Genomic DNA, 63,271 nt, shown 5'->3' with positions numbered 1-63,271 from the left:
CTATGCCAGTGCCTGGCAAACACAGAAGTGGATGCTCACAGCCAGCTATTGGATGGAACACAGGGTCCCCAATGGAGAAGCTAGAGAAAGTACCCAAGGAGCTGAAGGGGTCTGCAACCCTGTAGGTGGAACTTGAACTTTTAGCTAGAGCAATTTTACAAGTAAAAGAAATAAAAGAGATGCAAATAAAAGAGAAATCACCAGTCTGTAGATGATACAGTCACTTGCTTAGAGGACTCACGATGGCTGTCTCTTAGGTCTGTCAAAGTCAGAAAGCACGAGGGTGCACAATCACCCTAGGCATGTAAAAATCAGGATGTGGTGCTCTCATGTTTGTAATCCTATCACTGGGGAAATGGAGACAGGATAACGTCGATGGATAGCTGGCCAACCAGCGTAGCCAATTCTGTAAGCCCCAGGTTCCAATGAGAGATCCTATCTCAGAAAACAAAGTTGAAGGATCCTAAGAAAAGATAGCTGATAGGCTGGACATAGTGGCTCACACTTTTAATCCTATCTCTCCAGGGGTAGAGGCAGGAGGAGCTTTGTGAGTTCAAGGCCAACCTGGTCTACATAGCCAGTTCCAAGTCATCCAGAAAGATGCTGTGTCAGAAGAAGAGAAGGAAGAGGAAGAGGAGGAGAAGGAAGAAGAGAAGAAAGAAAGAAAGAAATCTGAGGTTGATCTCTGGCTTACACATGCATACCTACAACACACAATCTTTCATATGAATGTGAAAACAAAGTCAATCAATCAATTAATCAATCAATCTAATGTCTCTAGACATCAATAATGAACTTCTGGAGAAAGAAATCAAGAAGACAATTCCATTACGAGTAGCCCAAAACAACCCAAGAAACAAGCAAGAAAAGAGCTGGGAATAAGGCTAAGCACAACCTAGGCAAACAACCTATGTAATACAACTAAGAACTACCGAGGGAGGAACTGAAGAGGACACTGGAAGTTGGAGCGATCCATCACCCATGCAAATGGACCCAGCAGAATTAACAGTGTTACGATAGCCATATTCCTAAAAGCAGTCTCCAGAGTCAATATAATCCCTATTCAAAGGGAGTCTTCACACCAGTCTGAAGAATAGGATAGAAAGAATTCTTTGGCATCTCAGGGAAGCACAGAAGACCATAAGCAGCCAAGGCAGTTCTAAGCAAACAGAGCAAGGCTTGGGTATAACAGTCCTGTAGACTCTACAGTAGAGCCACAGCAACAAAACTGTCAAGGCACCGTCACGAAAACCAGCACAAAGACGGCTGACATAGAACTGAGGATCCAGAAATAAACCCACGGAACTACAGCCGTCTGATCTGTGACAAAGGGACTAAAAATCCAGGTCCGGCAGGGAACACAGCCTGTTCGACAAAGGGCACTATAAAACTGGACATCCACGTTCAGATGGTGGAACTCAGACCCTTATCTCTTACCCTGCCCAGAACCCAACTGAAAACAGATCCAAGTGTGAGGCTGGAACAGAAACAATAGACCCTGAAAGTTAATGAGAGACCCAAACAGGAAAAGGATGCCTTACAGATCCAGTGTTCTGCTCGCAGTTAAGACTGTTAAGAATAAGTTCCTGATTGTCCTGTGTTAAGTCCTTGCAAGTTAAAGATTCTATTTGTAATTACGACTTAGTTCCTGTTTCTTAGGTCTGATGTAAACTGCAAAACATGTTCTTCAACTTACACTAAACTTGCAATCCCATTCACATGATACATATCCTTATACCTTCCATTGTATCTTTCCAACACTGTATGACTGCCAGCTCTCGAACCTCTGTGAACACCTTATTGCTCCTATAAAGGCTCCTATAAAGGTCTCTCAAATCCTGACTTAGGGTGAGACACCAGCTGGCCAGTCCCGAGCACACCCCACCATACCTCGTGCTTTAATTGGACAATTGTGGATTTGGTTTCTTCTCCTTGTGATTCTCAGGTTTAACCCAAGACCTTAATGTAAGATGGAAAACATTGAACCTACTGGAGGAAAACTCAGGGGAAACTTATCGGTATAATTACAGGCGCCAACTTGACCAGATGGGACTCCGAGGACTTAGGAGTGAATAAGAAGCAGAGATGGGAGAGCTCACCAGGGTCAGAAGCTTGGCTCAGCAGAGGGAACAGCAGGGCAGAGAGGGCAGAGAGGGCAGAGAGGGCAGAGAGGACGGAGCAAAGTCACTGTTGGATATTGATCCGACAGAAGATTAACATCCAGAATTTACCAAGAACTCAGAAAATTGTCACAAGAACAGAATGATCCTTCATGCACAAGATAACTTCCTAAAAGATGCACGAAAGCCCAGTATATCATGTGTGTATATGTATTTATTATTTATGCATGCAAGTGTACATATAGATATGGGCAAATGCTTAATATCTGCAGTCATTAGGGAAGTGCTAAACTACATTGATGTTCGAGCTGACCCCAGTTAGAAGCTGCCACCAAGGACACAACAGTAAATCACAGTGCGGATTCAGGAGGAAAACGGGTGGGAAAAGCAGGTTGCACAGTCATGGCGGAAATAATTCGGCGTTCATCCGAAAGCTAAATCATAGCTGGTTTGTGGCCTGCTGTAGATCAGTGGTTAGAGCCCCATCACCACCTGGGAAGCTGGAGGACCAACCTAGGTCTCAAAACCAAACCAAAACCTGTTAGGGTTCATGAGTCACTGAAGGAAGACCCAAGCCTCACATAGTATGCAAAAGCAAAGAGCGTTTATTCAGCTGAATTTCCTGCGGGCAGGGGTCTCCCCATTGCAGAATGGAGACACAGGCGTGTGCTCTTCAGGATCAATTTAAAGCCGTTAGGGTAGGCGTGGGTGGCTTTTACCTTTCTTTCCTTAGACTGGTTGACTCTATCTCCAGTGAGGTATGGGCGCCTTTGTGATTGGTTAGGGCTCTGGGGACTTTCCAGGGTGGCAAGGCATCCTTGGATTGGCTTCCTGAAACGGGGGGGTGGGGGGGGGTGTTGGCTGACCACAGGTTCTTGGATCCAGGTTCTCATTTCTGGGAAACAGAAACTTAAGCCTTGTCTCCCAAACTGCCAGTGTGCCGTCTGTCAAGGAGTCAGCCTGGCTCTGGCTAATTTAGTCCTCTCAAAACCATAAAAGTGGGGAAGGGGAGATAGCCCAGTGGGTAAAGGGCTGACCCGATAGTGTGAAAACCTATGTTCGAATTCCCAGAACCCATGTAAAGCCAGATAAGACAGGCATGTCTGTTATCCCAGCATTCCTACAGGGGAAAGTGGGGTAGAGACCGTGACTTCTCAGACACTCATGGCCAGCCTAGCCCATGGAGCAACAAGCACCAAAAAGACCCTGTCTCAACGGTGGAACACCAGGACTGACACCTGAGGTGGTCCTCCGATCTTAACACGTGCCGTGTGGTACCCACCCATCGCTTCTCACATCTGCCTACACATAACACATACAAAACCAAAAGAAAAACCCCAGCCAAAAGTCAAAAATAAAAGCAAAGGAAATCCTAGAATGCTAGAATGAAACTGCCCTATGGTCCATTTAGAGCTCTCTTGGGCAGATCCCAGAAGGAAGGTAAGCCAGCGTTGGGCAGCGATAATCTGTACCGTGTTTAGTTGTGGGGCTATTGATCACTGAAGGTGGGGAGGGGGAAGGCACAAATCAGCAATAGCTTGAAAGAAAAGCAAAAACACCAGATTGGGACTGATCCTGTGGACACTAACGAATAGGTATAAAGAACTCAATGCCAATGAATAGAACAGTTTAAATCCAAGGGACGAACCTTCAAAACCACAGCATATCAAAACAGAGACACGGAGAAACAGAATGCGAAATTTAAAGTCATTGATTTTTAATTGAAAATCTTCCCACCAAGAAAACCACAGGTTCCAGTGGCTTCACCAACAAATGCTTTTGAACATTTAAGGAGGAAAAAAAAAGAAAGCCTGAACCAGCTCTCCAGCAATTCTCTAGTTGCTTTCAAGGTCACCTTAACCTCCACAGAGTCCAACAAGGGCATTGCAAATGGAAAAGGGTAAGCCAAACTTTCTTGTGAGTGTAGACTAAAAATTCTATTAGCATCATCAACAAATCAGATCCTTTGACATAAGACAGGCATGGTGGCCCATGGCTTTGCTCCTAATACTTGAGAGGCAGAGGCAGGAGAATTACTGCAAGCTAAAGGTCAGCCTGGTCTACATAGTGATTTTTAACCCAGCCAAAACTACAGGGTGAGACTTGTCTCAAAACCAAACCAAACCAAATCAAACCAAACCAAACCAAACCATGTGATATATATAAGAAGGAGACTATATTGAGATCAGGCTGTGATTATTCTAGACATACAAGTTTTGCATTGCCTCACCCTAACCAGGTCAAGTATTGAACACATGCTGAGGTAGAAAACACGGAGCAGACACCTACTGTTTTCATCACATCTACCCAGAACAATCAGACCAGGGGAAGAAACAAAGGATAGAACAAGAGAGGAGGGAAAAGAAGTTATCCACAGGCAATGTGATGCTGTGCACAAAGAGCCCAACAGGGCCTCCTTATTGAACTGTGAACAGTTGATAAGGCCATTTAGGAATGCCTCACTGGATATAAAATCCATGCATAACAATAAATGCATTTTACAGACTAGAAACAAACAATGAGGAAATGAACATAAAGGTAAGACCATTTACCAGAGCATCTAAACTATAGCAATTCACATCCAGAAACCGCAAATATGCCACACACCAGACTCTTCTGTCACCTACTAAGTGTTTCCAAGGGAAGTAGAGATGTGATAGGGCAGGGGTGGGGTGGGATGGGGGAGGCAAGGATAGGCTGGGAGCACTACCAGATCTCCAAACATCATCTAACACATCAGCACACAGCATTCAGATCATTACAATGTAAACATTGATGTTCAGTTTCTGGAACATATTTTCCTTGCTGAGTTAGCACAAAGCAGTCCTCTGAATTCAACAGTGCTCCATACCCTCTCAGTTTTGTCCACTCTATGAGGAAGCCTCGTTGAGGACCTTTCAGTGTGGTGATGACACAGCTCTTTGACTACTTCCTGCCCCCAACACCTCCGTTCTTCAGATTTCTCATTGCCAGTGTCCCAGGAATTCCTGGAGTCCCTCTTTTCAGGGATTCTGTCTCTCTCTTGGTCCATGTCCTTTGCTGGGTGTAGCATTCCATCATAGAAGTGGCTCAAGTGAGTTCAGTTTTCTTAGAGACCTTGAAGGGCTCTAAATATTTTTTTTCTTCTGTTCTCGTCTTTGATTGGGTTTTAGCTGGAGGACCTCCAGGTTGGATATCATTTTTCCAGCAGTGTTGAAGGCAGGAGTCACTGTACTCGATTCTGCTGAGCTGTGAAGTGAAGCATGAAGCCATTCTGATTCCTGATGCTTCCCAGACAGCTGGTCTTATTGCTTTTGGGGGGGGCTGTTTTGTCTTCAGTGTTCTGGTGTTCATCCTAGAGATTTTTGAAAAGGTCTGTGTTCACATCTGATCTTTGTGTGCTACAGGGATATTTGTCACTGTTCTTTTGAGACATTGTCTCATCATGTAGCCGAGGCTGGCTTTGCACTTACCTTCTTGTCTGTGCCTACTAGGACTATAGGTACGTACCACTGTGCCCAGCGATAATAGAGAACTTAAACTCCTGTAAGTCAGACAGGTCTGGGAATCTTGAGGGGCAGGTCTTTCATTGGTGAAAGTACTGTATTGGTTATCTGTGTCTGTGTCACAAACCCTCCCCAAACAATACACTTTTGTCATCATATGAGTTATTTTTCATTTTATACCCACAAGTGTTTTGCCTGCGTTTATGTGCACCTTGTGTGTGCAGTACCCATGGGAGCCAGAAGAGGGCATCAGATCCTCTGGACCTAAGAGTTACGGCTGGATGTGAGCTGCCATGTGGGTGCTGAGCTCAGGTCCTCTGGAAGAACAGCCAGTGCTATTAACCACCAGTCCACCTTTCCAACCACCACCCTGTGATTTTCATGGGCCAGGAATTGAACAACAATTAAAGTCAGTGACTCTGGCTCAACATCCTTCATGAGCTGCCGCTGAGAGGCTCTAGAGCAGCGGTCTCTGAGGGGGATCCTCACGAGGCTTTCCAACAAGGTGCCCACTTGCCTAGGGAAAAATATAAGAGAAAATGAGGAGGAAGCTGTCATGTTTTTTTTTTTTTTTTTTTTTTTTTTTTTTTTTTTTTTTTTGCCACCATCTCGAGTGTCTCTTGCCAGCTTTCTGCTGCATTTTTGTTGGAAGAGAATACTTATGCACATAGTGTATACTTAATTGTGTAAGGACTGGGGCATACTGTGTGTGTGTGTGTGTGTGTTGGCGGGGTATATACACATGCCCGTGAAAGCCAGAAGTCAATATTGGCTATCATTCCTCAGACTTTAGCTACCTTGCTTTGTGTGTGTGTCAGACTCTCATTGGCCCGGAGCTCTCTGATTAGGTTAGGCTGGGTGGCCAGTATGCCCTAGGCATCTGCCTGTCTCCACCTCTCCAGTGTTTCCATTGTAAGCATGTACAACTGCTCTCAGCCTCAACCTCCTCCCTGGATGTGGGTGCTCTGGAATTGAACTCCGGTCTTCATTCCTTGGTATTTTATAAACTGACTGAGCTACCACTCTAGCCTCTGGTCTCTATCATTTGAATGATAGGAAAACCAAAGAATTCATGAAAAAATATTTTTTAATTAAATATTTTCTTTATTTACATTTCAAATATTATTCCCTTTCCTGGTTTCCCCTCTGAAAACTCCCCCTCCCTAGTCCCTTATCCCTCCCCCTGCTCACCAACCCACCCACTCCCACTTCCTAACCCTGGCATTCCCCTTTACTGGAACATAGAACTTTCACAGGACCAAAGACCTCTCCTTCCATTGATGACCAACTAGGCCGGCCATTCTCTGCTACATATGCAGCTGGAGCCATGAGTCCTACCATGTATACTCTTTGGTTGGTGGTTTAGTCCCTGGGAGCTCTGGGAGTACTGGTTAGTTCATATTGTTGTTCCTCCTATGGGGCTGCAGACTCTTTCAACTTGGGTCCTTTCTGTAGCTCCTTCATTGGGGACCCTGTGCTCAGGCCAATGGTTGGCAGTGAGCATCCACCTCTGTATTTGTCAGGCACTGGCAGAGTCTCTTAGTTTGGCGGTTACTCAGAAAATTGGACATAGTACTACCTGAGGATCCAGCAATACCACTCCTGGGCATATACCCAGAAGATGCTCCACTGCTTGTGGACGTTGTACATCGTGGTGCGCACTAGGCTCCGCACCACGATGTACAACGTCCACAAGCAGACCCACCTACTCCTGCTTCCTGGCCCTGGCATTCCTCTATACTGGCACATAGAACTTTCACAGGACCAAAGACCTCTCCTTCCATTGATGACCAACTAGGCCGGCCATTCTCTGCTACATATGCAGCTGGAGCCATGAGTCCTACCATGTATACTCTTTGGTTGGTGGTTTAGTCCCTGGGAGCTCTGGGAGTACTGGTTAGTTCATATTGTTGTTCCTCCTATGGGGCTGCAGACTCTTTCAACTTGGGTCCTTTCTGTAGCTCCTTCATTGGGGACCCTGTGCTCAGGCCAATGGTTGGCAGTGAGCATCCACCTCTGTATTTGTCAGGCACTGGCAGAGTCTCTTAGTTTGGCGGTTACTCAGAAAATTGGACATAGTACTACCTGAGGATCCAGCAATACCACTCCTGGGCACTGCTTGTGGACGTTGTACATCGTGGTGCGGAGCCTAGTGCGCACCACGATGTACAACGTCCACAAGCAGATGATGGGATGGATTCCCGAATGGGGTAGTCTCTGGATAGTCCATCCTTTCATCTTAGCTCTAAATTTTGTCTCTGTACCTATATCCTTTCATGAGTATTTTGTTCCTTATTCTAAGGAGGAATGAAGTATCCACACGATGGTCATCCTTCTTGGTTTTCTTGTGTTTTGCATAATGTATCTTCGGTATTCTAAGTTTCTGGGCTAATATCTGCTTATCAGTGAGTGCATATCTAGTGACTTCTTTTGTGATTGGCTTACCTCACTAAGGATGATATCCTCCAGATACATCCATTTGCCCAAGAATTTCATAAATTCATTGTTTTTAATAGCTGAGTAGTACTGCATTGGGTAAATGTACCTGGGTAGTAATTTTATTCATCTTTTTTCTCTTTCTTTTCCTCTGTCCATTCTGAGGTTGAACTTGGGGTATCATGCATGTGAGACAAATAGTCCACTACTGAGCTACAGCCCCAGCCCTGGTTTCACGTGTGGTTTCACGAGTTGGATTGTGGGAGACTTTCTTTTTCTTTCCTTCCTCCCCTTGGTCCCACCTTCCTTGTCTGAGCATGTTGTACTTGCTTCCACCCAGGCTTGGGGACCCTCAGACTACAGTCGAGTTTGAAGAGGTAACTTGGGGTGCCTGGAGTGTGGTGTCACTGCATTGTGACAGATGAACTCCTATAGCTGGTAGTAAGTGGTGTATAGTGTGTCCCACGTTTGTGGAGGTCACATTGTCAGACTTTTTCAATGCTCTTCTCTTTGTTGTTTGAGAGATCACTGGAACTGGGCTCACTGATGGCTAGACTGGCCAGCCAATGAGCCCTGTGGAACCAGCACTGGAGCTATAGATGGCTGCCACACCCAATTTTATACATGAGTCCTTGGGATCCAAACTCAGGTCCTCTGGCTTGCACTGAAAGCTGTTTACCAAATGAGCTATTTTCCTGATCTCTGAGTACTATTTGGGACTAGAGATCTTAGAAGGCTTTAAAAATTAATTTGTTTAAAGAATTTATTGCATGTATTGCATGTATTTATGTGTGTATACATGTGTCTGTGTGTGAGAACATGTGCATGACACAGAGGACATTCAGAGGACAACTTATAGGAATTGGTCTTCTCTTAATTTTGCAGGTCCTGGGGATAGGATCTGATAATCTGTCTTGTTAGCTCTCACATGACAACTAAGATGTCATCACAGAACTGTCTGATATGTACTGACTACTTATTATGTGTGCTGGATAGTTTTATATCAACTTGACACAAGCTAAGGACATCTGAGAGGAGGTAACCTCAATTTAAAAAAAAATAATGCCTCCATAAGATCAGGCTGCAGGCAAGCCTATAGAACATTTTCTTGATCAGTGATTGATGGTGGAGGGCCCAGCTCATTGTGGATGGAACCATCCCTGGGATGGTGGTCCTGGGCTTTATAAGAAAGCAGGTTGAGCCGGGCGGTGGTGGCGCACACCTTTAATCCCAGCACTCGGGAGGCAGAGGCAGGCGGATTTCTGAGTTCGAGGCCAGTCTGGTCTACAGAGTGAGATCCAGGACAGCCAGGGCTATACAGAGAAACCATGTCTCAAAAAACAAAACAAAACAAAACAAAAAACAAAAAACAAAAAACAAAAAAAAAAAAAGAAAGAAAGCAGGTTGAGTAAGCCAAGAGGAACAAGCTAATAAGCAGCACTCTTCCACGGCATCTGGATTAGCTTCTGCCTCCAGGCTCCTGCCCTACTTGAGTTCCTGTACTTCCTGTGATCATGAGTTGTGATGTGGAAGCATAAGCTGAATAAGCCCTTTGTTCTCCAACTTGCTTTTGGCTGTGGTGTTGCACCAGAGCAATAGAAATCCTAAGACAAGTTGGTACCAGCATGGTGGGGTACTGCTGTGACAGACCTGACCATGTTTTTGGGAAGATTCTGAGAAGACTTTGAGGCTTTCAGTTAGAAAAGCCATCGAGTGCTGAGAGCTCAGGGGGATGCCCTGAAGGAGCCTGGAAGCTAAGAACGTTGAGAGCAGTGTAGATGATGGAGGCCTGGCTTGTGGAGTTTCAGAGGGAAGCAAAGACGTGAAGAATTTGTGGGTCTGGTCAGCTTGGGCTGAGGAAATGAACTGTGATTAACAAGCTACCAGAACCACTAAAGTGAAACCTTTGCTTCGCTGGGATGGTGGATGTTGGTCAGCTGGGGCTGAAGAATCAGTTGTGATTAAGAAGCGAGCAGCGGGCACCAAGGTGTAATCTTCCAGGAAGTGCTTCCTCAGGGTCAGCGCATAGAAGCTAGGTATCCTAGGCTGCACCTCGTACTGGAAGCTGAATTTGGTAATGTAAGAGCCACCCAGGTGGCACTGGTTTTCAACACATGAAGGGGAAGGGGTTATGGACAACAGCTGAGGTTTGACACTGTGTGGCTAGGTTGGAGTTCCTGAAGAGAGCCGAGGAGAGGCTACTGGTGAAGTGCAGTCCAGTTGCAACAAGAGACCCAGGCCTTTTGGAGTTGCCAGCTCCAGGGGACGACCACCAAAGACAGCAGCAGGTGTGGCATGGAGCCGGCCTGAGCCTAGAAGACAATCTGTGTGTGCTGCAGGAGAAGTGACCCAAGCCCTGTGTGTGCTGCAGGAGCTGGAGCTGGAGCTGGAGAAGTGACCCAAGCCCTTTGGAGGAGCCCAGAAGATGGTGAGTGAATCCCAGATATTGAACATTGAATTATTTATGCTGTTGGAGTGTGGTTTTGCTTTGTTAAGACTGTGAGTGTGTCCTGGGTCTTCCCTCTTGAATTCAGAAAGCATTTAACTTAATTTTGGTTTTTACAGGAGCCCGTAGTTGAGAGATTTCAAATGTTTGAAAGAGATTTTGCATTTTTAAGGAGACTGGATTTTTTTTTTTTTTTAAACTGACCAAGGAGTGCTTTATTCTCACTGCTAGACAGAGGTGACACCCAGGACCTTGGTAGCAGCAGGTAGTCCCTCCCAGCCCAGCCTCTCCTTTTGGTATGACAGCTGCAGGCCATCTTTGGAGTCAGGGTGACAGCCCTCACTCGGGGTGCAGGGGGGGGCAGCAATGGGCAGTAGCAGCAGCAGGTGGAGGTAGGTTTGGGAGTGTTAGTCTAGCCAGCTGGTGCTCATCCCTCAGGCTGGTGTCTGATGAGGACAGGGTCCGGACAGTGAGCTGGGGACATTGAAAGAGCTCAGTTGGCAGTAAAGACTCAACTGGAAATGTCATCGAGGGGCCAGTTGATGCCAGGTAGCCAGTCGTCCCCTGTGATGCTCCTGCAGCCCTGAATGCACCAGTGGTGGCTGAGGATGGAGTCCAACTCCAGGGTCTCTTGAATAGAATTACAGGACAGTGCTCCAAGCAGGTCCTGCCTGTTGGCAAAGATGAGGAGGCTTGCTGCAGCCGGGCAAGGTTCTGAGATTCAGTCCATTATCATTATGGTGGGGAAGCACCGGCAGCATCCAGGCAGGCATGGCGCTGGGGGAGCTGAGAGTTCTACATCTTGTTCCGAAGGCGACAAAGAGAAGACTCGAGACCGGATGTTTTAAAGGGACTGAACTTTAAATGTGTTCTGAATTTGTGGCAATTTTCAAGTTATTCATGTCTTAAATGTAAGATCTTTGGGGATGGATGAGAAAGGAGAGGTTGCGGCTTAACAGTGACATGTTTGTGTGTCAAGATGACAAGGGGTCAACTCTGCTGCATATTTTTATGTCAACTTGACACAAGCGATAGTCATCTGAGAGGAGGGAACTTTAATACGGAAAATGCCTCCGTAAGATAGGGCTGCAGGCAAGCCTGGGAGGGTACTTTCTTAAGCAGTGTTTTATAGGGGAGCCCCCCCCCCAGCCCTTTATAGGTGGGGCCATCCCTGGATGGTGGTTCTGGGTCCTATAAGAAAGCAGGCTGAGCAAGCCATGTGGGGAAAGGCAGTAAGCAGCATCCCTCCATGGCCTCTGGACCAGCTCCTGCCTCCAGTGCCCCGCCCTTCCTTTGATGATGAATTGTGATGTGGAAGCATAAGCCAAACAAACCCTTTCCTCCCCAACTTGCTTCTGGTCATGGCATTTCATCACAGCAGTAGAAACTCCTAAGACACTGCTAGAGAGCGCATGCGCACTATGCTAGGGACGTGCTGGTTGGTGGTTTTTTGTTTTTTGTTTTTTTTTGAGTTCTTGACTCATGCCATCCTCCTGAGAAGGTGCAAATGGTTTTTCTCACCTCACTGATGAGGAAACAGGCAAGGAGGATGTGGCTCTTGCCAGGCCAGGTGTGAGTTGGCTGAGCTGGTATCAGGGGCATATACCTTTCACCTTTGTGCATTCCTGCCTGTTGGCAAACAGAATCGGATCCACAGCCCAGGCCAGCCCGTGCTGGGTACAGAGGAGCCTAAAACTCTTCATGGAGTTAAATCAATGTTTATAGAGGGAAACCTGAGGCTTCAATCATCTGTTAATGGTTCCTGATGGCACAAGGAGGCTTTCAGTGAGACGAGACCGGTAGCTAAGAGGCCATCTTCCTGGAAAGACCAATCATTGGCGTCTTTTCAAAATGGACTTTTACGTTCACATTCTTGCTGAGCTTTAAAAAACATCAAGTGGTGCTTTTACAGTCCGAGGAGATTCCCTCCCACAGCAGGTTAACACTGATGTGCTCCTGATGTTCCTTGGGGAGGTGTGGAACGCGATCTGATTCTCAAGACGCGCTGTGCGCAAAGGGTATATGGGACCCACGCATGCCCGCACCAGGATGGGGCAGCCGAGGCTGTGGAGGAGTGGGAACAGCCTCCAAGTGCCTGCAGAGGGAACGGCTCCATTCCATTTAAACTTTTTGTGTACCCATGACTATCACTATTGTGTGTGCTTGTGATGTGTGTGAGCTCAGACGTGCATACCATGGCACGGAGGTGGAGGTTAAGAGATAACTATCAGGAGTTGGTTCTTTCCTTCTACCGTAGGGATTAGACTCAGGGCATCGGGCTTCCATCAGGCTGGTGCGGCAAGCACTTTTACTCACTGAGCCAGATCGCTGGCCCTTCAGTTCATTTTGTATAATGTAATAAAAAATGGCCAACACAACTTTTCAGGTTTCTTTGCTGTTCACATACATACAGATCTATTGGCAAAATGTTCACTAGACAATTTGCTGTCCCGAGGCCACTTTCTCTTCCTCTTCATGTCTCTTCCTCCTCTTCAGAGACAGGATCTACCTATCTGTCCATGTAGCCCAGGTTAGTTTCCGACTCTTCCTGCCTCTCCCTCTGAGGTGCTGGGCTTCCAGTAGACGCTGTCACACTCTGCTTGGATTTTTAAATAGACCCCTCCTCACTTTTCTTCACCACTGTCCTATGGAGGCCCCTCTCTCCTCCTGTCTGCTGTCATTGATCACACAGCATAGCTGTTTTTGGACACTCACGGCTGCCTCTCTGTAATTCTGCTCACCCTGCAGGGGGTGTAACTGCTCAGGTCCTCTGCATAGCCAGGGGCAACATGATGGCTGATTCCTTGTGACACGGAGGCAGTCATCTGGCAATGTCAGCAAAGCTCAAGGCCAATGAATTCCCTCAGAAGAAGGGCTCCCTGGGCTCCATCGATCGGTTGCCCAAGCCCCGATTTGTTTCTTGGAGGTAAGTATGATGAGCCAGGTGGTAAGCCCTCTCTTCCTGTAGAGAGACATTCCCAAGGGATGGCAGAGGTCTAGACTGTGCATCTTCTCCTTGACTTACTTGGAAGCAAGAAGGAAATTACTATTTAGGATGCTGTAACTCAGTAACCTTCTTCAGTCTACAGCCCTTTAAACAATGCAGTAACCTAGTATTTCATTTTGGGTTTTGTTTTGTTTGTTTGTTCGTTTGCTTTTTAATAACTGTATATTAATAATATCGATTCCCCAATCAAAAGAAACAGACTAACAAAAAAGATTAACAACTGGCAACAAAACCAAAAAACTCTGTTCCTAGTCAGTTAGACTCCTCAGCTGGTAAAAAATGTTTGCCATGTATATTTGACCACTGCTTGGGCCCATGGTCCTGCTGCAGCTGGGAAATGTATTAATGTTGGTGGCCTGTGTCACCATTGAAGGTCACGCCTTTGTGTCTGCTCTGTGCTGCCCCCTGAAGCCATGTTGACATCACTGGCCTGTGCTGCTGTTGAGGGCTATGGTGTTGTCCATGGTTCTTGCTGTGGCAGAAGGGCCCAGCTGATGTCCAAGATCTGTACTGCCACCAGAGATCGTGTGGATGTCTGTGGTCTGTGCTATCGCCAGAAGCCACGTGGAAGTCCATGACTGGTTGGTACTCAGGCTGAAAAACAGTGTGAGATGTCTTAGTTCTCCACTTATTCACACTCTCAGCCCGTGCCCGGGCAAACTGTTGTCGTCTTCGTCCTCACATAAATATTTCTCAGTGATGTCCAGGGCACTATTGCTGATATAAGTGTTATGGTGGTGCTGTAGGGACTCAACTTTTTCAAAGCCACCAACTTCCTCTGTCTGAAAACACAGCCTTTTTTTTTCTCCTGTAGGTGGTCTATCTGGAGGAGATAAGAAATGATGTCAAGGATGACAATGACAGCCTCCATGTCTGGGCTCCGAGATTCCCTAGTGGGCAAACAGAGTCAGCTGGCACTGAGAGACCCCTGTTGCCATATTAGCCATGGTGCACACAACCTCTTTCTGGACTTTTAATTCCGCATTCCTCAGTAGGTCTATCAAGACAGGCAGCAAGTTACACAAAATCAGCTGCCGGATGTGGTGCCTGGGCCCAACGGCCGCGTTGCTCATGGTCCTGGCGGCCGGTTTCTGGATGGAGAACTTCGGGTGCCTCAGGACCTGGCCCAACACCTTCCACATGCCAGCATCGATGGCCATTGGGGTCTGCTCATCTGTTCCGGCCACAATGTTGCCCATAGTGTGGAGACAAGGGGTCAAGACACTGAGTTCTGAGCTGGTCCTAAGTTCTACAAGCCTGGGCAGGATGCTGGTGGTCACCACATGATGGATTCACTCTTTGCCGCCCTCAGTCAGGGAGGACAGGGTCCAGCAGGTATCTGAGAGGATCTCATTGTCATGGTGCAGCAGGAGCTGACAGAGGTTAGGTAGATCTGCCTCACGGCGTCCTCACCAGGGTGTAGATTTTTATTTTGGCATAAGTTGGACAAAGTCCATGTGATGTTCTGAAGAAATGTGATTGGTATGTTTGTTGAAATAAGGTTGATCAGGCGTGGGATGGCATTATTGGAAATGACATTCCACACAATCGCCAGCTGAATTCTGCGCAGTCACCAGCTATATTCTCAAGGGCCCACACTGCCCGCTCAGACACGGTCATGTGTGGGGAACAGAGGGGTTCAATCGGGCTGAATGGCACCCCCTTTCACAACAGCTCAGGTCTGCTCTGAAGTTCCTGAGGCAATGTTGGCGAGCGCCCATGCGGCCTCGAACTGCAGGCTGGGGAGAGGTAGGACTTCAGGAAGTCCACCAGCTTGGGAATGAGCCCTGCCTCAATAATCAAATTTAGAGGAGGGTTATTTTCCTGAGCTAGCATTTCCCTGGCAGCCTGGTTGGCCAGGAAACACAGGACCGTATCTGAACTATTCACCCCTTGGATGATGTCATCCAGAGCAAAGTGGCCTCTTTGACTAGTGCTTGAGAAACCACATCACTGGAGAACAGATCGATATTTCTTCTCTTTAGCACCTGCTCATCTTTCCTGATCTTCCGGAGTTGTAGGCTGGAAGCAATCCTCTGTTGTCGCTGCAAAGACATTTCTTTGCCTCGGTACTTATATTTCTTCAGCCTCTCTTCGGGAGCCTCTGAGGTAGCCATGTTGACTGGAAAAAAGATACCACCTTTAAAGCCTCACTCAGCGGGTTCCCAGCCCTGTTCACAACACTCCCTTAAGAGCAGATCCTGAACTGTTTGGCCTGGGCAGGTACCCTGAGCAGACCTTGGTTGTGAACTCTGCAGCCAGACCCACAACACCCAGAGGAAGCTCCACTCCCAGTCGCTCTAACACTCCCAGGATCATAGGATCAGAGGCGAGGAGGACACATCTGCCCCAACACAGGGGAGTAACTGAGGTCAGCAGGACCAGCATTTCATTTTGAAATGACCAATCTCTGCTCACTCTGAATGCTGGTGCAGTCCACCGGTGAGTTTGGCTCCAACTTTTCAATTTCTCTCTGGACTGAGAAACTTAAGTGGGGAGGCTGTGTGGCTCCTGCCCAGAGCCTAGGGGTATGAAGAGCCCTCCAGAGCATCCAGGGACCTACTGTTTGGTGTCTGGATTGTTCTCAGCCATGGGCTGACTTTGGGGAGCCAGAGCTCCCCCCTTCCCATGAAGCTGAGTAATTTCCTTCACTCTTTTGGTCTTGGCGCCTGTTTGGTGAATACGTGCAACTCTCCTTCCCACCCAGGGTCTATGATCTTTGGTCACTGTGAGGCTCTTTCCTACTGAGCTCAGAGGGGACTGCAGACTCCTCATAAACCTTGGGCTTCAGTTGGTGAGGTTCAAATGTCTATACAGTTGGCTTGAGAGAGGACATGGTGTGTGTGTTGCCTATGTGCACTACCCATGTGAGTGTGTCTACATGTGTGTACCAGGAAGTCAACCTCAGGTGTCATTTACCTCTTTGTTAAGACAAAGTCTCTCTCTGGGACTCGAGGCTTGCCAGCTGGGCTAGGCTTGCTGGCTGATAAGCGCCAAGGATCTGCCCATCCTTAGTGCTGGGGTGACGAAACCTGTGCCCTTTCACCTGGCCTTATCCATGGATGCTGGGGATCACACTCTGCTCCTTATGCTTGCAGAGCAAGCACTTTACTGAGTCATCTCCTCAGCCCCAGAGAGGCAGGAATGTCTCCGTGGACCTGTCCAGGTAACCCTTAGTCACCAAACCAACCAAGCCAATTCTGTTTATTTTCCACTCAATACCAAGAGCAACCTTGTTTAAAATCCATAAGTGGGACTGGGGAGATGGCCCTGTGGATAAAGTGCAAGCTTGAAGATCAGAATTCAGTGCCCAGGACTCTTGTAAAAGCTAGTAGGTGCCTGTAACCTCAGAAGTTGGGGGACTGGGATCAGGGGGGGCCCAGGGTAAAGTGGCTTTCTACAATAGTTGATCAATGAGTTCTGGGTTCAATTGAGAGACCCTGCTTCAGTACAGTGGAGAGTGATTGAGGAAGACACCTGATGTCCACTTGGGGGCCTCCACATGCACACACACACACACACACACACACACACACACACACACACACACACACACATGTTTCCATACATGTGGACATGCATACAGAAATGCATACCACATACACGTACAGAGAGAAGATAGGGATGGGGGCAGGGACAGGGAGAGGGATAATGAGTTCTTCTGTGACAGCCCAGCACACTCCTGATTTGCCAGGAGAAAATATTGTGCCTTTTAGTCCCAATTAGCAAAACTTGCCATTTTGCAGCTTTTCCATATGATAATAGGTTCTCCTGGGGCCTCAGAGAGTCTCCTGCAGCTAGGTTTGTTGGTTGAGCTCTGGGCAGGTGAGGATACAATTAATGGGAGCTTTAGCGTGTTTGTGTTACTTTGGGTCAAACAGAAGCATCAAGTTCATGTTCCAGACCTCCTTTAAACAGACCAAGCCACAGTTAGATATGGGAAGAGCAACTCCATGGGTCTTTCACAGATGAGGAGGCCCTGAGTCCACCTTCACATAGCAGTCTTGCATTCAGTCACAGTCCAAAGACTAAGCGTACATCCCCTTAGAGAGAGCCTCAAGAATAAGTTGAGGTAGTTGGTCTAGGTAAAGGGGTCAGCTTTGTCTCTGAAGGTCACTAGCAGCCAGCACTCAGTCTCCCCCCAGGGCAGCCGTTCCCCCTTCCCTGGGTTAGGATCCTCCTCTGAGACTTTTGGCCTCTTTCTCACCATCCAGGCTGTGACAGGCAGAGCTGAATAAAACCACAAGGGCCAGTCCTGGGAAAAACGAAACATTCTACAAATGTCCTGGGAATGGCTGCTGGCAGCTCCGTTCACATCCCTTCTCAGTTTTCCCAAGGAAACACTTACTGAGCATTTATCAAGCACCCAGCGTGTGCCAAGAAGCAGAGCCAAAGTGTGTGTTCCAAGAATTCTCAGTTCTGAGAAGAGCAAAGTGGACAGGAGCTCCTGTCTCCAACCAAGAAGCTCTCTGCAGCTGATACCCACTTGCAAAGGAAAAAATGATTTCTCCAGTGGACTGTCACTGGGTTTATTAGCCACACATGTAAGCTCTGGACCCAGCAGCCAGTGGCCAGCACAAACCAACTCAATGGTATTTTTGTAGACTTTTGGTCTCATCTTGCTTTGGGTCTTTTTTTCTTTCTCCCAGTTTTTCTGCTCTTCTCATGTATGTATCCTGCTCTGCTCATGTATGTATCATGGTTTCCAAGTTTGTGTTTTTAAAATATATATGCATGCTTTGTCTCCATGCACACCAGAAGAGGGCATCGTATTCCAATACAGATGGTTGTGAGCCACCATGTGGTTGCTGGGAATTGAACTCAGGACCTCTGGAAAAGCAGCCAGTGCTCTTAACTTATAAGCCATCTCTTCGGCTCCACAATTTTGAATTTTTATTGGTGTTTTTCTTTCTTTTTAAATTCTATTTTTTTGCCACTTTGTTTGCTTTTGTTGTTGTTTGTTTGTTTTGAGACAGGGTTTCTCTGTGTATCCCTGGCTGTCCTAGAACTAATTCTGTAGAACGGACTGGCCTCAGATCCACCTGCTTCTGCTCTAGGGTTGAAGGTGTGCATCACCATTGAGGGGCTTGTTTGCTTTCTAAAACGAGAAAGAAAGGGCATGGCAGTGGATGGATGGAGAGGTTGGAAGGATCTGGGAGGGGAAGCCATAATTGGAATATATTGTATGAAAAATATATTTTTTTAAAAATAAAACTGTATGGAAAAAAAAATTGCAGTCCAGTGGTGAAGCTCCAATCCCTTCTCATCACCGGATCATGCAGAGTTCTGAGTCACAAATATGAAGAGAACCTGGAGGATGGATGAGGGACAGGCAAGGTTTTTCCAGGAGAGAGGGAGGGAAGACTGTCGATACAACAGGGACCAGCATGTTTGAAAACAGGGTAGCGTGGATTGTGATGTCTCCTATTGATTATCCTAAGGACTGTCGCTGTAGCCCCTACCATCAGGGGACTCTCCAGGGGACCTGTGCTCTGGATATCCCCGTCATGTCCCATCTCAGTCTGAGGGTCCCGATCACCAGTCTTTTATGTTTCTCAGGCATGGCCCCCAGGACACTGCATTCCCAAAGCTGGATGCTGGCTCTGACTGGTGCTTCTACGTGATCAGTGCATGCCATTGCCGGTCCAGGAGGACCACAGGGAGGCAGCCTTTGATCTAAAGCTGCTATTTACAGCTTACTCAACTGCAGGGAAGACGTCTCTCCATGGCCCCTCATCTGTGTCCCTCTTTGAAGAGCCATCTTTACACTGTCCTTGGTAGTGAAGCACTTGACATGATGTCTCTAAAGCAGAAGGTGATGACTGGGCACTCTCTTGATTGTCTATTAAAATAAGCCTTTGTTTCCCATCCAAGCATTAACCAGATCTGGCCCTGCCTAGCTTCAGAAATCAAGCTGGATCAGGTGTTTTTCAGGAGGTAGGATTGTAGACCTAAAATCAATTTTTGTTTGAAGACTTACCTTGCCCACCTGTGTCTTCTGCAGAGACCATGAACTTCCTTGGGAAGGATCATGAAAAGCATTTTGTCTGAACACAGCTCAAGTGGGGGTGGATGTTCAGATTTGAGTTTGGCGTGGACAGTAATGACCTAGGCAGGACTCACCTTGGCACACAGAGGCCCCAGAAGTGGCGCTGAGGGAGTGTGTGGGCCTGAGCACTCATGGTGGGTGAAGAAGCACATGAGACAAGGCCCCAAAGCCAGATCTCACCATGGAGGATGGTAGAGCTCACACGACACCCCGAGGCATCCTCCTCGGGAATTTGATTGGTTTAGGAATAATTTTTCTGACTTGAGGTCTGAGGATGAGGCGGAAGAGACTCCACGGAGACATTCAAGGACATGTCCAAGAGAGGACTGTCCAGGGGACTCTTAGTCGTCTTCAGTTTTGTCTGCAAATCATAGAGGACCAGCCTCTATTGGGGCTGCTGTTTCCCTGTGGTCTGTCCACCTGCTGAGCTCCATGCATCCCCTCGCCCGCAGGAAAAGTGCAGTGTAGCATGCCTGGGGCTTAGGGAGCAGGCTCTTAACACAGCAGGGCCCTTCAGATGTTGCCTAACTGACAAGCCCAGGCTGGTGCCTGCCATCATCTGTTCACAAAGACACAGCTTCACAAAGTCTCTGGACTGGAAGGGACATTGGAGGTCAGTCTCTTCCAGCTTTTGGGTGGGAACTTGCAGCCCGTTCCAATAATTTAAGAGTTCGTCCTTCTACTGCACCGGAGACCTGGAGACAATTTGTTCCGATTTCTCCATAGTGTGTCCTTAGAAACTTCCCTCACCTGTGGATTACAGTCCTCTGTGAACCCCCACCCCAAGGATGAAGTGTAACACATCTCGTTTTTTTGTGTCTGCCAATGAGGGATGCGAAAAGCCCAGATTTGGGAACACAAATCTTTTTGCCCTTCACACTACAGCTATGAGAATGGTCTCCATGGTTACAGCAGCTTCTCAGAGGTGTCTAGATTTTCATTTTTTTTTTTTCCCTCTAGTCCCCTAAATGTCTAATTTACGAGTAATCAGTTTAGGCAACCTGGAAAGTTTCTCGTGTGTGCGTGAATATCAAGGAACGTATATTATATATTCAGCACCCTAAAAGTAGGTTGACAGGAAAATTTTTGGCACGTTTTTCTTCTCCCACTCTAAAAGGAAATTTGGGCTGACTTTAAAATGTTCAAGTTAAACAAGATTCAATGAAGGAAGCGCGGTCTTCAGATTCTTCAAAGGCACGTGAGCCTCGGAGGGCCGGGGCTGACCTAATTATGTTTTCTTTAATGTGGAATTGCTATTTGCCCAACACCCCATTTGCATCTCACCATCACGTTCAAATGGAGGGGACATTGATCTCTTTTTTAAAAGCATCCTTTGAACATGAAAGTGTTGCCCTCCCCCCTTGTTTTTTTTTTTTCCTCCTTGTAAGAGCAGCGATAAGGATGGATCGATAATTACATTGTTGGATAAAAATGAATATAAATTTTATTGAAAAAGAGCCCCAGCAACAGTGTGAGGACACAGCCAGTGGCCCACACTCTTCAGAAATAGTCACCTCTGCAGCTTTACTTACTCCAGATGAAAGGAAACGGCAGACCTCAGAGAAACTGCCTTTGAAATCCGACAACAGTGAGCTATGTGGTCACACCATTAACCTGGTGTTTACTGCTGGCCAACCAGTGCCGGTTAAGAATTAGCGGAGGGAGCACCCCAACCGCTTCAGTAAGCACGGCAAAGAAAATGCCGGACCACTGCGGGAACTTTTCTCCTTTTTAAGTCCTTCGAGAATTTCGCAGAGTTTATTGGCAACGTGTCCCTCCTGCTTCACAACAGGAAATGGTTCTTTATATCTAGCTCAAATCCTTCATGCTTCAGTTAATCTATTTACGTCTCTTTAATCTCGGTGGGCCGGGAGGAGTCCGTCCTCGTGGGACAATGTAACATATGGAGAACTCAAAATATTCACAATCAGACAGAGAACAGTCCAGCTGAGCTGGTGGCACTTTTGAAGCAAGCCGAAAAGAGCTTAATTGCACCCTTTTGCCCCACCACGCCCCATCCTTCTGCACCCTGGCGCCCATCCTGGGGCCTGCCTGGCAAAACGCTGAGTTTGATCAGTTTCAGCCTGTCATTGCCATAGTAATGAGTGTGATCACAGCGACCCCAGCCAGGCATTCCTGTGCCCAGGGTTTCTGTCTCAGCAAAGGCTTTCTGGGCAAGACGCTCAATTCTTAATCCCATCCTGTCTTCTCACCACGCCAGGCCAGGAAGTCTCCCCAGGCTCCTCTGACAGTCTGCAAGGCAACGCTGACCTTGGCATATCTACCACAAGGATGACTATGCACGATGTGGATGCCGTAGACAGCATAACTCGTCCGCAAGGGACGAGAAAGCACCTAGAGATTTTTAAGAAACATCATAAAAAGATCCAGTTTGGGGGTTTGCAGCGGTGGCAACTTCGCACGTGGTCCACCAGGGGGCGCTCGTGCCATTTGATCGGCCAATGAGACTCGCGGACCAGCAGACAAAGAGGGGGATTTGAATAAAAAGCCTTCAAAACGCAGCCTCCAAATTTCCAGGCTGAGCAGCATGCGTGTAAAAATTCATGAAGATTGGATTCGGTTTCGTGTATCTTTGCTTCAGTAAAAAGAAACGCAGGCGTTTTTCTTAGTGCACCTACAGCTGCCTTGATAAAGGGGCTACCTGGTTAAAGGACGAGGGCGGGGCGTGTGGATGACCCGGGCCACTGGGAGAGGCCCGGTTTGGCTCTATGGTGCTGAGGACAGCTCCTGTTTTGTGGGGTAGCATCCTCCACAAGCTCCAGAGTGGATTAATTATGCTGTTTTGAAAAAAAAACCAAAACAAAACAAAACAAAAAAAAAACACATGGGGATCATTTTCTGCAGGGCTAGCAGTGGCTGTCGCGGCTGTGTCTAGCGAGTGGCAGGGACCACCGAAGCACTTACTATTTTGTTAAAACATAGCACAATTCTTTCTGCTCATAAAATAAAAGGGGTGAAGAAAGGCTGTTTCCAGGCAGTGCAAACTCCACCGTTTTCTTGTAGTGGAGACACCGCCACCCCCACCCCACCCCACTTTTGTGCGTTTTCCAGGCGTGAGTGACAAGATGCTGATGGGCTGAGACTGCCAGAGGACCCTGGACACGAGCCAAGGCAGCTCAGCCCCTAGCAGCCATGCTAATCACAAGTGAGGCTACCCAGTCTGCTGGAGGGGGGCTATCTGGCATCAGGTGGGTAGCAGTGGGGTCCTGTGGGAAAGGGGCAGAAGGAAATGAAGAACTGAAGTTCTGGGATCCTAGGTCTTCAAATAGGTTCCACTTGGCAGACTGCCCACCCAGAGATGCGGTGCCTACTATGGCCGAGTCCTTTGTGTCCATCTCTACAGTCCCAGCATCCAGCATTGGGGGGGGGGGGGTCAGCCACATATCGAATGAGTCTGATGGGCTCTTACTGAGGAAAGAGTTGACTGCGGAGGCTGTGAGTATCCCAGGCTGACTCTGGCGGCAGCTGAGCCCGAGGAGATTCCTCAGAGAGCAGTGAGGGATGGGGGTCCTGAGACGGGCATAGTGAGCAGAGTCCCAGAACCCTGAAGTTTGGTGGGGACCCTCCTGGAGCACATCCGTGCACTGGGATGCTACTACAGGAGCCTGGGGGGGGGCTCTCCTCAGGCCTTCCTTGCTTGCAGCAGCCTGCTTTCCCTCCAGCTGTTGCCATGGAAACAGCAGCCTCAGGTGCTGCTGAGGGCCAGCTAAGCAACTCAGGCTTTTTAGGCAAGTAAGAGGCCCTCAACTGTTCCCAAGGAAGGTTGAACTCAAGGCAGGGGTTGTCATCTCAGAGAAAGACAAGAGGGAAAATGGCTATGATAGGGCTTTCCTCAGAGACACGCACCGACACTTTCTCTAGGGGGCAGGTGGTGGTCCCCTCAGCTTGGTTTGGCTTGTAAGGAAGGAGCAGCATCAGATACAATCTCTGGTACCTGATTTCCGCTGGGGCTCGTCTGCCTGCCCAGGGCCCAGGCCATCAGCCAGGCTCCCAGCCGGTCATATAGGCATTTGACGTTCCCAAGGATGGCTGGTGGGGGGTGGGGGGTAGGGGGTGGGGGTTGGGGCAATCTCCAGGCCCTCAGTTAAACTCTGGTAGGCACACAGAATCGGGGTCTCCACCCTTCCATGTGGGTTGCTGGACCTGCAAACCCACTCCATCCCTGGTCCTCAGCCAGGACAGGACATCCGTGTGTGTGCACACGGCTGCTTTCCTGCCTTTAGCACATCGCAGAGACACTGGGGATTGGGAGACAACAGCCTCCAGTTGGCTGAGGGTCAGCTGGCTTGTTTTCTACNCCCCCCCCCCCTGCAAGCTCTTTGAAGAACGTGAAGTAGCTAATAGGGGCACTAGGAATGTGGAAGATGGGCAGGCCCGACATTCCCTGGGGTCCAGAAGTAGTGGGGAAAACACCATGTTACTTGCAGGGTGGGACACACCTCTCATAGGTTCAGCCTCAAACACCATTGGGGCAGGAAGGAGAATTTTCTAGGCAGGCATCGTGGGGAAAGCTTTCAGTACCGGGAACACCTCCGCTTCCCCACCCAGCTCTACAGCAACAAAGTCCTAACACAAGAGCAGGCACAGGCAGGGGCGTACACGTCACAATACCTTGGATTTACATAGCACCTTTTTCTTCTAGAGGGCCCTGGCCTCTGTCTCTTCTTCCGCGGCCACACTGAGTGAGCCTCAGCGCCTGTGACACGGCAGGGAGACTGAGGCAGAGGGAACTGAAGCAGAGGCCTAGAAGTGATTTCATGCAGATTAATGGTGTCCCAGGCTCTCTGCTCTTTGCTTGGACCCTCCCTGGGCAGGGCTGGCCATAACCCTGGGGGACCGTGGAGAAATGCAGCCCCCCTCACTGGTCATTCACTTTGTATTTCAGGATGTAGCTGTAGAAGTTGTGGTTAGCGTTCTCTAGCACCATGACGTAGACTTCCTGGCAGCCAGCCGTGTTGCAGCTGCCCTCCCAGTAGCCCTCGGGGTTAAGGGTGAGGGGCCACGTGTCCTGCCCTTTCACCAGAGCTTTGGCAATACCGTGCAGCTTTAGTTTGAAGGCTATGTTGCGGTTGGCGGGAAGCACACCGGAGAGAGGCTCTAGCAGTTCATTGTCCTGTCCCCAGTTGCCGAAGCTCTCAGGGAACATGGGCCAGTTCACCTTGGTGTTGGCGCAGCACAAGAGGTAGTTGAAGACAAAGATGAAGTTCCCTTGTTCTTGCCTCTTCTTCACAAAGATCTTGAGGGCAAACTTGCCAGCATGGGGCAGCTGGACTTTGAGCTCAGTCCGCTTCCCTCGGTTCAACTGGAAGATGTAGCGCCGCTGCGTCTCCTCGGTGATGGGGCCGTCATCACCATGAAGGGACGCCAGGACACTGACGCCCTCTTCCACGCCAAAGCTGATGGAGCAGCGGCCATCGCTGGTGTGAATGATGGGGTCAGCGTGAGAGGGCTTCGTGATGCCCATCTGCTCTGAGAACCAGCTGGGGCCCACAGGCTGGTGGAGCTCACTGGGCAGCCGGACAGAGAAGTCTACATAGTTGCACTTGAGTGTGTACTCTAGCACCGAGCTGTAGATTTCAGAGTTGCCCTTGGCGAAGATCTGCAGCTTGTGGGTGCCCATGGTGGGAGGGTACACCTCCAGCTTCATCCCGTTCTTCCTGAGGCTCAGGAGCCCGTGCTCCTGCTTACCGTTGAGCATGAACATGAACAATGTTGGGGCCCGGCTCTCAATGGTGACTGTGGCTTTCCCGTTCACTGCGGAAGAGGAAGTCGTGGTTAGGTGAGACGGATCCAGCGTGTGCTGGGGGATGCTTAAGCGATGGGGGAAAGGTGTGACTTACAGTGTGTGTCTATGTCTGTGGTTATGAAGATTACTACCAAGCTTGACTTTAACAGTGTGACGGCCTTGAACGCGGTATTTTTCTGACTCATTTGGGTGAATATTTTTGAAGCCATATGATAACTGTGATAACTGGGGGTGGGGTGGAGTGGGGGATGGGCAGGAAAACCCTACCCTAGCCATATGTGTTCCTTTCCTTTACTCTCCCACTTGCTTTACATTAGATGAAGCCTGCCTAGATATTTTATTTGATTCCAGAGCAGGGAGGGGCCTAAAAGGATGGGAAGAGTGCCGTCTCCTTCAATTCTTACGTCTTAAAAAGAGATTTATTTTTATGTGTGTGCACGTATGTCTTTGTGTGAGTGTGTATGTGTGTGTGTGTGTGTATATATATATGTAATGGTCCAGAAGAGGATACTGATTCCCTTGTGTGTGTGTGTGTGTGTGTGTGTGCGCCTGTGGAGTCCTGAAGAGGGTACTGATTCGTGCATACGTGTGTGTGTGTGTGTGTGTGTGATGGTTCAGAAGAGGGTACTGATCCCCCTGAGGCTGGAGTTACAGGCAATTGTGAGCTGACTTAAGGACATGGGTACTGGGAACAGAACTCAGGTCCTCTCTGGATGAGCTCCAAGCTCTCTTAAACACGGAGCTATCCAGCTATTTCCCTGCAACATTGAAGTATTACTTTCATATCACTCCCCTGTAAAGATTATGGTGTCAACAGCTGTCATATGAACACCACACCGTAACCAGAATGGGCTTTCCTCCAGGAGTCTATGCCCAGGAGTGTTAATAGGGTATTTTCCTGGACTCCCCTCCCAACACTCGCTTCTCACACAGGGTGCCACAGCTGTGCTTCTGGACTGGGTCTCCGAGAACCACTGCATCCATTCTCTCTCATGCCAGCTCCCCCTTGACCTGCCTCTGCAGTCCTCTATTTGGACATTGCTTTTCACTGGCTCAGGAAGGCTTTTTCTATCTGGGCTTCTCTGGCTCCCCAGGTCAGTGTCTGCTCTGAGAGCCCGGCCATGGTTTCTGTTAGAAGCTGACCACCCCAGCCCTTGCCCAGCAACTTCTCCAGTCCTGCTCATGGATGAAGACAGGCAAAGGAGAAGGCTGTCTGGTTCACGTCCACCATTAATCCTCCCTAAAGACTCACCCTAAAGACCTGGCTGCAAAGAGTCTGCCTCAGCCCTTCAGGTGAGCTGGACATGCTAGAGGGATGCTGGAGGGATGCTGGAGGGATGCTGGAGGGATGCTGGAGGGATGCTGTTGGGATGCTGGAGTGGTATTGGAGGGATGCTGGAGGCCTCTTTCCAGAGAACCCACCATTTTCCAGAATGAATCATGGGAGCGCTTTTCTATGCTCTGCCTTTGTCTGGGCTGTGGGCTCTTTGGGAAGAGCTTAGTACCTGTCTAAGAGAACATGTGGCAGAAGTGTGCTGAGCACCTCAGGAGAGGTGAATTACTGGGGACCTCAAAGGCCATTGAAGGACTGTGGCTGGCATTTCTCTATCCTCTCTGCCTCTTTTCTCCTCCCTATATCCGTGACCCTCCCCTTCCTCTTCACCCCACCCTCACCCCTGCCCCCTTCTCTTGCTTCTTTTCAAGCTCTAGTCTCAAGGCAACTCACAGGCACCAAGAAATATTCTTACAATAAGGAGCATGAATATGGAATTGAGTTTTAGGTTAGTATAAATTAAGAAATCTGGTGTTTACATTTTTACATCTCCCCAAAATGGCAAACACAGCTCAGCAGTACAATCACGAGGGCGCTGTGGTCTGCTCGAGTCTTTCTTGTGGTTTAATGTCTCACGATAGAGACCGCAGACCTCTGTCAGACTCAGGTGCAGGAAATGAGCTTTGAAGTGAGCAGCCGTGGGCTGTTGCTTCAACAGCTGAAGTGGCCACATGTCTGTGACTAACCAGAGACCACGGCAGCTCTGCATCCAGATCAAGAATCCATGGGGAAGTGCAATGGGCAAGAGGTGCCTGTTCCTGACTGTCCCCTGGTGGACCCCCTGCCTTGTCCCCTTACCCCATCAGCCTGTGGTGTGGGGTGGGGTTGGGTTGAGGCCATCATCCCTCAGGCCCCCCCTAGCTGATTGCTTCTGGGATCTCAGGCCTTCTGTCTGGGATGTGTGGAGGCCTCCTGGTGGCAGAGCTGGTGCTGACAGGTTGGGCTTTGATGAGAAGGGAGAGGTGGGCTGGTCAGCCTTCCTGACCCCTGCTGTGGTGCACCAAGGGCAGGACCAGGCTCTGGATCCCCAGAGAGGCATGAGATACAGTCCTTTAGGGAGAGTCCTTTGAGGTCCATGACTGTGATCCTGGGATCAGGCCTTCCTTGACCCTTAAGAGTGTGCAAACACCCAGCGGCCATGGTTTCCACGGTGTGTCAAGGGGCAACGAGTGTCAGCTCATAGCTAAGCTTGGTGGTCTGATTTTCTTGACTCACTCTAGGGGGAAGGGAGCTTCAGTTGTCACTGGGGCACCGCCTCGTGTACCTGCTTCTCCTTACCTGTTCTGATCATGGACGTCTCTGGGTGGGCACTCAGCATGCCCTTGTTGTAGAATTCGCTCTTGTGGTACATGCTGTTCTCAAACTGCTTCAGAGACTGGGGTGGCTTCAGCAGCTGCCAGTTCTTGTTGTCTGGGAAGTGATCCTCGATGAACAGGGCAGGGTGGGTGAGGAAGTAGAATTCATTGTAGCTGGAGTAGAGGAAGAGCTGGTTAGGGGCCGGGTGTGAGAGTAGGCCTGACCGCTATCACCCACATCCGGGTATCTCATGGGGCAGCTTTGGGAAGGATTGGGTGTTGCTTGTCAGCAGGACAATCTGTGGTCCTAATGTGGGCACTGGAGACTCTTCGGGTGGCTGTGTGCAGATCCTGGGGCCGCACGGGATCTGAGGTCCCTTCTGAGACAAGGCCACAGCATGAACTCAGGGCCTGCTCACAGAGCCTTAGGAGGTTATGGATAGGGTGAGGTAGAAAGGACGGTTCTCTCTGTGTTTAATGCCCAAAAGTAGTTTGAAAGGATCAAAAGCGCGATCTGTGGAGTGGGTGTGGACAACGAGAGGATGGGGAGGAAGGGAGGTGAGGGACCAGAGTTCTAGTTGCACTGGACCCTTCTTGTCCCTGTGCCTGGGGGGGATGGGGGAATGCAGTGGGGGAACTTCTGTAGCTCCTTAGGGCTGGTCAGAGACAGAGACAAAGAGAAGGAAAAGGAGACCACCAGGGCTTGGGAGGCTTTGCCCCGCCTAAGGGGGGCACTGTTGAGTGTGGAGGGCCAAGGTTTTGATTGCACACATCGGAGGAAACAGTCAGTTTCCCAAATAAAGGGGGACCTAGGCTGCCGAGGGACATTACAACCCATGGGAATGCCATGCTTGGCTGAAGGTTAAGTTCAGGGTTGAACGAGCCTTGGAGGATGATGGCGGTCCAGACTGTACCATTATGACCCAGGTGGCTCAGCCCCACCTACGCCTCTCCTCTCTGCCAACTGCATCCTTCTTCCTCCTTCAGAGAACAGGAATTGGAGGAGAAGGTGGAGCATCGAGGAGCCACCTTAGCCTCACCCCTCCTCATGTGTGGCCTGGGGCAATCAGGAGGGGCTCCTGGGTTTAGCTGCCTGGACTCGTGGAGAGTCAGAGGAGTCACAGAAGGCAGAGGTGACAAGAAAATTCAGCTCCTGGCAAGCGACCTGGAGCCAGCTTCCGGGAAGGCGAGAGTAGCTAGACGAGGCTGTCAGGCCTTCTGCTCACACTTGGCCCTTCCTTCCCCCGCGTGCCTCCCTTCTTCAGTCTTGTCCGCACCCCACACACAGACAGGACACTGGCAAGACTGAGCCTCATACTTACAGGAAGGTGAATTTGGAGGTGGTGGTGTCCACCAGGCCGCTGCCCCAGGTGCTGTCCACCAGGTGCCAACGACCCTCAAGGTAGACAGCGTTCCAGGCGTGGTCGAACTCTCCGGAGAAGCTTTGGCCGGTCTGGTAGCCGAAGCCCTTGGAGTAGCCAGGCACGGTGACACACTGCACACCAGCAACCCTGGGGGTGGGACATGGGTCTGAGAAGGGGCTTGGGTGCTGGGGTGTGTGTGTGGACAGGGATCCAGAGCGCTGGCAGACCCCTGGCTGTGCAGACTGACTGCAGTCCTGTTGTTTGCTACTCCCCTGAGACCCTTCAGCTCACTTCTGAAGTGTCTCCCCAGGGCCTGCTTGCCATGATCTGAGGCACAGCATCTCAGAAGGAAAAATCAGGACAAGAGTGAGGACATCCTCAAGAATGTGGGGAGAGGGAGGCGGAGATGTTCTTGGAAGGAAACCAATGTGAAAGAGCTGCACACAGGCAGGGAAGCCAGCATACCTCGGGCGGGTGCTGGTGATGAGGGAGGAGGTAGCTGAGCTCTGATTCCTGGCTGTTCCCCCCTGCATGGGCTTGGGAAGGCAGACAAACTGGTGTGTCCAGAACTGAGCTAGGAGAAGGGGCTGGCTGCCCGGAGACCTGAAACCACCATGGTCCATTAATATCCTTCCCTGACTACCTGCCTGGGCCTCTGCATTGGGCCAGTTTTGCATCACCTTGACCCAAGCTAGAGTCATCAGAGGACACAGCCTCCATTGAGAAAATGCCTTTATAGGATCGGGCTGTAGGCAAGATCATAGGGCATTTTCTTAATTAATGACTGATAGGGGGAGGGCCCAGGCCATGGAGGGTGGAGACACCCCTGGGCTAGAAGTCTTGGGTTCTATAAAAGGTAGACTGAGCAAGCCATTGGGAGCAAGCCAGTAAGCAGCGCTCCTCCATGTACCAGCTCCTGTCTTCCATCTTCCTGTCCTGTTTGAGTTCCTGTCTTGACTTCCTTCGATGATGAAGTGTGATGTGGAAGCATAAGCTGAATAAACCCTTTCCTCCCCAGGTTGCTTTGGTCATGGTGTTTCTTCACAGCAATAGTAACCCTGACCGAGACAACCACCATTTTGAAGTCTCTATCTGTTCTGTGAGGAGTGGAAGCATTGACTGGCTAGCCTTGGCTCTGGAGCCTTCTTGACAGGGTATCCCCATGGCACACTGCAATGCAGGTATCATTTTGGGGAAAGTTGAACTGTGGGGGATGGGGTGCCTGTCACTTTTAGAGACCTCATAAAACCAGGTCTGGGCTGTGGCCAATACTCCAAGGCTGTATCAGTAAGTTCCCTGAGGGCCCTGCCCTCCCCATACCCACTGGCCTCTCTCTTCAGCAGCTCCTCCCCAACATGGCAATGGACAAATGGGCAGTACCAGTCTGACCTCCATGGAACTGCTGGCCCTGGGGCTGAGTTGCTCTGCCCCAACACTTTCCTTGCGTTTGCGAAAACTGGTATAATAAACTCACAAGTCTACTGAGTCCTGGATGCCCAAAGTGATTCTTCAGTGGAACCCCATCTGCACGCCAACAACTACCCCCCATCCACACAGTGCTGACCCTGAACATCTCTCTGAGGCTCACATCAGGTAGCCGGACCTGGTCACCCTGGGGATGCATTGGGTCTGAATCTCCAGTCACGTTAAACAACAGAGTCTTAGACTAATGGGGTAAGAAGATCATGCACTTACTGTGAGTGTAGGGAGAGGCTTGCCCATGAAGATGGGTATTCAGCTAGTATTTAGTAGGAGGCCACATTGAGGATCACCAACCTACACTGGGTCACTGGGGCAAATGTGGTAGCATGAAAAATAAGAGATTCTCGTTTCCCTCATTGCTTCACATGCGGATAACAATGGTATGTCACCACACCCGCTGTAGCCCTCCTCTCCCTGCAGAGCCACTCCGAGGCGACTCACACCGAGACTCCTTACAGGGGGTGACATGTGATGGTCCCTTTTGAGGTCTGGTCTGTTGCTACATATGGTAACGCTGAATACTGAACCCCAAGGTCTGGTTGCCTCCAGAGATGAGGAAATCCTCACGTACACCGAATGATGACGCTATGTAACATTGCCATCCATGTTAGCCCTGACTGGTCAGTCGAGATGCCTACTGCCTGTAGCTGGGTAGAAGAGAGGTGGGCAGGTTTTGGTTTCTGGGCTTGGAGTCTGAAGCAGAGACCACAAGGAGAGAGGAGGAGAGAGAAGAAGGAAGAAGATACAGTGAGGTAGGCTGATCATGACCCCATGGCCATGAGGGCCAGCCAGCTGGAGTAGGAGCAGCCCAGGGGGAACAAGGCAGGCGGTATCTCTGGGTTATTGACAAGGAAGTAGACAAAATAACACAGAGGGCTGATATCTGCCCAGCTCTACTGCTGTTAAGGCTTGGTTTTTTTGTTTTTTTTGTTTTTGTTTTTGTTTTGAGACAGGGTTTCTCTGTATAGCTCTGGCTGTCCTGGAACTCACTTGGTAGACCAGGCTGGCCTCAAACTCAGAAATCCGCCTGCCTCTGCCTCCCGAGTGCTGGGATTAAAGGCCTGCGCCACCAGGCCCGGCTAAGGCTTGTTTTAAATATAAATGTTTTGTGTCTTTTATTTGGGGACTATATGATCAAGAGTGGGAAAAAAAAAAACACCAATTAAAGTTTACTGCAACAGGTCCCTCCCCTTCTGTCCACAGTGCCAAAGAGGCGTTAGGCCTCCAGGGCTTTCTAGGGAATCTCATGATATTATAGCAGCCGGGCTCTGTGAAATTATTTCAGGAACCCTTGGGGACATTCTGTTGACAGACACCAAGAGTTGCTAGACCCTGGAGGGGGCTGTAGGTCAGGGCCAGAGCACTTGCCTTGCATGCGAAGAGAGCGAAGACTCCCTCTCCAGTACTGTAAAAAGAAGCAGGGCGGAGCAGGGGGGGGAGCACAACAATATTTTAAAATATGATTACCTGTTAGTTTTAGGATTAGGAAAACTTTAAGCTCTATTCTTCAGTGAATTATTCCCCATTGTTGCTCGAAAACACTGTGTACGTAAACTTTAGCCTGGTGTGGAGGGCCAAGGGAGGTCCTGGGAACCTTCGTGTTTGCAAATGGCTCACTTGGCAGGAAGGGTAAGCGGTGAGTGGAACGCTGGGGTCTGGATTGCTGCCTCATGCTTGCTTTCTGCTCAGAGCATCAGGATCCGGGGGGGGGGGGCATTTAGCATCCACATCATCTCTGGGTGCTGGAGTGAACTGGGTTCTCCTGTAGGCAGACTGTGTCTCCTCCAACTGGGAGAAGCTTGTTTTAAACAGTGACTGGGAGGTATTTTTCCACCCAGGAGAAGCAAGTGGGGAAGGGTCTTGCCCAGCCCAGGAATGAGCCATAGGAGGAAGAAAGGATGAATGACATGTACCTGCATTGCTCCAAGCTGGAATGGGTGGCCATAGACTGCAGCCAGGAAATCAGGGTTCTATTGCTACCTCTACCCGTCACCTGCAGTGACCTTGCCAGGTTCATTATGAGCTAAAAAGGATGGTTGGCATTAAGTGATCTCCAGGGGGCAATTCTCCTCTGACAGACCGAGGAGAAGGAGAAAGGGCCGTGGGGATTGCCTGTGGCAGAACTAAGATGAAAAATGAAGTCAGCCGTAAGTTTATGCATTGCTGGAGTATGACATGGGAATATTTTATTATCTGGCAACTATGTGTAAGATGAATTGGACAGAAGTCACAATGTAAAGTGTTGTCAATAATCCATAGTTTTTATATGAATTAAATATTTCACAGGCATAAAACTATCTATCTGATTGTAGAACTATCTACCCAGCCTCTCTGGCTCCTGATTAGACCACGATCCGTGACCCCTTCACGTCATTGAAAGAGCTCTGACCGTACAAATGGTGTGCCAAGCACAAGAGCTGGCACTGTAGTTGGGGAGGGGGGAGGGCAGCACATAACACACAATGAACCACACAGTGAGAGATTGTTCCAACACAAGGCTCAGTGGCTGCCTTAGAGGGGGCTCATGCTTTCGAAGCAGGAGGATCTGCGGACTGTCAGTGAAACACCAGACTGAGGAAAAAAAAAAAAAAGTGCTGAAGAAGGGATCTCAGCTGAGGCATTTTTCCACCTGCTGGGTAGCTTGGCTAGCCAGCCCCAAACAGAGCCCAGAGCCCAAGGCCGTCCGTCTATGTAACAATCTTAGGCTGCAGAATCCTGCCTCTCCATCTGAGAATCCTGACAACACCACTGTCGGGGCACCCGCACAGGTAGGGTGTGCATCTGACATTGCAAAGCCAGCTCGAGTGCAGGACTCAGGAGCAAGCCTTCGGGGACACCCAGAACATCAGGAGAAAGCATTAGTCCATCTCCAACCAGGGCTCAGGCTTGGGGACCTAATCAATGCTCTGAGGCTTTAGAAGAACACTTGACCTTCCCCGAAGCCTGATGAATACGCACTGTGCAGAGGGGTAGGCAAATGGAAGACCGAATTACTTACAGACCTTGGCTGGCTTCTGGGGCTATAAGCGCATTTCCTTGTCACTTATCAAAGATCTGAGCATACCAGCTTGCTGTGGTGTGTCCCCATGGCTTGCTGTGGTATGTCCCCTGGGTACTGAATGAGGAGTAGACGGGTCCAGACCATGATGGTTGTTTGGCATAGATATGCTCCAGGCCCTGCCACAGGAGCTGAGTGATACAGCTAGAGCCTGTGAGAAGCTGGTAGTGTAGGTGAGGGGCTGGGCAGGCAGGGACACTGCACACAGCAGCCTTTGACCATGCTAAATGAAACATTCTTTTCTTTCATTATCTTGTTGAAATCATGTGATTCCTAAGCAGGGTGTAAGCAATTGCATCTCTCTCGACACTTGGACTTGATTTCTTACAAACTTAACGATCTCTCTGTCCTTGTCACACACCTGTCCACCTCTGGTTTCCCAAGACACGATCTCAGAGTTCTCCCGTCTAACTGTGGTTCAAAGAGAAAAGGCTACTTGACTTGGGGACACACAGCCAGCTAAAGTAAAGACAATCCTGGGGTCCAGCAGTCCTGAGACACAGTCTGAGAGCTTTGGAACTATGCCAGGATGTTTGCAGACCAACATTCTGTTTTCATTTGTAAGTCTGTTGGTGATATACAATGAAATGAAGAGACGATCAGTGAGAGAGTTCAAGCTTGCATCCTCCTTCAGTGTAGCTATAAGGGAGGGGGAGTTTAGGTGTCCCTTTCAGAGGCCTTATGTGACAAAGTCAGTGCTGGCGATAATTAAATTATTTAAGGCAGCTCTGGCCAGATGTGGGCCTTTAGTTCTCGCTACTCTGGAGTACTTTAGCTCTAGTACTCTGGAGGCTGAGGTAGGAAAGTCACAAGTACAGGCCCTGCCTGAGTTGCAGAGTGAGTTGAAGATCAGCCTGGGTAACTCAGAGAGACACTGTCTCAAAAACTTAATGGAGAGGCAGCTCAGTGATAGGGTTCTTAGCTGGCTAGCATATATAAGACTCGGTTCAGTCTCCAATACTGCTGAAAAAGAAGAAAAAAACACCACCCAGCTCTGGGAGAATCTGCATCTCCCTAGAGGCTTGGGCGGCCACTATGGTCATATTGCCCACCAGCAGCTAACCCAGCAGGTATGCCTCTGTCCTTGCTCTTCACGACCCTAGAAGATGTCATGGAAGATGGATGGGAATGCAGTTGACATATGATTGGTGACAACCAGCCTGCTCAGTGTCAAAGCCTCAGACTGGTAATAAACCGCCGGTTACCTCAGATCTCTGAAAATCTGCCGGCCCCGGTGTTACCGGGGCCATGATTACAGTGGGGGAGAGAATTTACTGCAGGCCGACTCAGTGGCAGGTGCCTGGGGAATTAACCTTGGCCCCTGCCAGGAGATTAGGCAGAATCAATTAAATCTGTGGGCAATCGGGGCTGAAGACAGACTTACTGCTCAATGATAGAAAGTCAGGAAGAAACTGGACCAGCAATTACATGGGGGGATGAGAGAGCTAACAGAACACACCACATCGGAAATGTAGGAAAGACAAAGGGGGAAACGGAGAATGTCTGGGAATATCTAAGTCCTTACCAAACCGCTCTGTTAAGTCAGTCTTTAATGAGGCCCTGGCAAGGAAGCGGAGCGTTAGGCAGGACTTCCGAGGACGGCTACTTTTCTAAGAGGCCACCCTGGCAGGCCACAGACTCAATCAGCAGGTGTGGATTGAGTGTCTGCAATTATTAAGGAACCAGCTAATGAATTTACCAAATGATTGGCAGTTATTACAGGGGTCAAGGGGCTTAGGGAGGCCATACATGAATGGGTTACTGATCTTTAAGGCAACACTTAAGGGAGTTCCGAGTTACTATTAAGTGTCCCAGGCAGTGCAAAGAATTTTGTGCATGGTCATCGCTAGGTTGAGACTAACTTTAACTGATGTAAAATGTTGGGGTGTATTTTAATGATGAGCCGCAGGGCAGGATGTGGCCATTGTTAAGCATCTGGACCAGGTCAGAGAGCCGACAGTTTCAATCAAGGCAAGCATCAGTTTTCTGGATCTATGTGGGTGGGCTGGCAGCGGCAGTAGGAAAGTTCCACAAAAATGCTCCTCTACTTATGAAAGATGGGGCAAGTTTTTAAAAAATAGCATTTCCCAAGTCAGCTGAGTGGCACCTCCACGTGGCATGTTCTACTGTTCCGCCCTGAAAGCAATACAGTTCCTAAAATACAGATGAAGAAACCGAGGCTTGAAAGGTTGCTGCCTTACCAAAATGAACAAAACTCATAAGTAGTCAGTTAGGGATGGGGGCCCTGGTCTTTCTGGCTGTACCTGTGGCACATCTACAGTGAGCCAGGAGGCTCAGGAGACACACAGACATGCTTGCAAGACTCAAGAGGATTGCTACCTGCAGGAGTCCTGTGCTGAGGAGCTGGAGCTGGTGAGTCCATCAAGGATGGGGGCGGGGCTCATGAGGCCCCACCCCTTTCTGGGAAGTTCTAGGCAGTTAAGGGTTGCTGGGGGGCAGGAGAGCCAAACTTCTCAGTGGTAAGCTACCCTTGTTTAACTAACCCCTACTCTTGTAGACAACCCTAATAAAATAGAGTGCCCCCCCAAAGACATGAAAATAGGAGTGGGGGAGTCTGTTGGGAAGAAGGGGTTTAGTGGGAGGGGAAGGAGGTGAGGGGACTATGGGAGAGACATTCAAAGTACATCATATGCATATGAAATTGTGAAAGAATGAATCAACTAAAAAAAAAAAAAAAATCCAGGGGCTGGAGAGATGCTTCAGTGATTAAGAGCACTGACTGGTCTTCCAGAGGACCTGAGTTCAAATCCCAGCAACCACATGGTAGCTCACAAANATCTGTAATGGGATCCGATACCCTCTTCTGAAGGCAGCTACAGTATACTCCTATATATAAAATAATTAATTCTTAAAATAAAAAAACTTAAAACAAAACCCATCATAAGAAAAAAAGAAAAAGAAATCTAAGTGTTGTCAAATTTACAAATTCCTATGAAAACAACCACATTCTGAAAGATGCCGCTGGCCAGGCACTGAAAACCCAATGGTGTTCTGTTACTTAAAAGAAAACACACAGGTCTGCCAGGCATATCCTTCCTGCTTCTTCTCACCATTCTGAAAATGCCTGTTAAAAGCCTACTGTGTGTAAATGCCTATTGAGGGCCTACTGTGGGGGAGAATCTGGGCCAGATGTTCTCAGAGAGGCAGAAAAGGGGATTAAGACACAGGAAGAAAGGCACACAGAGAGAACTGTGCTGAGAACAAGCCAGGGAAGGCACACGGGCGTCACTGTCACCTGGGAAGGGACATGGGCGTCACTATCAGCTCCCTGGATAGCATCAACTCTACTTAGGTGATTCGGAGCCAATTAGTTGTTTCCCCTGTTTTGTATGTTTTGAAGATTATGTACAGAGAGCAGTTTTTTCTTTTTTAATTCAAAAAAGTTATTAGTGGGCTGACAAGATGGCTCAGAGGGTAAAAGCACTTGCCACCAAGCCCGGTTCAAGTCCCTCATGTTACAAAGAGAGAGTTGACTTTTGAAAGTTGACCTCTGACCTTCACATGAATGCTATGACATGTATATGTCTCCCCCCCCCCAGAGAGACAAAGGCATAACTAACTAACTAAATAACTAACTAAACATAACAAGTTAAAAAATTATTAGCAGAACAGTTGCTGCATACCCATAATCCCAGCACTTAGGCCAGCCTCGCCACACAGTGAATTCAAAGCCAGCCTGAGCTACATAGCTTGACTCTGTCTGGAGCCCCATGGGAGGAATGAAGCTTAGTGGTAGATTGTTTTCCCTGGGAAAGGCCCTGGGTTTGATTCCTCATCATCACCTGGAATAAAGAGCTACGAGATGAAAACCTAACATAACTCACACAAGTTAGTAGACAAGGTCAGACGTCAAAGGATGGAAAGGGGCTCTGGGGTGGGCCTAGAGAAGTGCCAGGAAGGGCTGTGCACACATGAGAAGCAGAAGTGTGAGTGTTGTGTGAGTGTTGCTTCCAGGTGCAGAGCCAAGGTTGGCTGAGGTCAGGTTTTGGAGGACTTGGGAAGACAATGGGAACCCAGGGACAGGGAGGCCCAAAGACAATGGGGCACCTGGCTCTGGGGCTGGGGATGTCACTGGGAACATGGAGAAGTAGAAGGCACTGCTGGAGGGAGAACAATGGGTCAGCCAGCATGGATCCTGCCCAGGTTGCCTCTGAGGCTAGGGTCCCAGAGATGGGAAGTGGAAGTTTGGAGCAGGGAGCCGGGCAGGAGGGCTAGAGGGACCCAGAACCAGGTATTTGCCCATACCTGGAAGCGGCATTACAGGGTTGGGAGGCACTGGAACTCAGGCCAAGAATGGGTTGTGTGCATCTCAAGACAGGGTACACACAAGTGCACACAAGGCCACAGGGGGCCAGCAGCACAACACTAAGCCATGCCAGCTGCTTGCCTGGGGATCATCTGTTACTATGGTTTGACAGCTGCCACCTGCAGTCCTGATAGGTGGACACTGGGTGTCTGAGACCTACTCACAGCTTTTCAGGGACATAGCCAATCACTCACTTCCTGGTTGTTCCCTAGGAGAACCCAGGAGACCTCAGAAAGGGGAGCGGTAGGGATCCATCCGTATGGCTCCCCTGGACTTGAGACTGTCTTGACGTTACCAAGAAGTACTGCAACCTGTTCTCCCACTTGGCCTGCATCTGCGCCATAGCTCTGAGAATGGGGCCCAAAGGCACAGAGAGCCACCACCTGGCTACTCTACTGAGCTTTCCTACCAACGGATCTTTCCAAGCATGGCCCCTTCCCCCCCCTCAAAGGACAGCCTCTCATAGTCTCCTTGGCGTCAGTGGCCACTGTCCTCTGGCTTCCAGGCCTGCCATTCTTTTAACCTTCAGCTGCACAGTGAAGGAAGAAGGCAGAAAAGGGACCTTTTATAACCAAATTATCTTTGCGCATTTATCTGCCATTATGTTAATGCATGGCGAAGCCTGGCAGATGGTCCAAAGTCAATTACGCTGGTGTTAAAAAGGGAGAAATTGACCTTTTCAGGACTCACTCAGATTCCCCAGCAGAGTTTGCAAACTCAAGCTCCAGACCTGGCATGGGGGCAGAGGCACAGAGGGACAGGGAGAGAAGAAAGGAGGCAGTCGGGTGACAGCCCGGGGACTCTTGCTTATCCCACAGGCTGTCTTTCATACCTGCACATCCTTTCAAAGAGGCCAGCGTAACCATCACAGTTGGTCTTCTGGGTCCTCAGGATGTCAGTGGGTTTGAAGGCCTGGCGGTCCTTCTCCTGGGCAGCCTCAACGTCGTACTCTGGAGGACAAAGGAGGCGGCTGTGAGCACGCAAGGCTCCCACGTGTATGAGGACGGCTCAGCGAGGAAGGGAAAGCCACAGAGCCCATAGCGTGGCCTTCACTCCTGAGCTGTGCTCAGGAGGAAATGGTGGCATGAACAGAAACAGGACCCCAACCTAGCCAAATGCGGTCACCTTTTGTGTAGGTGGCAAAAGGGACATCGAGGCCAAAGCGAAGAGGATCACCTGGCCCTCATGGTGCTCTCAGAAGGTAGAGGTGGGCAGACAGATCTCTGTGAGTTCAAGGTCAGCCTAGTCTACATAGTGAGTTCCAGACCAGCTAGGGCTGCCTAATGAAACCTTGTTTAAGAGGGAAAGAAAGCTGGTGGTGGTGTAGGGAAGGAGGCAGCCGCCCTCAGGCTTAGACCTTGGGTACATTTTCTAAGTTGCACCTGGAGGACAAAGAAGAGCCTTGGGAAATCCAGGTGGGACACTAACTCTTCTTCGTGTCAAAGGACCAAGGGTCCACCCCACCACTCAGTTGGCCACCATCTCCCCCATTTGCAGGCTTCAGCAAGAGGTAGCAGGCCTTTGGCAAGCCCCCTCTGTGACTAGTCAGGACCTGGCAAGATTCCCTTAACTGTCTCATGGAGAGCGGTGGGCAGCTGCTCAGGCCCAGGTTTCTGAGATGGCTTGGAGAACCCTGGGGGTAGGTGGAAGCCAGTGGCCGAGGACCCGGGTGGGACAGCAGGAGACAGGGATATGAGCACTTGCCCTAGCTGGCACTTGTCTTAGGACTTTCTGGTGTTCACACGGCTGTCCCCTCCCCAGCCTGTGACCACCCTCTTGGAGATGGGCCATCCCGGGTTCTCATCTCTGTAGGAATCCTGGACCCAGGGAGGATAGCCTCTGGGTGAATGCCCAGTTCAAAAGGGTGGCTTTTACCTTCCTTGGTTAGGTTTTGGTTACTTCAGGCATGCCTCCCTGTCCTAACGCCTCACTCTATTGAGGCAACAGAAGCAAGAATCTGAAGGAAGGGGCATCCAGGGTCCCCAGTGCTACCCCCTTAGTGGCATACCTATATGGTGGCAGATCCAGATCCAGATGGCTCTGACCCTTTCCAGATCGCTGTGGGCTTCCTGGAGCAAGTCACTCACCAGCTCATTCAGGCCACTCTTGACTGTCACCTGGGAGCAGAAAGATCAGACTCTGCGGGGGCTGGGGGAGGATAAGAGTGTGACACCCACCAAATCTGGCCAGCTACCCTTTCTCCAGTGAGGAAGCTGGAGCGGGGCCCAGGAGGGCAGAGGGTGGCAGGGGATAAATAGTGTGGAGATAGGGGAGTTGGACAGCGCATGTGTGCTGGCCAGTTGAAGCCCAGGTGCTAGAGCCACCTCAGCTTTCCTCTTCCTATCTGGGTCCAGCCAGGCAGGTATCCGATCCAGGTAGCTACAGCAGCCTGTGGTCGTGGTTAAGATTGACTAAATCTGATCAATGCTGGCTAGTTTTATGTCAACTTGCCACAAGCTAGCGTCATTTCGGAAGAAGACATCTCGATTGAGAAATACCCCCCACACCCACCCACACCACCAGATTGGCCTTCGGACAAGCTTGTCTTATTGACTTAATTGATGATTGACATGGGAGGTAGTGTCATCTCTGGGCTGGTGGTCCTGAGAGCTACAGGAAAGCAAGCCACGAGGGGCAAGCCAGGAAGCAGTGTTCTTCATGGCCTCTGCATCGGTTCCTGCCTCCGTGTCCCTGGGTGAGGGACTACAAGTTATAAGACGGTATAAACCCTATCTTCCCCAAGGCCATTGTGTTTCATCACAGCAAGAGAAAAAAAAGTAACCAAGGCATGGCCTCTGGGTGTAACACAACCCTTGGGCCTCCTGTTCCGAACCCACACGGGTGGTGTTGAAATGTGTAAGGTCCCCCATAGGCTCATGTATCTAAACACTTGGTCCCCAGCTGGTGGCCGTCTTTTAGAAGGTTGTGGAGCCTTCAGGAGGCAGAGCCTTGCTGGAAGAAGTAGGTCACTAGGTCACTGGAGGCCAGGCCTTGAGGTTTTATGGCCTGCTCCATTTCCTGTCTATTCTCTTCCTGCCTAGGGTTGCAATTTGTCTTGTCACCCCCATGCTCCCAATTCCCTCCCTGCCTCGAGGCACAGTACCTCCTCAAACTGTAAGCCAAAACAAACTCTCCCTCCATCATCTTGCCTCTTGCCAGTTATTTGATCACAGCCGTTGTAAAGGTTACACTGTGAAAGGACAGCCCTAGACTATCCATCTGGTTTGCTCAGTGTATGGTCAAGAGAGGCCTGGAGGTAGGTAGGCGCTTTTATCCTGACTTGGGGAACTCCAAGTCGCCTTTGGGGACCTTAGCCTGGGGGTCAGTTCTCCTACCTGTGAGGCAGAGGCATCCAGCTTTTCAAAGTGCCGGAGGTCCAGGGGCATGGATTTCAAACTGGATCTGTCCCAGGGGTAGGCTGTAAGCACAGGGAAACCAAGTCAGTGGGGGGGGGTTCCTGAGGAGGGCTGTGAGCTCAATCCTAATAGTCACTTGGAGGATCCATGGCTCTTTAACCTTTCTTACACTGACACACTCATTTCAAGAGCTATACCTCCTAGAAATGTTTCTTTGGACAAAATTATCTGGGAACTGTGACCACCCCTACGGTCATCTTGAAGATCCACAGAAAACTTGAGATTATTTTGAGGACCCTGGAGATTTATCACTAAAAACCTTGTCTGACACAGCTGTGCCCAATTACTGAAAGAATGATGCAATCCACTTCCCCACCCCTGATAATCAGTTCTAGTTTTTAAACTTTCTGTAAAAAGTACCTAAGTGGTGTTGCTGGCCCCTGGAGGGTCCACAGCCAAGTGCTTGGTGTAAGGTACCTCAAGGCATGCTGGGTGTAAGAAAGCCTGGTAGAGCTGGTCACCAGGGTCTCAGTAGGAGACCTAGACTTTGAGTCAGGCATGGGGGTAGAAAGGAAGAGAGAAAATAGGATGCTGATATTGGTTTATGGCCAGTGTCTACCTAGGTTTTCCCATTGGATATAGGAGTCCCCCAGTCAGTTCTGGGATTCAGGAGGTGACATCATCCTGGCTCGTATTTACCCATAGAGTTGGACTTGGGGTATCTTAATGCAGATATAACCATCTAGTGTGGTCCGAAACCAGCCATACTTCAGCCGTCCCCACCAGAAGGGGAAATAACTGGCTAGCTCCTGCATAGTGCCTCCCGTCTCAGAGTTCTCCTCAGCCTGCCTCCTGTCACTGTCTGATAAGAGCGCCACAGTGACAGGTGGGTATCAGGTGGGCTTTCACATCACACAGGAGCCCGCTCAGGTCAGCTCTTCCCCGCCTTCCTGTTTAGAAGGATGGCATTTCTAAAACGGTGTTAAAAATTTCTACTTTAACTGGGCAGTGGTGGCCCATGCCTTTAATCCCACCACTTGGGAGGCAGAGGCAGGCAGATTTCTGAGTTCGAGGCCAGAATGGTCTACAGAGTGAGTTCCAGGACAGCCAGGGCTACACAGAGAAATCCTGTCTCCAAAAACCAAAAACCAAAAACCAAAAACCAAAAACCAAAAACCAAAAACCAAAAAAAACCCCAAAAAAACAAAACAAAAAAAACCCTACTTTATTAGTTCCTCTTTTCCTGGTTCCATTTTTACAATATTTGATATTTTATATTCAAAATACCTATGATGATTCATGCCTCATTAAATCTACCTTCCGAGCAGGTTATGTAAGAGTCAAGTAGGAGAATATGATTTTATAGGAAGATACTTAAAACACCAGGAACATTAATTAACTTACTCCGATTTTGAGGCCAAATAAAATAGGCAGGTGTGTACAGAGCCACCGCTAGCATCTGGCCTACCAAGGGGGAAACTGAGGCTTAGAGAGGACAAATTAAAGGAAAAAGCAAGATTCCAATCCAGACCATTTATCACGTCATATCACCCTATTTAGTGTTTTTCTGTCTTAACCTTCTACCCACAAGCTTCCTACCATATAAACACTGGACACTCCATTTTACTTATTGTTTTGTATTTTTTGTCACAATGGGGATTGACCCCCTAATCATGGTGGGCATTCATTCTGCCACCGGGCTGTATTCCAAGTCCCTCGTCCATGTTTTACTTTTTTATTTCTTTAAGATAGGGTCTCCAGTTGAGCCTGGTTTTCTCCACAGAGCACAGGGTTACTTTGAAATTCTGATCCTCCTGCCTCCACCTCCTGAGTGCCAGGACTGCAGGAGTATGTTGGCATACCCAGTTGGTCTGGTTCTGAGGAGTGAACCCGGAGCTTCATGCCTGCTAGGTAGGTACACTACCAACTGAGCTACGTCTCCAGCTCCAAATTAGCAGCACTCTGCATCCTGACTCCACCATTTTCTGAAGTAGACTGTTTTGTAATCAGAAAGGGGTTCATCTTTAGCACTGGGGTGATATAAGAGTTTTCCCTCTTCACCTGTGTCTGTGGCCAGCACTACTAGTCAATCAGGACACTCTTTCTCCCAGATCCACAGATTGGTCCCAGCAAGCCAGTACCAATTGGCTGGAGACTGGACCATGAGGCCAACTTGCTGCTTTTTTTAAAAGAGGCCCCAGAGAAGGCCTGGGACTCACCGTGGGCATCTTTCCCTCCGGGCTGCCGGGGTCTCATGTTTCCATTTTTATCACCTTGTAAACCTGTAATATCCCAAAGGTCAGAGATACCGTGGAAGAAACAGAAAAGCAAGCACTGGTGATTCTCTAGGTAGCGGTCCTGGCCTCTCTCCCTGTTCATGCTTGCTCGCATAGACTCCCTGCTCCCATCCCCACGCACCATGCACTGTGGCTGCTGGGCCAGATGAGAGACTGGAAACAGGGACTGAATGACAGGAATGAGATCTATCTATGGTCTTTGAGCTGAGTCAGAACATGCTATGATCTCAAGGCTTTATCCCCTGCAGCAGGCTCACACGGAGCTGTGGTTCACCCCTCCTCTGTATTCTGCCATCTTGGAACATAGCTGTGGACGCTATAGGTACCAACCTGTTTGTTCTAGTACTTTCTGTACCTCAGCCTTTTGACCTGTATTCACCTTGTATTTTCCAAGTCAGCAAAATGAGGCTCAGATAGGAGAAATGACTGTCTAAGAAAGCTACCTGGCCAAGAGATAAAGACCCAGGTCCAGCTCCGAAGCCTCTGGTTCTAGCTATAATATGTGGCAGTTGTCAGTGTATGTAGGCAGTTTTATGCCTTCCCAAGATAAGAACTGACTAAGCTAAGAGCAATAATAGAGGCGCAAAAGGTAATGTGTATGGAACTTGGGGCCCAGAAGGTCATGTAGCCCTTGGAGTGGGTGGCCCTGCGCTGTGAATGGTGAGGGACAGGGGAGTCCCTGGGAAAGAAGCAAAGGAGACTGCTGCTGGTTCAAAGCCAGGTCAGGAAGATACGTGGTGTCTAATGAAACCATGCAGAATTGAGGGTGGGCTCACCAAGGCAGACGGTTTATGTCCCCAGAGCCACTTCGGGCTGTAAATATAGGAACTGAAAGGTGAGAAGGTGGTTTCCATTCCCAGAAATAGGTTCTGTTTTTTCCTTGGAACTTTTTTCCCCCTCCTCCTACATCTTCAGATGGAATGACAGGGTTCCGAGTAGCTAATGTTTATGGGAGTTTAGAACAATCCTATAAGGGTGTCTTACTTATTTTCCTCCTTTTGTATATGGAAAAAAAGAATCTAAAAGGAGGTTAAGTGAAACCACATTGTGGAGCCCAGAGTCACAGGACACTGGGGTCTTCCTGGGGTCCTGACTGCTGAGCTCTGCAAGGATAGCCTTGGAGGGTTTTGTATCATTGAGAGGACACAGTGGGAGGGGCCTTGAGCCTCCTCTGCCTCTTTCTCCATGAGGCCCCCATCAGCCAAGAAGCAGGCCAGTGTGAAGATGGAGCAGGGATGGAGAGTCATTGCAGTGAAGAGCCCGCCTGCCTACATATACTGACAACTCCCACATATTATAGCTAAAATCGGAGGCTTCGGAGTTGGACCTGGGTCTTTATCTTTTGGTCGAATAACTTTCCTGGACAGTCGTTTCTCTTTTCTGAGCCTCGCTTTGCTGACTTGAAAAAAACATGGGGCAAATACCAGCATCTGCATAAAGGTCAGGAAACTGAGGCAGGGGAGTACTTAGCACTGTGCAGGCCACAATTTTTGGCAGCCTACAGATGGCATCTTAAAATGCTGGTAGCAACAGTCTGGTGAGAGGATGTACTATTAGTTATGCACACCATCACCTGGACCTCCTTACAGAGACACAAGAACAGTAGCATCTGGGTGTCGTACTTGACTATGAAATGCTCCCATAGACTTTTGTGTGTGGGCACCCAGTCCCTGGATTTTAATGCTGTTTTGGAGGGATGTACAACCTTTAGGAGGTGAAGCCTCTCTGGAGGAAGTGGGTAACTGGTGGGTGGGTCTTGAGTCTCTAAAGCCCAGTTCTACTTCCTGTTCATTTTCTGCTTCCTGTTTGACCACCACCATGTCGGGCAGCGATGAGTCCAGCTGCATACTCCTGCCATTATGGAACTTCCTGCTGCCAAACTTTCTCTGTCACGGTATACTGTATCTCCCTAAGCCATGAGCCAACATACATCTTTCCTCCTTCAAGTTGATTCCCATCAGGTTGTCACAGCAATAAGAATAGAAACTAACACAGTGGGCATAAACAGTAATGTTTCTGCCTCCTCCCAGGTTGGACGATCAAGCCCTTCTTTGATTTTCTCAGATGTCCATGATTTTCTCAGATGTCCAGGCCGGAATCTGGCTCACCCACCTGCCCTTGCCTGCCCTGTATGTGAGCAGCCCTGCACATGTACGTACGTTTAGCCAAAGAGAACTTCTTAAGCAGCTGGGGCATGGCGTCTTGGGGGTGGATTTCCACAGTCAGCTGAGTACCTGCAAAGGGGGAGGTGACATTCTTAGCCAAATGCTGCCAGGAAGGGCACTCCATCTCCTGACAGATGTTCAAATGGCAGAACGTGCTTCATCTTAGATCTTTCTGTTGAATATGCAGATAATTCATGTTTTCTAGATGAACCCAAACAACCAACCAAACACTCTCTCTACCCCAGCTAACCAGCCTGCATGGATGCCTGGGAAACCCATCTGCAGACCCCGGAAAGTCAGTGATAGAAAAGAACAGGGTTGGGAGTGGCAATGACCAGGCTGAGAGACAGGACCACATCGGCCTACCCTTCTTCTTCTCATTCTGGCAACACCTCAGTCAAAGGCATCCCTACCCAGAGGTGCAGAATAGATGTAAAAGAATACTCAAGAAAAAAATTCAATTTCTACTTGAAGGGTGAGAATGGGAACCCCTAACTGTCTCAGGGAGTGGGGACATCCTCTGCTGTGTTTTTTCTTTATTCTATATTTTCCCAGTTCAGCCCAGAAGCAAGAATGTGGGTAGCTGTGAGGTTAGTAGCCAGGCATGAGTGGCATGTGTATTCTCTCTCCCTCCTTCCCTCCCTCTNCCCTCCCTCCCTTCTTCCCTTTCTCCATCCCTCCCTCCACCCTCTCTCTCTCTCTCCTTCCCTCCCTTCCCCTCTCTTTCCTTCTCCCTCCCTCCATCCATCTCTCCATTCCTCCCTCCTTCATCTCTCCTGCTGATTGTCCCCAGACAGAGTTATAAAAAGTACCCGACAGAGTGAAAAGACAAAGTTCCAACCTTTTTTGGCCAGAGGAACAGGAAGTTGTTGACAAAATGTAATTCCCTAAAGTTGCAAATAAGTTCCCATGGTCACCTCTTAGTTGCACACCACAGGTCTCACTCCATGCACTCAATACCACAGTCTGAATACCAAACTCTGGGGGAGGAACAATGTTCTCCTTCTGAACTGGCCACTTCCTGGTGCACGCAAGCAGATGGGCCCTGCAAAGGCCACCACTCAGAACTACTCAGCAGAGTACCTGGGAAGATCTCAGTTGGAGAAGAAAAGATGCCAACCACAACAACCCACATTTAACCCAAAGATGATAAAATGGCACATTAGCCATGCTCCAACACTAAAGGCCAGCCATTTCAGAATAAATCAAAAGATACAAAACTCAGCAAAGAAACAGAAGGTGGAAAGAACAAAGTGAAGATTTTAACATTGAATTAGAAGATGGGCTACAACGTTTTCTATGACAAAGGAAGGAGCCTGAGAACAGCAGTCAGGATCCAATCTGGACAATGGGAAAAGCCAGCAATGCTTCAGAGAGCACAGGACCACATTTAGAAGTCCACTGTTCATGTCTATGGCAGCCATGTGTGCAGAAAAGTAGCTGAAGAAATGACAAACTACTCAAATTTGAGAAAAGACATATATGTATGGACAGGTTCCAAACGTGATAAACAAGAGAAGATCCAGGTCCAGACATGGTGTAATTACACCACTGAGATACAATGTCCCTGAAAACACTCAAGATAAGTGATACATTATGTACCAGGTTGCTACATATTTCTCATCAGAAACTGGGTCGGAAAGATGTGGAATCTTTAAGATCCTGAAAGGAATTAACTGTCTCTATCCAATAAAAATTCCACATGAGAATGAAATAAAAACATTTTTCAGGTACAGTGAGGCCAAGACAATTTGCTCAATAACATATCCACTCAAGAAAGGAAAATACCAGAGATAGAGAAATATAATATAATAGCATATTATAATAGTGAAGAAAAGTCAGCTTATCAAGATGTGACAATGTCAAATATGTAGTCACCTGAACACAAAGATTTAAAATATCTGAAATAAAACTCACAGAATTATAAAGAGGAATAGAGAAATATGCATTATAGAATATACATTATAGAATATACATTATAGTCAGAGATATCAGCTCTCTTCTTTCAAAGATTGAAGGGATTAATTTTTTAAAAAAAATCAGCAACTGTGGAGAGGTATTAAATAGTGCTGTCAGCTGACGTGGCTTTTGAGGTGCTGTAGAGAATGTCCCCCAGTCCTGGAAGGTAGTGGAGCACATATTCACGTCACGTGTTCAGAGTATTCACTACAATTTGCTGTGTGTGTTGGATATTCTTCACTCCCCAAGTGCTTTGCTGTGATAAACCATGATGTGGTGAACATCAGGATAAAGAAGACATCTTTAACACTTTTCCAATCAGTTCCTGAGAGTGAATTCTTAAACACTGATGGAAAGAATGCGGGTTTTGTAAGGCTTTTGTAATACTGGCCAACTTTCCCACACATCCTTCCATTGGTTTCTGATTCCACCAATGGGGTCAGAGGTGGAGAATGCCCTTTCTCTCTCATTCTTGCCCTGGTTGATTGCCTACACGTCATCTTCTTCCCAACGGGAGGTGTTTTGTTTCACCCCTTGAATATAGGCAGACCTCACAAGTAAGTATGGCTGATCAGCATGGGGTAGAACTTGTGTTGTCATTCACGGTCTGAGTTTAGCCCTGGAGAGACTTTGCAATGCTTGCTTCCATTCTTGGCATCCTCGCCCCAGCACTGTGCTGTGTGTGGACCAGACTAAGGGTGAGAGACCACAGGGAGCAGAGCAGGGCTGCTCAGGTGAGGCTATCTGAAACCATCTGGTCTCCAGCCAGCCCACCAGCTGACAGCCAGCACCAGCTCAGCCAAGAGCTGAGATCAGCCGGCCATGGCGTGGACAGAGACCGTCCAGCAGACCTGCAGGCTTGGAAGCTCACGATGGCACTAGCAGCTGAGTCCTGTGGTGGCGGATAACACAAACATGCCTGCTAAGCTTTCCGGCACCTGCCTTCATAAACCCTTTACATTTTTATTAAGGAAGAGTACCTTATTGTTTTATGTATTTAAAAAAATTAGTGTAGCTTTTAAATTTTTTATTTGCTACTTAAATTTGTTTGGTGTGTTGATTATTGTTATTATTTACTGATTTATTATGTTTCCCTTGACGGTTTTGTAAGAAAGAGTTCCTTTTTATTAATCCTTTGTTAAAATATACTACAATTATTTTCTTTTGGAAAAGCATTATTGATTTTCTTATATGCTTTTAAAACTTGTTTTGCATGCTAACGAGACCAGAGATACAGTGTGTGCTCTCCAGACTAAAAGGCTTAACATACATTTTAAATATTTAATTAACTAATCAATTAGCTAATGTGGGGGGTACATGTGTATTGTGTGTGGGGTTCATGCATAAGGTAACCTCTATCACTTTCTGCCTATTTCTCTGAGGCAGGATCTCTCCCTGAACCTGAGGCTTGTGTTTCAGCTAGGCTGGAAGCCAGCAAGTCCCAAGAGCCTCCAGTCTCTGCCAGCCTCTGAGTTGGGTTAAAGGCATTTCAGAGGATGCCTGCCCTATCATGTGTGCTGAGATTTGAACGCTAGTCCTCATGATTGTGGTGCAAATGCTCTTAACCTCTGAGCCATCTCTGTAGCCCAGCATTCACCTGTAAAGTGTAGAATCTAGCACATTCACTGCCTGTGACACCAGCCTCGAGATTCTGGGATGAAGATGCTGAGGATCTCAGAATTCAGGATGTGACTCGACTCTTGTCAGAAGATCGGGTGCCACCCTCATCCGCAGCAGATTCCCTTTGTGGCCCTGCTTAACTTGGCCTCTTTGTTTTCTTGTGCAACTCTTTCTGAGGTGTTCTCCAAAGTGGTGTGTGGCCATAAGATGCTTTGTGAAGGATGAAGCGTGAGAGGTTCCCCTGCATACTCTATTGTGGGTTGCAACCCACAATGCTTTCAGTCCCGCAGCAAAGGAGTCTATCTGACCCAGGAGCCTGTCTGACCCAGGAGTCTGTCTGTTTGACCCAGGAGTCTGTCTGACCCAGGAATCTGTCTGTCTGACCCAGGAGTCTGTCTGTCTGACCCAGGAGTCTGTCTGACCCAGGAATCTGTCTGTCTGACCCAGGAGTCTGTCTGTCTGACCCAGGAGTCTGTCTGATTCAGTGCAGCTATTGTTTGGAGATTGCTGGGCTGAACCAACTGTAGCCTTAAAGGAGCTGCGAAGGTAAAGAGCTCGTGAGCCTAGGGCCCAACAGTGAGCCTCTCCCTCACACTTCTCCTAGCTTAGGTACATCCAGCGGCCCCCTCCAACCATGTTCCTTGTGAAGAGTGATGGGGCTGGGAAACAAACCACAGTTGTGGCCCTTCAGGGGCTAACGGGGAGGTGGCCTCATGTTTAGAGGGGCTGTCGTCCACCGGCTCTCCCTGACAACATTTGAACCCCCTCTTCTCCCTGCAATTTTTTTCACTTTATCTCCTTGCCCAGGACCAACTGTCCCTAGGCTGTGTTGCTGTTTTATTCTCCACGCTGTCAAACTCTCACCCCGATTATAGAGTTTTGCATTCCTCCGGAGACTGAAGAGACCATCTACGAGACTTCTCTGACCCCTAGGAATGGCCAGTGGTCATCACCCTGTATCAAGATGGTCAGCATTCCCTAGAGAGCCAGACAGTGCACCCACCTCACTTTTAGATCTAATAAAACTTAGATTTTAATAAAAATATTAACCTGACCTAGCTCTCACCACGAAGAATCTCAGGCAAAAATTCAAGTCAGAGCTAAATCCCAAGCAGCTGCCAATCACACCGACCTTGACCATCAAGGATAAGACACCTTTCCTGGCTTCCCTCACAATACCCTTCCCCAGCAATTCATTTGCTGAATAAGACTTCTGAAACCACAGCCTTAGCCATTTAGGAATATTTCTTGCTACCCCTCTGAAGTGGCTTTCAGGCTGGAACTTTTCTAAACCCTGCTGACTCTCCTTCCTTTCTCTCTCAAAATCAGAGATGCATAGAAGGTCCCGAGTCTGTGTGGGCACTGTCCTAGGCTGGCCTTTTACCCAGTCAGGTGACATCTCCTGCACGGCACCTCTCCTAATGGCTCCAGGTTTCAGTCGGTATTTGTCTAATGGCTCAATTGACTCAGAATACCTAATGTGGGCATGGCAAGTGGGTTTTGTGTTGTTCATTAACTCTGACTGATTGGAAGTGGCTGCCAGGTGCATTGATCAATTAATAAAGACCGCTAGGCAAGCATGTGTGCATGGTGTGTATGCATGCATGGGGGTGGGGGAGAGGGAGGCAGGCGTGCATGCGGAGGAGTCCCAGGACTTATGCAAGATACTCAGCACCATTGACTTAAGAGTCTCTATAAATGCTGGTCCACTTATAGCCTGGACATACTTTTCTGTAACACTTAAAGTCGGAAAAAATCTTAGTTAAACATTTGTCATCTTAAAAGCACTCTCAAATGAACCATGCCTGGCTAGATCTTAAAAGACGCGTGCTCTATGCTTCTGGGATGTAGTGGTCGGGAAGCAGTCAGCTCCAAAACCTGGGGACAAGCATGATGGGTGTCATTTCAGAACTGACTCCTTAGCCACCACCCTGAGGGTCTGAAGTCATCGCGCCTCCTTGGGGTGACCACTCTCCTGTCACCCAAACACAAGCCCACTGCAGATTCATCTTCCGAGGCCCCTGTGCACCAGGAGGCGCTTTTTATCACCTGCTGTATAAAACCTGCCACTGAACAAGCTGCTGAGGAGGAGGGGGAAGCTGAGCCATTTTGAACAAGCTCCATCTGGAGCCTTGGACGTCTTGCCGGGGTGGGCAGGGACGTTGTACTCAAATCAGCTCTGTGGTCCCTGTCCTGTACGGGGGGAAACGTGGTACACAGGCTAAGCCTGCTTGGTTTTGAGGGCTAAGCCCGCTTGGTTTTGAGGGGTGCACAGACATGTTCAGCTCTTGCTTCTGACTTCTCCTGTTTGGTTGCATAACTTCAGACAAGCTGCTTAGATGCCCCTGTGCCTCGGTTTCTCCATTTTTTCTATCCATAAAGTGGATTTCTTCTTCTTCTTCTTCTTCTTCTTCTTCTTCTTCTTCTTCTTCTTCTTCTTCTTCTTCTTCTTCTTCTTCTTCTTTTTGTGAGAAAGGAAACCTTTCACAGAGCGTGGCTAAGGTGGGGTGAGGAGACATGAACGGAGCTTAACTCCATGTCTGGCACACACCTCGAGTTCCACCTCTGATCTAGGCTATGACTGAATCTCCCAAGAAAGCTGTGCTGGAGCTGACGGGGTCCCTAGAACAGAGCCCGAGGAGTCCCAGGCTTGCCGATGCCTAAGAACTCAGCACACGGTGGTGACATCCTTTCTGTGTCCCGAATGCCTGGTCTCAACAGAGCGACATTCAACTCTTCCTCTTCCCCCCTCACCCCCGCCCCCACCCAGTCTGCTGTGTCTACCCCTGGCTTATGTTTCAATCCTTGTCTCCCCACCCCCCCTTCTCCTTCTAGCCCAGATCCACAGCATGGGAAACCCTCTTGCCATTGGGTATCGTTATACCACCTCCAGGGGGGAGTCCTCTTTGCTTCCAGTCACCCCCTTGTGTTCTGTTCATTCCCCCAGGATTAGAGGCACCGCACCGAAAACCGTCTGATGTCTGCTGATCATACTCTGATGCCAGCACACTGAAGGCGGCCCATACCTAGGTCAGAAGCCAGCACACTGAAGGCGACCCATACCTAGGACCGTAAGTCCTGCCTCAAATCCTCTCTGCCCCGTCTCCCGCTTCTTACTCCGCTCACGTCCCCTTAACCCCTGGCCACAGACACAGACTTTTACACCTACCGGATGCTTGCCTGCCTGATTGTGCCTTCATGTCATGACTCCCCAGATGCCCTTGTGTCTGTCCCACCCCCTCTTTTCTTACACAGATATTCTGTCTCAGTTGCTGCTCATCTGTTCTTTTTATCGGGGCTGGGGTGGGGTGGGGGATGCTAGAGATCAGACTAAAAAGCATCATGCATGTTAGTCAAACCACTAAGCTACACCCCCAGCCTCCTCTATTCTGCTTACCATGGTTCCTTATTGTGAGCTGAGTAATGACTTTTCAGGGTATCCGTGCAGAATCTCTGACTGCGAGGGGGATTTCACAGATGGTGCCTTACCTATGGGTCTCAGAGTGATTATTCTGGGCTATCTGGTTGGGCCTTAGATGTGACCACATATAACTTTATAAGAGGGAGACAGAGAACTGCCTACCTAAAAGGGGAGAGGGCCATGTGCTAATAGAAGCACTCACTGGAATGACACAGCCATAAAGCCAAGGAATGCTGGCAGCCTGCAGGAGCAGAAGTAGGTAAGGAATGGATTCTCTCCCAAGGCTTCAAAGGCTGCAGCCCGCCGACACCTGCCTTTTACCCAGCAAAGCTGACTTCGGACTTCTCAGTCCCAGAAGCTTAAGGTGAAATCTTCTTGCTGTTTCTAGCCAATGAGCGACAGGAAACTGATTTATCACCCTCGCCCCCACCATCCCTCCTGCCTTAATTTCCCCTTCGGTCTTTCCCCCTCGCTAGGACTCAGTCCTACACACAGGAGCCTTTGTTTTGTTCCCCATGTTGAGAGAATGGCAGCCCATTCTGGATCATTCTACCTCAGTGAGGTATCTCTGCTGTGAGGCATGGGCAGTCAAGTCAGTGTCAGAGAAGCACCCTGGCCTGCATTGATTCTTGTGCTTCAGGAAGGGGCACACCCGTGCCCCTTGAGCGCTATGGCATAGTTTTCTTGCTTGTTATGGCATCAGCAATGACAGCCAACTCTAGGTTGAGCCTGAGAACCCCAGGCATCCGATGAAGAGCCATAGTAGATGCTGGAGTCCTTTAAATAGGTTCTCCCCCAGCCACAGTGGAAAACCTCAACTCTACCTCGTGGTAGTCTCAGATCTAGAAAACTGCAGAATCAGCCTGGCCAGCAGAGAGAGTGCCCTTGCCTGCCATTTCCAAGAACCCGGAGCACTTCTGGGAAAATCAGAGCTCTCAAGGAAAGACCAGGTTGTTCCACCTTACTGCCGAAAACTTGGCGCTCGGTGGGATGTTTCATCAGGCTCAGCTTCAAGAGAGGTCAAGGAACCTTTGTGACTCAGGCTGTGGGAGGACTTGGATACTGGGAGCCAGCAGGAGATCAGTTTCCAGGGAGCCGTAGAAGCCCAGCCATGTGAAGGTTAACAACGGAGACCCTGCTGGGGTTGGAGGTAAGGTACCAGAGAGCTAGCCCTGACTCTTGCTGTCTCAAGCCTTAGTCTCCTCATCTCACCCAGTCAGGGTTGCTTTGATACTTGAGTATGTAGAGAGGTTGGTAGAGCCGCAGACACATGCTTTGTCCTCAGCGAGTGTTAGCTGTAGCACTGACAATATCGATAATGGTGGGACTCCATCATCCAAGGACTTCATTTCTTGACTGAAGGGGCAGGGTGTCTCAGTTCTTCCTCTGGGATGCAGGGAGATGGAAGGATGCTCTAACCTTCATGGACCACAGAGGAGGTGCTCCCTATAGCTTTCGTGGATCAGAGCAGAGGTGCTCCCTGAAGCCTGACCTCTGTACCCTGGGCTCGCTACTTGGGCAGCAGAGCCAGGCACACAGCCCCAGGAGAGATGGCCATTAGCGATTTGTCTCTTACCTTGGTTGTCATAGGAGGTGATGACCTGCGGCTGCTGAAGGCACTGCTTCTCTGGCAACTTTCCTATTTAAGACAAAGAAGATGGCAAGTGACCGCCCTAACCATGATATAATGTTCCCTGGAAGGGGGGCTGAGGGAGCTGGGTGCACCTGAGATAACTGTATGCTGGCAGGGGCTGAGCACATCTACCACCACAGTGAGCACACCTCTGGACCAGCATAGCCTCACCCATGGGAGTCCACAAGTGCCCACCCCTTCTGTCTCCCAGTGGAAGCCTATCCAGGCCGGGATTCATTCTACTGGCCTATGGAGTTTTTGCTACAATTTCCAAACTATCTTCTCACACACAGATGCCTGACTGATCGTCATCCCTTTCTGTGGAGTGGACTGGGGGGGGGGGGCAGCGGTTCCAACATGGTACTCGAACTCTTGAGCTTCCAAACTCCTAGCTCAGCTTTCTTTCCTCCCTCCGAGGAGCACAGGGGCAGTCACCTGCCTCAGATTCTAGCCTTGAAGTTGGAGGGGGGAGGGATACTCAGTTTGGTTTAGTTTCACCAATATTACAGAGCACTCAACATGTTTGCGTTCTCTGTGCCCACTGGTGATATGAACATGTCCTGATGGCCCAGTGGGGTCGGGATGCTGAAGAGAGATGCCTAGTTCTTGCTACAGGCCATCGCTGTCTTCTCGGCCTTCCTAGGCATGAATTCCTTTCTGCTTTTATGGCTGCTCCGTGGCTGTGCCAGCACTGTCCTTACTGAGCCAGCCCTGAACCATGTCTTCACCGATGTGGGAAGAATCAAGGAAGGGCCAAGATTATGGCAGAAGGAAGTTCTCAATCTACATTTCCCCGTATAATCTATCATCTCCCGGTGACCTAGAGTGAGCCGCACTTTAGGGGAAAACAGAGGATCAGCCTGGGAACAAGCACACCCCTAGGGCTGCTGTCTGTAGAGTGGAGCCAATCACGAAGGCAACTCTGTGCTTCCCATGCCACAGCTTCGGTGCTGCCCTAGCGGAAGCTAGTCAAGGTGGGTAGGCGGGGCACTCAGCTGGGCTAGACTTGGGGTCCACCCAGCAGAGGTTTGCCTTGGGGAACCCACACGCTCTAGTCTTCTCCTAGGATCGGGTTGAGTCAGGCCCCCAGGACTTCTAGAACATGGTTGCCTAGCCAAGGCCAGATGCACTGTCATTGTGTGCCAATGTGGGGTGATGTGGCATGCTGGGCTGGAGCTCCAGGCCATTCGGGTGAGGACAGGGAGGCTGCCTTCTGTGGGCACGGCTGGCTGTACCTCCATGAGGAAACAAGAGCCGGGAAGGGAATCCTTAAGGAGGATGATTGGCTGGCACAGCTCCTGGGAGGTATTTATAGCCAGAGCTGCACAAGTGGCTTCTCTCTCGCTGTAGGGCACCAGACACCTTGCTGCTAGGCAGACTTCAGCCAGGACCAAGGAGAGCAGCCAATCAAAGCAGGAGAAGCCCGTTGCTGGGCGAGCTTTGGGAGAGGGGTGGCTCAGCCCAAACACCTGCTGCTTCCAAAAGTTTGGAGTGTTTCAGGCTCCCCACCCTTCCTCTCGCCAACACCCAAGCTCAAGGAGGGTACAGAGTAGCAACAGGAGGACAAATGTGCCCTTTTGGATCAACACCACACTCAGTTCCATTTGTGCACACTCTGTCAGCACATGCCACCGGGCCACTTCCTTCTGAGATGAAATTTCTCCAACTGCCAGGGCTGGACAGCCTATTGGTTAGCAGGACTAGGTGACTTGGGTACCCACAAGGCACATATGTGATGAAATCAGCTTCAAGGCTGGTGTCCTGGATCTCGCCATCAAAAACCATGGGAAGAAGCCACTATGTTTCTCCATACGTGCATGTCATTTAAAAAGTAGACCGAGCCTTTGTTTGTTTGTTTGTTTGTTTGTTTCAAGACAGGGTTTCTCTGTGTAGCCTTGGCTGTCCTGGAACTCACTCGGTGGCCCAGGCTGGCCTTGAACTCAGAAATCTGTTCACCTCTGCCTTTAATCCCTGTGCTGATTAAAGACATGTGCCACTACTGCCCGGTTTGTAGACCAAATCTTACATTAAAATTACACAGGTTGGTGGAATGGCAAAACCATCATGTTTCCTGGATTTAGGGTTTCTGCAGACTTTCTCTGCTGCCAGATTCATACCAAATCTTCAAACACTAGATTTTTTTCATGGTCTATTTAAATCACCTTCTGTGGACCAATACTAAGAGACTCAGAGTTGGTTTTTTTGTTTTTTTTGTTTTTGTTTTTATAATCATCTTGAGAGTTACTGCATTGTTTTCTGTTTTGTGAAGTTTTTCACTAATCTCCCATTCAACCTTGAAGATGCCCAAAGTGGAATAACTCCAGTGTTTTCTGAGAGTCCTTCGGTGCTTGACAGATGGCTCCCACAGGCAAGAGAGAAAAGCAACATAAAGGACATTCTCTTTTTATCCAGTGTCTCCCTTGACTCATTCACTTGCTCACACACGGACCCAGCACACAGCACACATACTCTGAGTGGCCATTCTTAGGGCTGGAGTTCCTGGACTCTCATTCTTAGGCTTCTTATTGGCCCAGAGTATCGCTTCGCTAGCTATAATGTCAATCTTTGCCACCCAAAGTGAGTCAGATTTTTCTCTACAGCTTAGCCCCAGTTAAGGAAGCCTTTACATGGATCCACTAGCCAGGACACAGATGGGTGTTCTCCTTAATGGGTGTGTTTTCATCTTGAGGATGACTCCTTCCCGTGAACAACGTAAGGGACACAGGGAAATGACCGTCATTTGAACACAGCCCTACAAGGAGAGGGTTCTAGACTTGCTTGTTAATTGTTCAAATCTCTATCAAACTTGAGCCTGGCACAAAGTAAACGCTAAACAGAGCTGTTGAAGGAATAAGCATATAGATAAGTTTAGTTTTCCTGGTTTGCGTTTCCTTTTTTGCCGCTGTCTGAAGGCTGGTGAAGCCAGAGTTGGTTTGCGTTTCCTTTTTTGCCGCTGTCTGAAGGCTGGTGAAGCCAGAGTTATTCACCCTTCCTCAGCTGTGCTCTTGTGCAGGGGCAGACATGTGCCCCCATGGTTCATATGGATGGGGTCTGCTGGAACTCCTCAACAACATTCTGGGAGTGGAGGTCGGGATCCTAGTAGAATTCTGTGTTCCCGTCGTACATGTTAGCACTCGTGTTTCCCCTGGAATCTGGGGTAATCAATCTCTGAGGCACACAAAACAAAGCCTACTATTTTAGCCCATCTCCTATGTTCCAGAAAAGCGCTGAGCCATCAGAAAACAGCGCTGTCTGGAACCGGAAAGAAGAGGCTTTGGAAATGAACTTCTAACTGTATTCTGAAGCTCAGGGCAGTAGGGACTACTGTAGAACCTTTGATTGGCTCTGCCCAGTCCTCATGTAAGATAGATTTAAGACAGGCCACCATCCCAGTCTGACCAGAAAAATAAAAAACAAAAAACAAAACAACAACAACAACAACAAAAAGCTCAAACACATTTTAAAGCTGTATATAGTCTTTGTGACGTCAGCAGCCCTGCCTCTGATGGGAACACACACAACCCTCAATACCCCAAGTGAGGCCGAATTCTCTTCTATAGCTCAGCCAGCAAACAGGTGGGTGCTGAGTTCACAGCATCATTCCCCACTTTCAGCTTCCAGAAATGTAGGAGCCCCGACACCAGGGAAAGTTTTCCAGGCTCACGGAGGCCTAGGGGCTTGGCCGAGCCACAGGCAGCCATGTTTGTTCGCCGATTAGATGTTAGGGCCAATTTCCCAATGAGTACAACCCAACTCTTCCAGTGCCTTTTTCAGGGTTTTTGAATCACAGAGACGGAACAGAAAATAGAAAGAAAAAGAGATTTACCCTGCAAGCTGTTTTCTTCCAACTCTTGCCACTTCCGGATTCCGTTTCTGACACCTTGGAATCCTGTGAGAGAAGGATTGGGTGTGAGACGTTTTGTGGAGGGAGCCCTAGGGTGAGTACCATGCACCACTGTTCCACTTAGAGACCCATCTGTGCTAAACAAGGCTGTGGGCACCAGTTCTTTCAGGATCTGAGATAGGCTGCCCTTGAATGAGACACATTTGAGGAAACAACACAGCTCTTAAATTAAAAAAAAAAAAAAAAAAGGTAGTTTTTAGTGATGGTGGGATTGGTTATCAGGATTTTCCGGAAGGAATTTTTGCTGTACAGATGCCCAATACCCATTCCCACATCTCCAATATGTAAGTATGAAAGTATTATTTTCTGAGAGTTTTCTGTTTTGCCTGCCCATTTCTGTATGCAGGGACAGAGCATGGACAAAGATCGCCTGTTCCTATGGGAGTGGAGAGTGACAGTTGCCTACTTTCCCAGCATCCTTTGCAGCTAGAGTATGGACCTGTGTAGGTCTCAGCATGGCCCATCAGATGCACCTGTGTTTCGTTCTGGCGATGATGCAATGCAGAAGGGAAGGGAAGCTCTCTCCTTGGTAGTGGCTGGAAATGATAGTTGAGAGATTGAGTCCCTGGCACGGAACCTGATGTATGCCCAGGCAGTGGGAGCAGTGGGAGCAGTGGGAGCAGAAGTGTCACCACAAGACCAGCTCTGTGGCACACTTGATAGCAGTGTTCTCAGGAAGCTCAGTCTCAGGTCTGGCTCTCTGATCTTTCTCCTGCCCAGAAGCCCCCACATCTTCCTCAGCTTCCCCCTCCCCTGATCTCTTCTGCAAAGTCTGTTGCTCTGCACAGTCTGTGTTGTGGGGAGTGCGGTTCTATGAAAATAGCTGGGAATGTGCTGGATTCCTAGAGAAAAGAAGACAGACTAGGCCAGCCCTGCAGCCTAAATCGCTGGTGACTCTTCCTATCCTGTCCCTCTGACTCCTTTCCTCCTTGCACTGTGGTACAAGGCCACAGTGTCTCCCTCGTGTCAATAGTTGAGCTTTATTCTTCTCTGATGGGTGTGGGGAGGGGGAGCGTTGCGGCCTTCCTTGGCTGTTCCTAAGTGGGAGAACTCTCTTGCAGGTGACAGGAAAAGAATTGAAAGTCCGCAGGACGATGTTGGGTTGTTGTGCATCTGTGTGAGACATCTGAACAAGTAGTTTGACTCAATGCTTTTCTCCCTCAGGCTATGCCCTAAAGTGTGGCTACACAGGTCGGTACAGCCTGGGGGTTCCGTGGATGGCAGACCTTGGAGACTCTACACTGTTCTTTTCCACTTTGGTGCAGAATAGGGGACACGGTTCTCTCTACTGCCCAGCATCTTCAAGAAACCTTCTCTGGGAAAATGTTTCTAGAAAAATACCAGTGCCTTTCAAGTAGGGGTGCTTTCCCCCCAAGTCAGGGTCAAAGTGTGTATGTTCTTCTCGAAACATGGGCATTTTGGGTAGGTTTTGGGTACCTTGAGGGCAGTTTTGATAGCCAGCACTTCAGGGCTTCTCTCTTTATCCTCTCCGGTGTCAGAAGCAAAGGGACTCTGATTGGGTGGTGGGGCCTATTGGGCTGACTTGGAACTGGGCCTCACTTCACTCGGGGAGCGGTCTTCTGGATTGTGTTACATGTGACAGGCGCCATCTCATTCCCATCAAGAAGTGGAGGACATTTTCTTTCCCCTTCAAAGACCCTGAGAGGGTCGAATCCCTTCTTCCAGGAGCAGCATCGGAGAACTGCAGAATCTATTACCCCTGAACAGTCCTCACACTCCCTCCTAAACTCTAACTGCTGCGAACACTCTAGGTTCTCCAGTCTCTCCCTAAATGCCTTCCTCCCAGTTCCCCAGGGGCTGCATCATAGCTCCAGCACATGTGGCTGGTGGATCAAGGTTGTCTAGGGAACCGCGGCCCTAGCACAGCAGGTGGACAGGCTGTGGGTGCTTCATGCGCACTGAGGCTCTGGGGGACAGATAGAACAGCAGGAGGGGGTCCCAAGGAACTCGGGAACTGGAGAGAGAGTGGGAGGCAGCAGTCATCTTTCTCTGTGCAGCTGTCAGGCATCTCTGCTAAAGAAGTGGTGCGGAGTTAGACCCTTAAGTCAGCTTTAGAGGCTTCCTCCAAGACCAGCGCCACGAGACCTCTACATTTCTCGGGGATTTCCTGAGCGTCCGTTTGGCACCCTTTATACGCTATACAAGTTGTGTGTGTGTGTGTGTGTGTGTGTGTGTGTGTGTGTGTGTGTGTGTAGAATAGAGGCAGATCCTGCCTACCGCAATCACCCTATAAGCAATTATTTCTCAGTTTTCGTTTTCCCAAGTCTGCAGAAGAAGTAAAATTGAAGCTAAATTCAAGTATGGTTAGGAGACTTCAAACCCTACTCCACCACACCCCAGCCCAGGTTCCCTTCACCCATTCAGTCCTTATCTGTTGGAGGCGGAAAGAGAGACTTAAGAAAGGGGAATCTGAGACTGTAAGTTATCTTAAAGTTTGACTCAGTACAGGGATCCTTTGGGGTCCCTGGTAACTTATGGTAAGTTGCATGCTGACTGGGGACTAGGCCTCTGCTACACGTGATCAGTCTAAGGCCTTGGTTTCTTTCTGAAGAGCATTTTTTTTTTACGTGTTTTGCACCCTTCAGAGAATAGCGGGAGAAAACAGGCCTGGGAACCAGTGTGCTGTGCGTTGCCAAGGAACGCAGGTGCCCTGGCGCCTGGGCACAAGCAGCAGTCCGGGAGAGGGTCGGACTGGCCTCGTTGGGGAGGGGGTGCTATTTAGGCGCCCCCCCGGCGGGAGGACCCCGGGGCTTGGTGGCCGAGATGCCCAGGGATTATGAGGACCCGGGCCAGGCGGGTGTTACCTCCTTGGTTTTGCAGCAGCGCGCCCGGGTTCGCCTGCGGGTCCAAGTGCGTGGCTTGCGCCGCGCGCCGCTTCTCGGAGTGCACGATGAGCAGCATGTCGATGGCCACAGCGTTGCTGTCCTTCTTCAGCTCCATGGTGCCGCCTCCCTCCCGGCCCGCGCGCAGCGGCTGTTCGCGAGGCTGCCTAGGCTGCAAATGGCCCCGTGCGCGCCGCTGCCTGGCGCGGGAGAGGGCGAGGGCGCGGGAGAGGGCGCTGCCCCGCCGCCAGGTTCGCCGGGCGCAGTTTCGCTGACTCTGCCAAATTCACCATTAGGACCCGCCCGGGAGGGCGCTACCCTCCTGAAGTGCCTCTAAGTCACCTTTGAAAGGAAATCCCCGGGCCCGGCCCTGAACTGCACCCTGGATGCACTTTGCAGGGTTTATGACCCTTCCTCCCTGTACAACGGAAGTGCAGGTTATTGGGCTCCAGCAAAGATTTTCCTGTGCCTGGGCTGAGTGCTCCCTCCTAGCCACCATCTATCTCCTAAGAGAAGTCACTGGCCAACCCTGAATCAAATCAAAGCTGGTTTAGTTTTGGAAAAGAAAGGCAAGAAGGTTGAATTGCAGGGTGAGCAGATGTTGGGCCACGTCTTTAGCCTTCACTTCTTTGTTCCCTTGGGTAGGTTGTGAAAGTCGATAGTTCTTTTCATAGATTGAGGCGTTGTGACAAAGCCCCCAACTCCCATTGATGACTATTTCAGACCTTGGGTCATATGTACTGGGCATCAAGCTAACAATCGTATTTTTCCTGAGATGCAGGTCTTAAAATTCTCTATTCCTTTGGGAAGACTAGCTCTTGTTTGAGGGAAAGAGAGGGAGAGAGAGAGGAGAGAGAGAGAGAGAGAGAGAGAGAGAGAGAGAGAGAGAGAGAGAGAGCAGGGAGCTGCCAGCTGCTGTCAGGGAGCTGGACCTGAGAGCCCCTTCTATTTTTAGCCAGGCCTGTTCTGCCCAGCCAACAGCGACAGGGCATTTGGCTGTAGGTCCAAGGAGTGTTTACATGGCTTCTGCTTGGGAGCCTTTGGCACTGCGGTTCAACCAGGTGGGAGACAATTCCCTAATTTGTGTTTACACAGGTAATAGAGGCCACCTCCTCAGGAGGCCTTGCTCTGTGACTCCACCTTGGTACATGGCTCCTGAGAGCTCTCCACCTTGTCCTTGAAACAGCCATTCTGATACAAGCTAGGTTCCAACTGCAATGCCACCGCTTGCTGGCCATGTGACCTTGGACCATTTCCCTCCATTGTCTCAGCATCTCGTCGCCACTGTGTCTTCCCGAACTGGGTGTCTGTCGGCTTCTAACAATGTTGAACTGGTGTAGCTAGACAGCTGAGTCTCTTGATGGACAGGGGAGACAGATGGTGGACTAGATAGGTTTCATTCTGCTGAAGTGAGTCCTATTCCCTGACTATATGTGTGTCAACACACATACACAGACACACACACACACACACACACACACACACACACACACTGGCTGAGAAAGAATGGACTGGATTGTGCAAACCTTCTGGGCCCTGGAGGTGGTCTAGGCAACCATGAGAACCTGAAGAGCTCAAGGACCCGCACTCAGCCCCTTCACCCAATGTGTCCTAAGTCAGCGGTTCTCATCCTGTGGGTCGAGACCCCTCCGCTCTGGGAGTCAAAGGCCCCTTTCACAGGGACCACATATCAGATCAGATATCCTGAATATCAGATATTTATACCACAATTCATCACAGTAGCAAAATTACATTTATGAAGTAGCAACAAAAGTAATTTTATGGCTGGGGGTCACCACAACACAAGAAATGGTACTTAAAGGGTCACAGCACTAGGAAGGCTGAGAACCCCTGGCCTAAGTCCTTCTAGAGACAGTGTTATGGTTTGGATGTGAATGTTCCCC

At 49.3% G+C, this 63,271-nt stretch overlaps 1 protein-coding gene and 1 pseudogene across 1 annotated transcript; both read right to left on the bottom strand.

Annotated features, from left to right (window-relative positions):
- Positions 1-14,126: 14,126 nt before the first annotated feature.
- On the bottom strand, positions 14,127-15,611 carry LOC110328696 (annotated as a pseudogene).
- An 8,008-nt stretch (positions 15,612-23,619) lies between these two features.
- Positions 23,620-61,881, bottom strand: Ky (kyphoscoliosis peptidase). Its single transcript, XM_021207898.2, has 11 exons — positions 61,350-61,881; positions 58,447-58,509; positions 54,564-54,626; positions 45,982-46,056; positions 43,745-43,807; positions 41,505-41,587; positions 40,178-40,286; positions 39,002-39,119; positions 29,261-29,449; positions 27,922-28,112; positions 23,620-25,318 (listed from the first exon to the last, which is right to left on the bottom strand). The coding sequence occupies exons 1-11, from the start codon at positions 61,483-61,485 to the stop codon at positions 24,423-24,425; spliced, it is 1,986 nt and encodes a 661-aa protein (XP_021063557.1). The 5' UTR covers positions 61,486-61,881; the 3' UTR covers positions 23,620-24,422.
- Between the last annotated feature and the right edge of the window lie 1,390 nt (positions 61,882-63,271).

The sequence above is a fragment of the Mus pahari genome, chromosome 10 (genome assembly GCF_900095145.1).
Source record: "Mus pahari chromosome 10, PAHARI_EIJ_v1.1, whole genome shotgun sequence".
In the NCBI taxonomy this organism is placed as follows: domain Eukaryota; kingdom Metazoa; phylum Chordata; class Mammalia; order Rodentia; family Muridae; genus Mus; species Mus pahari.
Note: the sequence above shows the minus strand (reverse complement) of the source record. Positions and strands in the feature narration are given on the sequence as shown.

Coding starts and splice junctions, on each gene's coding strand:
- Ky (XM_021207898.2), bottom strand. CDS start 61,485: ATGGAGCTGAAGAAGGACAGCAACGCTGTGGCCATCGACATGCTGCTC. Junction 58,510..61,349: donor GCTGCTGCAAAACCAAGGAG/GTAACACCCGCC, acceptor CTTCTCTCACAG/GATTCCAAGGTGTCAGAAAC. Junction 46,057..54,563: donor CACCTCCTATGACAACCAAG/GTAAGAGACAAA, acceptor CCCCCTTTGCAG/GTACTCAGCTGACTGTGGAA.